This window comes from Scyliorhinus torazame, chromosome 18 (genome assembly GCF_047496885.1).
Source record: "Scyliorhinus torazame isolate Kashiwa2021f chromosome 18, sScyTor2.1, whole genome shotgun sequence".
Lineage (NCBI taxonomy): Eukaryota > Metazoa > Chordata > Chondrichthyes > Carcharhiniformes > Scyliorhinidae > Scyliorhinus > Scyliorhinus torazame.
Genome location: NC_092724.1, coordinates 139,748,938 through 139,821,026, shown reverse-complemented (window position 1 = coordinate 139,821,026; position 72,089 = coordinate 139,748,938). Strand labels below are relative to the sequence as shown.

The window sequence follows — 72,089 nt, the reverse complement described above, 5'->3', positions numbered from 1 at the left end:
TTGCAGCTAGCTAGGAGGACAGAGCTCACAGCCTGCAACACCGACATTCACCATGTGCTGAGTGCATCAACTGATTAGGACAAGGCAAAGGTCTTTAGTTAAAGCTAGTATCGTATTAACCCACAATCTGAGTATGTTTAAACAGTTAATGATTCAATAAAATAGTGTTGCACTATTTCAAGTGTTGGTGACCTGTATGTGATCCAGAACACCCAACACATCAACAGTATTTTCACTTTGAATACAATGAAGAAAGTATTTTTGATGATATTTTGTAAATCTGATAATGGGCTTTCAATTTCAAAAGTGTTCTCTGATTCTGTGTGAAATGACTAGGAAACTGGAATGAGTGACTCTGACCTTGGTGACCTTTTGAGAAATAATGAAACACTCTATGTTGTGCTTTTAATCTGTAGCCAGGAAAGTGAATATGCGAGGGTGTGCAAACCTCACCAATGTTTTGGACAACTGGAAATTTGCCATCATGACCCAGATTAAAGACTTGCTCTTGCATGATCATCAGACTGTGCTGCCAGACTATGGACGGTAAGTGTTCAATAAAGGAAGAAATAAGCTTCCACAACCTCAGCCCCGAAAGCTCAAAAAGCCAATGAAGTACTTTTGAAGGTGAACCGGACTCCCAATCCAGGCAAACAGGGCAGCCAGGTTTTTGCAAAGTAGGCGCTGGTGTTCCTGAGGCCACGAGGGGAACACTCCCAAGTGCAACACTGAGTCACCGTGTGAAAGGACGAGGAATGCACTCAATCCCATTTGGGCCGATTCAGCTGGTTCAAGTAGAGGGTCAGCATTCCCCACTGCAGACAGGGAAAGAAAGTGAGGAGAGGCCTCAATGCCTGTGAGCTGGGGGAACAAGCACAACAGGAGGGAAGAGGGGAATGGGAAGAGGGGAATGGGAAGAAAACATTGTAAAGTCAGGGCTGTTGGGGATTTAAGTGTGACCGTTTGACCTTTACTTCATCAATTTGATAGGCATAAAAATTAAAAGGCTCAGTTCCAATATTTATGATGTGTTGAATGGAAGTAATTAAGCTTCCTGGATTTATGTTAAAAATCTGTTTTACCCTGACAGCTGTTCGTAACTTGCTCTTCAGTACTGCTCATGTCAAAACATAGCTACATATCTCAGGTTGGCAAACATAGGAACGTACGTAGGACTTAGAAGCAGGAATGGGCCAATCAGCTCTTTAAGCCTACTCCACTATTTGAGAAGATCATGCCAGATCTGATTGTGGTCTCAACCCCACATTCTTGGCAGTGCCTCGCAGCCCTTGTTTACCTTATTCATCAAGAATCTATCCAACTCCACCTTGAATATATTCAATGACATAACCTCCACTGCTCTCTGGGAATGAGAATGCCGCAGACTAATAACCCATAGAGAAAAATTTCTCCTAATCTCCGTTTTAAAAGGGAGACATATTATTCATAAGTTGTGTCCCCTAGTTCCGGTCTTCCCCACAAGAGAATCAGCGAACTCTCGTGGTCTCCGTGAGGACTATCACATTCCTCCCCCCTCAAGTCCAAATCATCCCGCTCACTCCCGTGGCGATGAGGCCTCTTTCGTCACTTGGCACAAGACATTGGTGGTAGGTGGAGCCAGATTGAATGGGCGTGAAAGTGACTGGGGTTCGTCACTTCCTTGTTGTGCACCAAAGGACCTCATACGGAGGCTTGTCTTTGGTGCTGACCTCTGGAGGAGGATCAATCTCCTTAGTCTCCGTTTCAGACTCCGAATCTTCATCGTCGAGGGGAATGACTCTCAGGTCCCTCATAGGTTTGAGAACCCTTGCCGGCGGTAGACGCAAAGGGCTGCAAGGACGTTGTCTCTGCTGAAAGCATCTCTTCTGGAGTGGGTTCCCTTCTGAAGGTTGTGTCGGGACTTCTGGTGTGGTAATTCCTTTATTGGGTCGCCTGCTTTGACTACCCCCCCCCCTTCCAAATTCTTGCGAAACAGCAGGCTGAGCCTGGTGGGCAGTGGTCACCCCATTAACAATTCTGATCGTGCGACTCCAATCGCCATGTTTACATAGAATTACATAGAATTTACAGTGCAGAAGGAGGCCATTCAGCCCATCGAGCCTGCACCAGCCCTTGGAAAGCGCACCCCCATTTAAGCCCAGAACTCCACCCCATACCTGTAACCCAGCAACCCCACCCAACCCCTTTGGACATTAAGGGCAATTTATCATGGCCAATCCGCCTAACCTGCACGTCTTTGGACTGTGGGAGGAAACCGGAGCACCCGGAGAAAACCCATGCAGACACGGGGAGAACGTGCAGACTCTGCACAGACAGTGATCCAAGCCGGGAATCGAACCTGGGACCTTGGAGCTGTGAAGCGACAATGCTAACCATTGTGCTACCGTACCGCCCATGTGCGGCATGGTCCTATAATCAAAGAGGAACCGGGCCAATTTCGTATCCGGGGAATCAGCAGACTGATCTTTCGTTATGGTTTTGAATGTTTGAACTGACCATTAGACGGTGGATGGTACGGCGCCATTCAAAATTTGATGCCTTTCAACTTCATTGATGTCTGAAATTCTCCACTGGTAAAGGGGGTACCATTATCGGATACATAACTCTGGTATGCCATGGGTACAGAAAGGTTGCTGGAGGTTTTCTGTTGTTGCATAAGATGGCGTGAAGGACATGTGATGTACTTCTAACCATTTTGAGTCGACGTTGACAATAATAAGGAATATCAATCACAAGAACGGGCTAGCGAAGTCCACGTGAACCCACACCCATGGTCTTCCTGGCCATTGCCATGGGAGTAAAGAAGCTGAAGATAGGAGTTTCCGGCTCCCCTGCCACAAGGAGCACTGCTTCACCAGATTCTCGATGCTCCTTGTGAGTATGTCCACCTATGGGGTGCCCATTATGCAATTCAGTTAGACTTGGGTGCCAACCTGGATGGGGGCGACTAACCCGGGCTCCCCACGGGATTAAGCCATTCTCTACATTCAGCTTTTGTCATTTAGTGAGGAAGGGCTTCATGTCATCCATGGGGTGTCCTCTGATTCCGCCACTGAGGACCATGTGACAGAATTTTGCCAGTGTGCAGTTCTTCTCCGTCTGTGCTTGAATCTTCTTCGCAGATACTGGCAAGGTATCCAGGAAGTTAAAGGTCATGATGACTTCTTTCTTCCAATGCCGGTAGAGAGGCCAAGCTTCTTGGCAGTGGGTGACGCAGGGTATCCACCTAGGCAATGTGTGTTCCTGGGCTGTGCTTGAGAGAGAGTATTCGTAAGCCTCTAACAATAACGCCCAACTTTCGATGCAAGCCGAGGCGATGTGGTGAAATCGCTTTCTCCTCTTTGAAAAGGCCCAGCAGGGGTTTATGGTCTGTTACGATTGTGAAATGTCAGCTGTAGACATGTAAGTGCAGTTTCTTCACCCCAAAGATAACAGCCAGTGCTTCCTTTTCGATCTGAGAATAGCGTCTTCCTCCATCTACCAAGGTTCTGGATGTAGATGCTATAGGTCTCTCTGTGCCATCGTACCATCAATGGGAAAGAACTGCCCCTAATCCATGTGGTGAGGCATCACATGTTCATGCCAGTCCTTAGGGTCGTAATGAACCTGGATGTTTGATGATAGTAACTGCTGCTTCACCTTCACAAAGAGGAAAGGAAAATAGCACAAAATTATTAAATATATTGTATTATATTACAACAACAAAAAATTGTTTCCGGTTCATTTTGACAATGATTAACACATCAAATTAATCCAGAATTGTGTTTTCATCCTCCCTCATAATAGTAACAACACTCCTCCCCTGCTTTTGTTTTTGCTCCCACGCAGGATTCACACACTTTCTGAAGCACTTGATGATCTCTATAGAGAGTTTAATGCTTTGAAAGAGAGACTGATTGAGCTGACGAGCAAGTTTGAGGGAGTGGAGCTATTTGTGGATGAGCTAAAGGCTGCCCGACATGCCGTCCGAATCGGTGAGAGGCGGGTCCAGTCCACATACGAGAAGCTGGGCAGCGACGGGCCCCGCAGAAGAGTTGTGGTGCGTAAAGTGAAGAAGCAAGTCATCAAACCTCGTACCTAAACTCAGTCAATCAAAAACCAAACACTGCTGATTCTCTACAAATAACTATTAGGACTCTGAAGTTTCTTGCTAGTACAGTTGATGCATGTTCGCAGACACTTGATTAATGGGGACGTTCTTCTAAATGGGGCATTCTCTCTTATCATTTAATACATTCAGACCAGCATAAATACATTTTGTGTAAGGAACGCTTTGTTAGATGGATGTTATTTCTGCCAGAATATTCCAATGTAACTGGCTTCAACTGTATTTACTCAAAGCGAGAATGCCTTATACACTTCCAAGAAGTATTGCGTTTTTCTGCCAAAGTCTGTCCTACCAATACTTTCATTGTATCATACACAGTCAATAAATCTGCTGCCATTGCTGTTTAATAGACATCAGCTGTTGGTTTCTAGTAATTACTTCTACTCCTGATTTCCCATGCTCTTAGATCTGCAGTCTTGCATTAAGTGTTGACATGAGAATTTTGTTTCTAAAATGCAATGGGTGAATTTCTGTGCTCACACGCTGCAGCCACGCACTTTCCCCGAGAATCAGGGTTCTATTTTTATGGGAAGAATGTAAATTGTGCACCCCTGCTCCTTATTAAACAACCTTTCACAAAGTTATGGCCCCGATTTCAAAGGTGTTCGGTCTCAGAACAGGAAAGGTTTGATGTCAGTTCAGAATTTACCTGCTGGAGGAAAGAAGGCCTGGCGGATTTTAACCCTCTTCAATATGGCCCGCTGACTTCTCATCTGTTCAGAGCAAAGTGGCAAAATTCACTCTGTGAAAAGCTGGGCCATCCTGTGGGGATCTGCGTGATTACAGAGCAAGGTTGTAGAAGACTTATCTTTCCATGGGCGAGCCGGAGAAGTATTCCTTTTTCTCTCAGTATTCCTTTTTCTTTCAGTCTCCCAAATAAATTGGAAGTAAAACCATCAACTTACTTTTTTGGGGCTGTTCCGGCTTCAATCTGATTCCATCCCCAGCCAGTCCAGGCCAGGCCAGGCCAGGATACTTGCTTCCATTTCCCACTCAGCCCTATGGATGAGAATTGCAGTCTGGTCCTTAGTGATATCACTGAGACCTGTCGTGAAAATGCTGAAAAGGACTCTGCTTTGGGAAGGTATCCTTGCTGCTGGCTGTGAAAACCCACCAGGTTGGCTACTCGTGGCCTGATGGTTGGTAAATGTCCTCAACCATTACTGGTCCACTCACTGGGGTTACTATAAATCCCTTGGTTTAAGCTGCAATATGTCTGAATGCTGCTGGCAACTAGAATAGAATCCTTACAATGCAAAAGGAGGTCACTTGGCTCATCAAATCTGCACCGACCCTTCGAAAGACCATCCTACCCAGGCCCAATCCCTCGCCCTATTCCTCCAACCCCACCCTAAAGGGCAATTTTAGCCTGGCCAATCCACCTAACCTGCACATCTTTTGACTGTGAGGGGGAAACTGGAGCACCCAGAGGAACCCCACACAGACACAGGGAGGAAGTGCAAACTCCACACAGACAGTCACCCAAGGTTTGAATCGAACCCGGGTCCCTGGCGCTGTGAGGCAGCAGTGCCAACCACTTTGCCACCATGCCTCCTAATTTGATGTACAAGTGACTTCCACAATCTAATGAGAATTACTTGATAGAGAGTTGCAGGGTGCTTTCAGTTGGTGATGAAGCATTGTACCCACTCAGTAGGAAATTGGCCCTTAATTTCTTCATTAGAACTTGTATCTCACTGTCCGTGTGGAGTTTGGACATTCTCCCCGTGTCTCCATGGGTCTCACCCCCACAACCCAAAGATGTGCAGGTTAGGTGGATTGGCCATGCTAAATTGCCCCTTAATTGAAAAAAAAAATTGGGTACTCTATATTTATATTTAAAAAAAACAAAATAATTTGTATCTCTAATTGATCAAAACATGTAGTGTGATTAGCAGCTGGAAAAGATACCCAACCACAAAAATCATTAACTTTCCTGGAGAGAGAGATTTTGAGACTGCAGTTCTCTTGTTTTTCAAATCTCTGTAACATTTTCCAAACTCTCATCCCTCCATCAAAGAGCACATTTACAAGATTTCTGGATGCACGGTGCACTTAGATCAAGTCGGAGCAAAAGTCAAGCTCAGGTAGTTAAATAATTGCAGCATGATCTAAGGCCACCGAATGAATCACAAAGGACCACATGATCGCAGGCTGTTTTTGGCACAAATAAGCCCAGGACTGTGGAACTCCCAGTGAGGAGTCACATTTTAATTGAACAACCCATGATTTTGTTGTTATCTTGCAATTTGCTGTCTTATTTACCTTTTTCTGATAAAGTTGGTCTACCGTCATTTCACAGAAGACAGTACACAGGGAAACAGGGGCTACTTTAATGAACAAGCGGCCTAGAGGAAAACACAACACAAAAATTGGGGAAAAATACAAATTAACTTTGAGCACAGGATATAGTGTGACTCTGCATTTTATAATATTCTACCCTGTACTCCTTGAAGGATTCTAGTAACACCTCTCAATCTTAAATGAGAGTGTAACAAATGTGTACTTTTAAAACTTCCACAAAGAGAAAAGCCCCACTCTTATACAATAAAAATGTGAAGGTTTTGAGCATGAAGAACATTAAATTGGTTATGCAGTATAAATTGTTGTTCCCTTCACTGTCGGTAATCTTACAATATGTCTTGATGAGTGCAAGATAATCATAATCTTTATTATCACAAGTAAGATTACATTATAACAATGCAATGAAGTTATTGTGAAAAACCCCTAGCTAAGGCAGCATGTCTCTTTTTTTCACCAATGCACAACAGAAGCAATCCTTTGTTTTGGCTTATGGCAAACATCATATCCACCCATCAACGTTCCTGGTTGCCTTCTGATTTAAATCTGTCGAGATTGGACTTGGTTGCAGCGTGGAATGAAAACCAATTTCAGGGGTAAATGCCCTGTATTCGAAAGTTGCCTGAAAGACAGTCCAATCCAATATTTTTTTCAATTTAAAGTACCCAATTCAACTGTTTTTGACCAATTCAGGGACAATTTAGCGTGGCCAATTCACCTACCCTGCATATCTTTGGGGTGAGACCCACGCAAACATGGGGAGAATGTGCAAACTCCACATGGGCAGTGACGCGGGGCTGTGATTGAACCCGGGTCCTTGGTGCCTTGAGACAGTAGTGCTAACCACTGCGCCACCATGCCGCCCCTGATCCAATCCAATAATGATTGGACCATATTCTCTGGTTGTCTAAAACTGGTCCTTTCCTTGTGCTAATGAGGGCTCAACAGCTATTTTATGCCTGCCGGGGGGTAATGGGCTGCACCTTGGGCATGTTACTCTCAGGCGTTCCAGGTGTGGATGTGGCCTATCATGCATCCACCAACAAAATGGTGTGCTTTATAAAAATAAAGTGTATTGTGAAGCCAAGAGGAATGGGAGCGTGCTTACTGGCTGGGATTTTAAGGGGAGGCAGTGGTCTAATCCTATGGCCAGGAACTTGGGGGGGCAACCCTGCCTCCACCAGCCCTGGAAGCCCCCATTTGAATTCTGCGTTGATCAATTAGTTCCCTGCAATAGTGGCTTGGGTGCCTCCATGAGAGGATGTCCCACCCCTAAGACTTGCCAGACAACCAGAAGGTCAGTACCTTTCAGTGCCAGCAGCATCACCGGTGACCACTGTTGAGGCTGCAGCCAGTCCCCAACAGGTAAGGGTCTCAATTGGCCTATGTGCAGGTGAGCCGTTTGCTACTTACCTGCCACTGGTAACGTGCCAGTGGCTTTGGGAAGGCGATGAGCATGGCAAACCCACCCAGCCTCGTGCCCGATTTCATGCCACCTCCCTCTCAGTCTGCTCCCTCAGACCCTGTGGAATTCTATCCACTGTTTCACTGCTTCTTGGAAATAACTCCTCAAATTGTTTCAATTTGGTGCCTTATTCTCTGTCTTCAAAAGCCCCCAATGAAACCCTTCACATTGACCATGCCTAATGTCTCTTTGTTTCTTTGCTGTTTGGTTCTTTTCTTAATTTTTCTAAGGTGGTTTCTTTTACCTGAGAAACGCTTTCTAAATGCAAATTGTTGCAGCAAAAACGAAAAGTTCAGAAGTAGCATGAATACACTTTGGTCTTCTGTACAAATGTGAAAGAACCGGCATGGTGTACCAGGCAATGCAAAGCATCTTTCAAGATGCAGAGTCATAATGAAAGAAATATTACAGACACTCTTCCTTTGATTTGTGAGAAAGCAGAGTAGGGTGAATACAAGGAAATAGACCAGCACCGGGGGCTGGAGTTAATTAGGTAGGATCCACATATTTCCAAAGAAACATTGATCCATTCATCACAGTGGGAGTAGGGCTACTGCAAGATGCAGTGATTCTTGCTGCCCCATTATACTGTTTTTGTTCTGATTCCACCCCCCGCCCCCCCTCCCCCCTCCCCCCCAGCCTGCCCACCCACCGCACTCAGGAGACTTCATAACTTTCTTTGCTGTAACCTCCAGCCACCAACAGCCCCCTCCCCTACCACTGGTCCAATCTGAAAATTTGCTAAACATCCCACATTGGAATAATTATAGTACCGGTAAAAGCAGATCCCAATGATATTGGAAGGAAATGCAGGATCAATTCTCACTATTCTACCTGCTCAGATGCTCCTTTGTCCCGACTCCCTATTCCAAAGTACTTATTCTGTGAATAATAAGGTCCGGGAGCATTAAATTAATATTTTGGGGCGTTAGCTTTCAAAGCTTTAGCACTATTTGCCAAGAATGGCAACTATTGTGACATGCCATACACCTCAAGTAAGGCTGGGATAGCTGTGACTATTGTTCATGACTTTTCACCATTTATGAAGGTATATCTATTTTCATCTGTACGGAGCAGTGATTACTTTCACTGGAAGGTATGTGATGTGTATTATTTTTGCAGTATGAGTGCAGAAGGTCAATTTTTCTTTTTTTCCTGACAGCAATAAACTTGATAGCTTTGAATATCCAGACCAGCCGTTTTAGTGATATTTAAATGAAACCATATTTCGGGAAGTCAAAGCACTCAGATGCCCAGTAGCTTTACAGTGAAATATTGTACATTCAATTAGGAGCTTCAATATTTTATCCCAGCCTTGGCTCTCGTTCAGGAAATCAGGAAAAATGCGCTAGCCCTGAGATGCTGAAAATATGCACAGGCCAGGACTGTAGAGAGAGAGAATTTCATGTCTCAGATTGGGAGACAGAACTGCACATGATCTCAATGGGAAACATTCAACTCCTTCTTTACAGTTGCTAAAGGTGCTGCTGCATTTAAAAAAAAAATGTTTTTAGTCTCCATTTTCACATTTTCCTTCAAAATTTACACCCCACCCACAAACAGTAAACGGTAACAAATACAAAATCAATCCCCTTAACAATACCAACGATCCCATCCTCCCACCACCCCAAACAACGGCCCACCTGTCAATATATGCATCCAATAAAACAAACCCTCCCACGGTGGCAACAAAAAAACAATGGAGAAAAAGAAAAAGGAGTCCGGGACCGCTCATGGTCACCATTGACCTATAGAGTCCACTCCCCCTCCCATGTGCTGCTGCATTTTTAATCGCTTTTGGTATTCACAGTTAACTCTGGCAGTTTTCATTGCAGTAGGAAAATGTGATGCGGATTGCACAGAGGGAAAAGGCAGGGAACTGGTAGGATTCACTAAGAATTCATTCATTTTCATCTGCCATTGTTGGGCACGCACAGATAATTGTGAAAATCCTTCTGCTGTTTGAGTTACCTTGTTCAATTCCATTGTCCTTCCTAGTTTGATGTTTTCTACAAAAGCGATCAATTTGCAGATGCTTTCACTCACCTCCAATATTCTCTCTCCATCTGGATCCCTCCCTCTGGCCTCTTGCCAGCTCTAGATCTTCTCACTGAGAGGGACATAGTTATCAAAACTGCTGATGGGGGAGGGGGGTGGCTGCTGCTGTTGTTGTCTGGGGGACCGACCAACCTCTCCATTGCACAGGCTGAGCAACAACTCTCAAATACTTTGTCTTACTTCCCCCCCAGACCATGACCCACCATAGAACAGCAAGCCATGGTTCCCAGGACTGCCACTGACCTCAACTCCTTTGCAGTCCTTGCCTTCACAGCTTCCCACCTCATAGTCGCCTCAACCCCATGCAGCCCACTTCTACCTCCTCTAAATCATTAAACAGGACTGTCCTGGTAGACCTATCGTTTCAGCCTGTTCTTGTCTTACTGAACTTATTTCTTCCTATCTTGCCCACCTACATCAGTGATTCTCTGGTTCACTATGGATGTCCAATCCCTCTATACCTCCATCACCCACCTGAATGAAATGAAAAATGATAAAATGAAAATTGCTTAATGTCACAAGTGGGCTTCAAATGAAGTTACTGTGAAAAGACCCTAGTTGCCACATTCCGGCGCCTGTTTGTGGAGGCTGGTACGGGAATTGAACCCGCGCTGCTGGCCTGCTTTAAAACCCAGCGATTTAGCCCAGTGTGCTAAACCAGCTGCTGTGAATGGTCTGAGAGTCCTCTGCCTCTTCCTTGAACAGAAGCCCGACAGATCCACCACCACCCTCCTCTGCCTGGATGGAACCTATTCTCTTTTAACTTGTCTCAAGTGGGCAGCAGGGTAGCACAGTGGCTAGCACAGTTGCTTCACAGCTCCAGGGTCCCAGGTTTGATTCCCGGCTTGGGTCACTGTCTGTGTGGAGTCTGCACGTTCTCCCCGTGCCTGCGTGGGTTTCCTCCAGGTACTCTGGTTTTCTCCCACAGTCCAAAGATGTGCAGGTTAGGTGGATTGACCATGCTAAATTGCCCTTAGTGTCCAAAAATGTTAGGTGGGGTTACTGGATTACGGGGATAGGATGGCGGCGTGGGCTTAAATGGGATGCCCTTTCCAAGGGCTGGTGCAGACTCGATGGGCCAAATGGCCTCCTTCAGCACTGTAAATTTTATGAAAGTGGAACATTCCTTATTCCAAATAAACACAGGCCGCCTGTCCTGTGACTGTATTGGCTCTGTTTCCTGCTCTTGCCCAGAAATGGAAAACTGATTCAACTTTATTTCCAATTTCCACCCTTGCTCCCCTTCACATGGTCCATCTCTGTCTCCATTTCCGGGGTAGACCATGTACTAATATTCATTCCAATTCACTGACCCACACAGCTACTTTGACTGCATTTCCTCCCCTCCTGCAAGGACTCCATTCCATTCTCCCAATTTTTCCAACTTTGCTGCGTCTGTTCCTGTGATGCTACCTTCCACAACAAAGCTTCTGACATGCCATCCTTTTTCCTCAACTGAGGATACCAACTACTATGGTTGACAGTGCCCTTAACTGACTCCAAACCATTACTCGTACTTTCTGCCCTCACACCTTCTCCTAAGAACCTCCAAGTAGGGGCAGCACGGAAGCACAGTGGTTAGCACAGTTGCTTCACAGTTGCAGGGTCCCAGGTTCGATTCCCAGCTTGGGTCACTGTCTGTGCGGAGTCTGCACGTTCTCCCCGTGTGTGCGTGGGTTTCCTCCGGGTGCTCCAGTTTCCACCCACTATCCAAAGATGTACAGATTAGGTGGATTGGCTGTGCTAAATTGCCCTTAGTGTCCAAAAGGTTGGGTGGGGTTACTGGGAGAGGGTGGAGGCGTGGGCTTGGGTAGGGTGTTCTTTCCAAGGGCCGGTGCAGACTCGATGGGCTGAATGGCCTCCTTCTGCACTGTAAATTCTATGATTCTATGAGCCACAAAAGGGTCCCCGTGGCCCGCACTTTCCACACCACCAGCTTCCACATTCAAATAATTATCCTCTATCATTTCCACCACCAATAGCATGATGCCACCACCAAGCACATTTTTCCATCCCTTCCCCTGTTAACATTCTGAAGGGACCATTCCAACCGTGACACTCTGGTCCACTCCTCTATCACTCCCAAACCTAATCCCTTTTCCAGGGCAACATCCCATGTAATTGCAGTATTTGTAATACCTGTCCTCCTCTATCCTCATCATCCATGGTCCAAAACACTCCTTCCAAGTGAAGCAGCACTTGTGCTTTTTTCTTTTTACATTTTGTTTTGTCCAATTAAGGGGCCATTTAGTGTGGCCTATCCACCCACTCTGCACATCTTTGTGTTGTGGGGGGGTGAGACCCACATAGAAACGGGACGAATGTGCAGACTCCACATGGACAGTGACCCGGGGCCGGGATCGAACACGGGTCCCTGGCGACATGAGGCAGCCGTGCTAACCACTGTGCCACGGTGCCGCCCCTACTTGTACTTCTTTTGATGTTGTCTCTTTCTGTTCACAGTGCGGTCTGCTCTGCCCTGGGGAGACCAAATGCAGAGTGAGTGACAGTTTTGCAGAACACCTCTGCTCAGCCCCCAAGCTTGCCATTTTAATTCATCGCCTGGCTCTCACACTCACATTTCTGACCTCGGCCTGCTGCACTACTTCAATGAAGCTCTAGGAACAGCACCTCATATTCCAATTAGGCCTTCTGGACTCAACATTAAAGTTTTCAATTTCAGACCATGAACTCTGTCCCCCGTTTTGATAATGTCTCTTTTACACCATGTGCCAGTCAGAATCGTGTTTGTTTTTATTTTTGGACAGAGCTGCTATTCTCCCATTCGCACTCACTCTGGACAAATTATTTGTTTCTTTACTACAAACATTCCCACTCCCTTTGGCTTTTGTTGCATGACATCTTTGTCATTCATTCTCTCTTGCTCTTTTCCCAATCCCAGGCCTTCCCTTTGTTCTTCCTCTCCCTCCTCCCTTTCAACGACATAAAACCCATCATATTCATACCGAAAACACCGATTGAGGAGATAAAATGGAAGTGGCAGGAGGAGTTTGGTTTGGAGTTGGGAAGGGTCGGGTGGAGTGAAATTATGCGCCGGGTCAATGCTACATCGTCATGTGCTCAGATGTGCTTGATATAAGGTGCTGCATACGGCCCATATGATACAGGCGCGAATCTTCGCCGGGTCAGAGGATAGGTGTGAGAGGTGTAGAGGGGGACCAGCTAACCATGTCCACATGTTCTGATCATATCCGCAGTTGGTGGGGTTCCGCGGCTCAGCATTTGAGACACCAGCAAAAATTGTGGGGGTGGAGATGTTACCGGGTCCTCCTAAGGCAATCATTGGGGTGACAAGGTGCCGGGGCTGATGGAGGGGAAGCGGGCCGATGTGGTGGCCTTCACCACGTTTTATTGAACTTGAGGTCGGGGGGAGCCACCAAAGGTGTCGGCATAGTTGGGGATGTTGCGCAATTCCTTAAACCGGAAAAGATTAAGTTTGCCCTTCGGGACTCGAATGGGGGGTTCCTGTCTCTGTTTATGGATCTGTTTGTTGGCAGCAGGTAGGGTCGGGTGGATGGGGGGGGGGGGGGGGGGGGGATAGCCCAGTTTAGGGGAGAAAAAGGGAAAAGGTGTCAAATTAGGGGATTGTATTTTGTTCTTGAATGATTGTTTGTTCATTGTTATGTATGCCCTGTTCAGAAAAAACATATTTAAAAAAAAAATATTCAGAGTTATCATGTCACAGTGAGACAGTATAGATATTTTACATAAATGCAAACAATATAGTTAACAGATAACCGGAGTCTCAGTTTGCAGACCAACTCCATTGTGTTATGATTAGGCTCTTTGAAATGTTCTTTTCTCTTTCAGTGTTTTTTCTACCTTTACTGAAGAATCCGGGGTGGGATTCTCTCATCCCGCAGCAGAGTGTCCACGCCGTCGTAAACGCCGCTCCCAGGACTAATTCTGGCCCCTATAGCGGGCCAGCACGGCGCTGGAGTGGTTCACGCCGCTCCAGCTGCCGATCCCCGTGCGAACTGGGCGCCACGGAATCCGCGCATGCGCATGTGGCGCCAACGCGTACATGCGCAGTGGCGCGCATGCACATTGGCTTCCTTCAATGCGCCGGCCCCGACGCAACATGGCGCAGGACTACAGGGGCCGGCGTGTAGGAAATGAGTCCCCCAGCCAGAGAGGCCGGCCCGCTGATTGGTGGACCCCGCTCGCGGGCCAGGCCGCATCGGAGGCCCCCCCTGGGGTCGGAGCCCCCCCCCCCCCCCCACAGGCCGCCAACCGACCCTTCCACGCTGAGTTCCTGCCGGCTGAGAGCAGGTGTGGACGGCGCCGGCGGCACTCAGCGTTTTCACGACGGCTGCTCGGCCCACCCCGGCCCAAGAATCGGCGGGCCGGCAGCGCCAACCGCGCCGGCGCCAATGGTGAGTGGAGAATCACGAGCCGGTGTCGGATGGCGTGGCCCGTTCATGGGGATTCTCAGGTCTGGGAGAATCCCGCCCCTTGCTTCAGACACCGTGAAGTAGGTTTCATAGCTTTGAGTATGCTATCATAATTATATACACATATATTGTTGAGGGTATAGGTATGGAGCTGACTCCATCCTTGGTCCTTACACAACTCTGTCCATCTCTAGACTGTCCCTAGCTCTGGGTCATGTGCCTTCTTACATCACTGTGTGGGTGGTATTAAACTCAAGTATTAACAATGTTTGTGCCAAACCGTACTAGTACATTTAACAAGAGCAACCCTCTTTACTCACCTGTGGAAGACATACCTTTACGTAGCCTGTGTGCTGTGGGATTAACAACTACTGGGATCCACTAAAGCATATTCCATCCAGAAATCTCGAGGGGAGAAAAATCAGTTAGTTTTGCTTTTGGCACGAGGAAATTGGCATCTTTTTTAGTTTTGTCTCTGGCTTTCAAACTGGCTGGACCCTAGGCTCGAGTGAACTAACAATCAGCCGACTGTCAGAAATCAGACTTCTAAAGGATGAATTTTGAAACCTTTTTAGAAGAAAAAAAGGCAGAAAAAGCCCAAGAACCTTTTGGACGTTTTAAAACTGACTTGAGTATATAGACAATCACTTTGCTGAGGACTGAGAGAGGTGTAATATAAATTCAAAATACTGTATGGTGGGACTGATCAGGAGTCTTGTGGTTTGGGGGTTCCAGGCAACTGGATACTGGGGAATATCCTGATTTGTTTCTTCCAATTCCTTTTTGTAAATGTACTTTAATAATTATTAGGGGATAAAATATCCTGGCCAGTGCAGGGGAAAGAAATGAAAAACGCTCCAAACCCACCACAGGCAGTCAGCAATTGTGAAGTGAATGGGGGAGACTGGCTGCATTTGCAGCTGCTTTTCATTTAAGTTTGGCCCTTTATTTCAGCGGGTGGGGTGGAGCCCAGTCTGTTCAACACTTTGACGCTCCCTTCCCCGCCTCGTTGTTCCGTCCTCCGCGGAGACCCGCCCAGCGGAGCTCCTCCCTGTTGGCGCGGGTTTCCGCGCGCTGCTGGAGGATGGCGGGATCCCGGGTTAAGGCGGTGCGGTACCTGGACCAGGTTCAAGTGGGCCCGGCCCAGGGAGGGCTGCGGCCTCTGGCCGCTCCAGGCCGCCTATGCGTGTGGAGCGGCTCCCAGTTTGTCTCCCTTTACCAGAGGAACAGCGGCTCCTTGGAGGCGAGTGACAGCTGTCAATCCGCCCTCCCCGCCGGGCTGCTACATTGTATCTGCCTCCTGTATCCTTTTAAAGATACAGTCCAACTGTATCCACTTACTGGCATAGTTATACATCTTGTACTCGGTATAGCTTCTGTGAAGATGTTCATCTTTGTGCAATTATCCCCACAGGGGTCAGCTAGTTGACAGGGTAGATACCAAGAGTATCTCATGCCGTGCATGGTGAGTTTGGTGGCTGGGGTCATTCAATTAGGCAAAAGGGTGGGGACCCTGCCACCTCCCTGCTTCCATCCCGATCAAGTCTGCCTGTGCGGAGTCTGCACGTTCTCCCCGTGTCTGCGTGGGTTTCCTCCGGGAGTTCCAGTTTCCTCCCACAGTCCAAAGATGTGCAGGTCAGGTGGGTTGGCCATGCTAAATTGCCCTTACTGTCCAAAAAAGGTTGGGTGGGGTTACGGGGATACGGCTTGGGTAAGATGCTCTTTCCAAGAGCAGGTGCAGACTCAATGGGCTGAATGGCCTCCTTCTGCACTGTAAATTCTATGATTCTATTCTATTCTAAGTCCATGGCCCATTTGAAGGTGTTCTCATGCCAATGCCAATTGAGGCCCTTATGTGGGGCAGTTAATGTCCACATCCTGCCACAACTGGTATTAATTCAGCAGCGGGCAGGGGACCCACTATATGGGGAGCTTGACAAGCAGACCATGGTGTGTTTGCTTGCAAGCTCCTGAAAGGGAGAGGGGGTCCCTTGCTTAAATGCATTCATTGCGTGATTGAGGGACCTGGCATCAGGAAGAGGGCCTGCTGAATCCACCCCTCCTATGTTGCTGACTCACGTCCCCTGTGACTCCCACCCCAAGATCCCCTTCCCACCAATACTCACTGTGCCTGGGTCCCTCGTCAACCTGAGGCGTCGGGTTGGTGCAGTACCAGCAGCAGCCACAACCTCCTCCAGATGTGTTGCTGAGGACAGAAGAGCTGCCTGCCTCTGATTGTCTGGTGAGCAAGAGTGTCGCCCCTGGGGTCTATGATGCTGAGTAAAGATATCCTCTGGCACTTTACGTGCCCGAATGGCACAAGATGCAGTGGGCTTCGTCAAAAAGAGGTGACATGGGAGACTGACCAGCTATCCAGTAGGCGGCCTCCACAAAACACTGCTTCATTTTCCTTCATGGAGAAATTGAGAACCAGAGGACACCATTTCAGAATAAGGGGTCTCCCGTTTCAGACAGAGATGAGGTAGAATTTCTTCTCCGAGTGTTATTAATCTTTGAAATTCTCTTACGCTGGAGCACAGTAGAGGCTGGGTCACTGACTATATTCAAGGCTGAGTAAAACAATTTTTAATCGACAAAGGAGTTGAGGGTTATTGGGGGAAGGGGGGGGTGATGAAAGGCAGGAAAGTGGAGTTAAATCTTGTTGAATGGTGGCGTAGGTCTGAGGGCCCAAATGGCCTATTCCTGCTCCTATTTCTGATGTTCTCATGGCTTGAAAAGTTAAGCATGCAAAATGGGAACTCTCCCACTGAAACTTGCCCGTCTATACAGTAATTGTCTTTCACGTAACATTTTTAGGTAGAAAAGTATCTCCTGGCAAATTTTAGATTCAGATTTATTGTCACGTATACCGAGGTACAGTGAAAAGTACTGTTCTGCGTACAATCCAGGCAGATTGTTGCATATATGAAAAACATAGAACATACAATGTCCTAAAATTTACATCAATGCCAGGCAGATAAATCTGATTTTATGACCCATTGTGACTATTTGATTCCAATAAAAACTTGTATTTACATAGTGCCCATAATGTAGTAAACTATCCCCAGTTCTTTACAGGAATGTTGTCCAACAAAACTTGGCACTGAGCCACATAAGGAAATATTAGGGCAGGAGACCGAAAAGCTTGGACAAAGAGGCAGGTTTTAAGGAGCGTCTTAAAGGAGCAAAGAGAACTAAGGGTGGGTGGTTTCAGTCTCTGCAATAGTACCAATGGTTCTTATCAAAATCACAAATTACATCCTTTCTAACTAAAGCAAACTATCCTCTTTGTCCTTTTGTCCTGCCTTCTACTTTTGACACTGTTGACCACAACATCCCCCTCCAAAGCCTCCGTTGCTGTCCAGTTGACTGGGACTGCACTCGTCTGATTCTGTCGAAGTTTTGCAAGGCACACACGGGAGCACTCTTTGATCAATCTTTATTTACTTGTGCACACAGAGAGCAAACCAGTGGTGTACACTGCTTTACTCTACCTGAATCCAGCGAAGCCGAAACATTTATAGCTTGATTAACCAATAGAATTACAGTTGCAGTCTAATCCTTTATTTGCATGTCACACACACCAATAATATCACAGTTAAACTTTCATTTTAGGCCAATGAAAGGACAGTAATTCTAGCCAATAGTAGACAGAGCAACTGACCAATAGAAGAGCAAGGTCTTTTCATCTTTCTTTTATGTAATCATCTCCCCCCTGCCCTTGGAGGTTATGGTAGTTTACAGAAAAGTGCATTCCTGAGAAGGCGACCCCCATGTCCAATCTCCACAGACTTGCGTCATTCACTAAGAAACAGGATAATATGAATTCCATTCTAATTTATGTCCTTCGCTAAGGAGCAGGATATTATGGATTTCATACTAACTCATGTCCCTTGCTAAGGAACAGTATACCATGAATTCCACAATTCCATCCGTTATCTCTACTAGCATAGCCAGATAATTACCATCAATGGTTCCTCTTCCTGCCCCTGCACCATTACCTCTATTGTCCCCTATCCTTAGCTCCATCGTATTGTTCGGTTTCTACATGCAAACTGAGAACCAACCACCACGTTACCGCCTCTTGACCACTCCACTGCCTCTAGACTGCCAGGCTGCTCATCTGGCATCCGCCAATGGATGGACAGTAATTCCCTCCAACTAAATGTTGGGAAGGCTGAAGCTGTTGATGCCTGCCACAAACACTCTTTCATAGCCATCGACTCCATCTATCCCTGTAACTCTTGAGGCCGAACACGACTGTTTGCAGCCCTGGTGTCATAGTTGACCCTGAGATGAACTTCCGACCACACACTCTGTCATATGGTTGCCAAGATTTCTAATCTTTAAACAATTTCTTTCCATGATTATCTGCCCTTTCATTGCTGGGGATTAGGGTTTAGCAATAATTTGCAGTCAAAAGGCACCTTAATATAGTAAACCGTCCCAAGACGTTTGACAAATATATAATCCATTGTGCCAAGGAGATGGTAGATGGTGTGACCCAAGGGTTGGGCGTAGAGGTGGCTTTTATTTGGGGCTGTGAAAGGAGAATAGAGAGATTGAAATACTTGGAAAAGCAGCAGTCACCACTTTTGCAGTAATTCAGCCTGTACCCAATCTACCTTTGTGTAAGGCCACTGCTAAATACATTGGGATAATTTTATAGGTGTTCTCAGTTATAGTCTAAAACTGCTATTTATAAATCCTTTATATATGCCATTTATAACCCCCTATATATGTAAATGAGAGGCCTAAAATCTGTTTTCAGTGCCTTTGCTGATATTGTTTGCTGATGAGTGCAGGAGGACTCTGGCCTTCTCCAATCAGGATTCAGTCTTCCGACCCCCTCCCCCCCCCCCCCGCCCCTCACATCCCCCCCCACCCCCCTTCCCTGCCATTTCTGGCCCTGCTCCCCTTCTGGGATTTGTCCTTGGTACTCGCAGCAAAGCAAGCAGCCTGGTAGTCAATTTAGTGAAATTCGCGACCTGTCTGTGAAAGTGCGACAGGTGCCAGTAGCTCATGCAAAGGGTGAGGAGGGTAATTTACAGTTGTTACTCCTGATTATTTGCAGGAACCTTTGAAGACATACTTGGATAAATATCGAGTGGGATTTCATGTCCTGCTGGTGGAATCTTCCTGACTTGCCAAAGTCGACCCCAGTGGCGGGTTCATGGCAGCGGGGTGAGTGAGCTATTCAGAAGCGGGTAGGCTTTGGCAGGACTGGAAGATCTCGCCCACGGCCGTTGACTCGGCCACAGTCATAAGAACATAAGAACTAGGAGCAGGAGTAGGCCATCTGGCCCCTCGAGCCTTTTCCACCATTTAATGAGATCATGGCTGATTTTTTGTGGACTCAGCTCCACTTTCCGGCCCGAACACAATAACCCTTAATCCCTTTATTCTTCAAAAAACTATCTATCTTTATCTTAAAGACATTTAATGAAGGAGCCTCTACTGCTTCACTGGGCAAGGAATTGCATAGATTCACAACCCTTTGGGTGAAGAAGACCTCCTAAACTCAGTCCTAAATCTACTTCCCCTTATTTTGAGGCTATGCCCCCTAGTTCTGCTTTCACCCGCCAGTGGAAACAACCTGCCCGCATCTATCCTATCTATTCCCTTCATAATCTTATATGTTTCTATAAGATCCTTCCTCATCCTTCTAAATTCCAACGAGTACAATCCCAGTCTACTCAACCTCTGGTAATCCAACCCCTTCAGCTCTGGGATTAACCGAGTGAATCTCCTCTGCACACCCTCCAGTGCCAGTACGTCCTTTCTCAAGTAAGGAGACCAAAACTGAACACAATACTCCAGGTGTGGCCTAACTAACACCGTAGCAGCATAACCTCCCTAGTCTTAAACTCCATCCCTCTAGCAATGAAGGACAAAATTCCATTTGCCTTCTTAATCACCTGTTGCACCTGAAAACCAACTTTTTGCGACTCATGCACTAGCACACCCAGGTCTCTCTGCACAGCAGCATGTTTTAATATTTTATCATTTAAATAATAATCCCTTTTGCTGTTATTCCTACCAAAATGGATAATCTCACATTTGTCAACATTGTATTCCATCTGCCAGACCCTAGCCCATTCACTTAGCCTATGCAAATCCCTCTGCAGACTTCCAATATCCTCTGCACTTTTTGCTTTACCACTTATCTTAGTGTCGTCTGCAAACTTGGACACATTGCCCTTGGTCCCCAACTCCAAATCATCTATGTAAATTGTGAACAGTTGTGGGCCCAACACTGATCCTTGAGGGACACCACTAGCTACTGATTGCCAACCAGAGAAACACCCATTAATCCCCACTCTTTGCTTTCTATTAATTAACCAATCCTCTATCCATGCTACTACTTTCCCCTTAATGCCATGCATCTTTATCTTATGCAGTAACCTTTTGTGTGGCACCTTGTCAAAGGCTTTCTGGAAATCCAGATATACCACATCCATTGGCTCCCCGTTATCTACCGCACTGTTAATGTCCTCAAAAAATTCCACTAAATTAGTTAGGCACGACTTGCCCTTTATGAACCCATGCTGCGTCTGCCCAATGGGACAATTTCCATCCAGATGCCTCGCTATTTCTTCCTTGATGATAGATTCCAGCATCTTCCCTACTACCGAAGTTAAGCTCACTGGCCTATAATTATCCGCTTTCTGCCTACCTCCTTTTTTAAACAGTGGTGTCACGTTTGCTAATTTCCAATCCGCCGGGACCACCCCAGAGTCTAGTGAATTTTGGTAAATTATCACTAGTGCATTTGCAATTTCCCTAGCCATCTCTTTTAGCACTCTGGGATGCATTCCATCAGGTCAAGGAGACTTGTCCACCTTTAGCCCCATTAGCTTGCCCATCACTACCTCCTTGGTGATAACAATCCTCTCAAGGTCCTCACCTGTCATAGCCTCATTTCCATCAGTCACTGGCATGTTATTTGTGTCTTCCACTGTGAAGACCGACCCAAAAAACCTGTTCAGTTCCTCAGCCATTTCCTTATCTCCCATTATTAAATCTCCCTTCTCATCCTCTAAAGGACCAATATTTACCTTAGCCACTCTTTTTTGTTTTATATATTTGTCGAAACTTTTACTATCTGTTTTTATATTCTGAGCAAGTTTACTCTCATAATCTATTTTACTCTTCTTTATAGCTTTTTTAGTAGCTTTCTGTTGCCCCCTAAAGATTTCCCAGTCCTCTAGTCTCCCACTGATCTTTGCTACTTTGTATGTTTTTTCCTTCAATTTGATACTCTCCCTTATTTCCTTAGATATCCACGGTCGATTTTCCCTCTTCTCACCGTCCTTCCTTTTTGTTGGTATAAACCTTTGCTGGGCACTGTGAAAAATCACTTGGAAGGTTCTCCACTGGTCCTCAACTGTTTCACCATAAAGTCTTTGCTCCCAGTCTACCTTAGCTAGTTCTTCTCTCATCCCATTGTAATCTCCTTTGTTTAAGCACAAAACTCTAGTGCTTGATTTTACCTTCTCACCCTCCATCTGTATTTTAAAATTCCACCATATTGTGATCTCTCCTTCCGAGAGGATCCCTAACTATGAGATCCTGAATCAATCCTGTCTCATTACACAGGACCAGATCTAGGACCGCTTGTTCCCTCGTACTGGTTCCATTACATACAGTCGCTACGGAAAAACCCGCTGTGGGGAAGGGGAGGGTGTAAAATCACAGGCATCGAGTGAGAAAGCATTGGAATTGGCGGTTATACCTTCCATGGCCAAATGATCTGCTGACACTGTTTAGGCTTCATGAATGAAGAATGAAGTTGCTTGTGATTCAGGTGGTAACACTCTCACCTCTGAATCAGACCGTCGAGTGTTCAAGTCCCGCTCCAAGAATCTGGGCATATATATTTAGGTTGATACTTCAGTGCAGTACTGAGTGCTGCACTATCGGAGGTTCTGTCAGTCAGATGAGACGTTAAACTCAGCTCCAATCTGTCCTCGGGGGAAAAACTAAAAGATCCCATTCACTATGAAAAAGGACAGGGGGGGTCTCCCTGGAAAATGTTTATGCTTCAACTAACTGAAACACATTGGGCGCGATTCTCTGCTCCTGCGCCGGTTCGGAGAATCGCCTGGGTCGCCAAATTTTCTCACGATGCCGGTCCGACGCCCTCTCGCGCGCGATTCACGGAAGCAGCCAGATCGGCACAATCGCGTTTTGCGCAGCGCGGTACAGTGAATCGCCCGAGACAGCCAAAATGGCGATTCACCGGGACCCCAGCGATTCTCAGTGCCGGATGGGCCGAGCGGCCTGCCCAAAACGGCTGGTTCCCCCCGCCGCCGTCCACACCTGGTCGCTGCCGGCGGGAACAGCGCGGGAACGCTGGGGGGGCGGCGAGGGGGGGAATCCTGCACCGGGGGGGGGGGGGGGGGGGGCCCAAATGGGGTCTGGCCCGCGATCGGTGCCCACCGATCGTCGGGCCGGCCTCTCTGAAGGAGGACCTCCTTTCTTCCGCAGCCCCGCAAGATCCGTCAGACATCTTCTTGTGGGGCGGACTCGGAGAGGACGGCAACCACGCATGCGCGGGTGACGCCAGTTATGCAGCACCGGCCGCATCATGTATGCGGCGCCACCTTTATGCGGCGCCAAGGACTGGCGCGCGTAAATGACGCGGCACCGCTCCTAGCCCATTATCGGGCCCTGGATCGGTCGGGATAGGGGCCGTTTTGCGCCGTCGTGAACCTCGACGGCGCGAACACTCTGCCTCCATTTCGGAGAATCCCGCCCATTATCTGGTCATTCATCACTGCTGCCTCACGGTGCTGAGGACCCCGATCCGAGCCCGTGTCTGCGTGGGTCAAACCCCCCACGACACAATGATGTGCAGGGTGGGTGGATTGGCCACGCTAAATTGCCCGTTAATTGGAAAAAAAAAAGAATTGAGTACTCTAAATGTTTTTTTTAAAAATCTGGTCATTCATCACATTGCTGTTTGTGGGGCATTCCAGGGTCCCAAACTTCAAAAAGTACTGAGAATGTGATGCGTGTTATAAAAATTCAAATTCTTTCTTGGGCGAGCTGGCGGAGGGGTGTTGGCCCCTGAAGAACTGTTCCCACAGTAGGGTTCAACTGCTCGAAGAGGGGGAGAGTATTGAAGGGGTTGCTAAATTTTTGACTTGTCTTCTGCATTACTAGATTGTGTACAAGTTACCTAGTTCTGTACGACAAGTGGAAGTGGACAGGAGGAGTGAGCGGTTGTTTGTTCTGAGTGCTAACAGTGGAATATACAGCATACCATTAAACCAGAAAGGCAGGTAAGATGCATTTTGTGCAATATTGTCCTGTTTAAGCAGTAGTAAATGTGCATGTATAATATGTTGCCAAACGGCGGAGCTGAACGAGGCAGAACACAATTGCTATTTGGGCGTACCTCAAAGAGCAATATGTTCAATGTCTGTTGTATATTATGGTACGTTGGGATTTGTGTGATTCTGGAGTCATCTGTAAAATCAACATGCATGCAAACTCCAATATTGTTTATTATCAGCCAATCAAATAATTTCCCAAATGATATGATTTCGTAGGCTCGAGTTTTTTCATTAAATGTTCCTGGCTTTGGAAGCTGTTGGTCATCATGACCGCCCTGCTAATGAAACAAGGCTGAAAAGCAAAGGTATTTGTATATTATAACTCTGATTAATGGTCTGCAGTACATCCATGATCTGCATTGTTCAAGGCACTGTCAGCACATTACTGTATCTTAAGGTATGTCTAATTTACAGTGTATTGCCTCAGGTTGTCTTCTATCGATGGAATTCCTGTATTTTTGCTGTGATGGTATTTCAAACTTAGTGAATGGGTTAAAAAATATAACTGAATTCCATTAAATGTATTGTGCTGGTCTTTGTTTCTCGAGGAACAAAGAGGGTAGAAGTCATGCCTCAGCTCTACAAAAACCTGACAGACCACGCCAAGTTAGAGCAGTTCTGGGCATCACCCCTTAGAAAATGTATCTTGACCTCGGAGACAGTGCAGACTTAACGTTTTAAGTGCGCATAACTTCTGCAGAGTCATACGGACTCAAAACGTTAACTATGCTTCTCTTTCCCAGATGCTGTCAGACCTGCTGAGTTTTTTTTTTCAGCACTTCCTTTTTTTATTAAGACTGTTAAGGGGTATGTGGCGATGGTTATTCGCTGGAGTTAGGCTGAGATTAGTCATGATTTTATTGAACTGCGGAACAGGCTCGAGGGGCTAAGTGGCCTACTGCTGTTCCTTTATCCCTAAGAGCCAAGTGGGAGTGATTATTGAAGATGTTTTCTCTTCAGATTTTGAATGACAATAAATCACTCACGAGCATTGTCCTCTTAATATGAGATTCATGCCTCTTGAGACTTTCTTCTTGAACATGCCCTCAGTGAAAAATGGGTGTATTCATTTATTCATTCCATCGTTTAATTAAAAAAATATGATCACAAGAAAGATAATCACATCCATGTTGGGACTCCTATCATCTGAATGTGTACAGACTGAAACAATTGGTCTCCAACAACGAGCAGCTTGACACCGTTTCCATGGCAGCGTGGTGACTGGTGTGAATCCGTCAGATTCACTGTTGTGTCTGTCACCTCAACTGCTCTGCAATCAGGAAATAATTATTTATTCGAGCAGAGGAGGTTGTATTAAAATTAGCAGAGAAAAAAGTTCCTAACCGGAGGCAAAATTAAATGAGTGGTTAGAATTTGGAATAGGACATCGGATGAGGTGGTGGAAACAGATTCAGTAACAGCTTGCAAAGGTAAATTGGATAAAATACTTGAAGGAGAAGAGATAATAATACTACTAATAATATAATTATATTATTCATAGTAATAATAATAATCTTTATTAGTGTCACAAGTAGGCTTACATTAACACTGCAATGATGTTACTGTGAAAATCCCCGAGTCACCCCACTCCGGCGCCTGTTCAGGTACACTGAGGGAGAATTCAGAATGTCCAATTCACCTAACAAACACGTCTTTCGGGACTTGTGGGAGGAAACCGGAGCACCCGGAGGAAACCCACGAGACATAGGGAGAACGTGCCGACTCCGCACAGACAGTGATCCAAGTGGGAATTGAACCTGGGACCCTGGCGCTGTAAAGCAACAGTGCTAATCACTGTGCTACCATTCCGCCCGATTGCAGATTGTTCTCTGAAAGGGCTATGCAGACACGATGGACTGAATCGCCTTGTGTACTGCACCAGTCCCTGATTCTAAGTTAATTTTGAAATATCTGCAACTTGCTTATCAATGTAAATCGCAGCATTTACCCTCATGCCTGAGGTTGAATCCACTCTAATTCTGCAGCGACTTTACAATTTCTTGAACAAACCGGCATGTTCAACAAAAGTGCCTTCACTGAAGCAGTCAGGCTGTGCCAGTGAAGTACTCAGGTTATTGAGACATTCTCAGGAGACATATATTCTATCCAGGGCCACAGACCATCAAACCATTCAATCCTGAGATGAAAGTTATTAGTTTGCTGACGAGTTGGACTGTTACAGTGGTTGACATGTAGCACTAGATGCTGATCAGAGCACTACAACAAACAGTTGTAGCATAAACCTGTGTCTGCTGAGTCTAATGCAGTGCACAGCAGGATTTTCATCAGTGAAAATGGTTGTTTTGTTGACCAAGGTTCTTGGTTTTTTTTTTTGTCATTAATGAAATTTGGGGCACAATTCCCACAAGGATCGTGAATAAAACTAAAATTTGAAACAAGAAAAGACAGTAGCACAAGTGGCTAGCACTGTGGCTTCACAGCGCCAGGGTCCCAGGTTTGATTCCCCGCTGGGTCACTGTGAGGAGTTTCCACGTTCTCCCCGTGTCTGCATGGATTTACTCCGGGTGCTCTGGTTTCCTCCCACAGTCCAAAGACGTGCAGGTTAGGTGGATTGGCCATGATCAATTGCCCTTAAGTTTCCATAAAGGTTAGGAGGGGTTATTGGGTTACGGGGATAGGGTGGAAGTGAGGGCTTAAGTGGGTCGGTGCAGACTCGATGGGCTGAATAGCCTCTTTCTGCACTGTATGTTCTATGTTTATGTTCTCTGTATGTAAGCCAGGATGTAAAATTATTTAATCAACATTGGTCACGACAGTACAACTGGATGCTGGAAATGGACAGATGAATATAGTATAACTTGCCTGTCCAACCTAATTTATTGCGGCTCTCAATGTTTGTGACCTTGGGAAATGTGTGAGAAAGGAAACAAAACTTATAGGACGAGATTCTACAGTCGCCGACGGCAAAATCGAGTTTGGCGATCGGCCGGAGAATACCAGGTTTACGAACAAATCGGGGGCGTCGCTGCTTTTGCGATGTGCCGCCCCCTCCAAAGGGAGTACGGCACGCGCCGTATCGACGGCCTCAGGACGTTGTCTGAGGCCCACCCCCCGATGCTCTGCCCCGGACCGACCAAGTTCCCGACGGCGTCGGTCGTGTATGGTATCATCCGGCGGGAGCTCGGCGTGGCGGCTGCGGACTCAGTCCAGCGTCGCCACAGTCGGGGGAGGGCCGATCCACGGGCAGGGGCGACTTTGACAGGGGCTGGGGTCACTGTTGGGGGGTGGTCCGGGACTCGTGAGCCGGCCATAGAGGGGGGCACTATTTTGCGGGCCGGGTCCGCGAGAGGCCGGCGCCATGTTGCAGGGCGCGGCCGCTGTAGGCCGCCCCCGTGCGCATGCGCGGCCACGGACCCAGCAGTTCTCTGGCCCGTATCGGCAGCTAGAGCTGAGTGTTTGCTACCTGTATGCTAACCCCAGCCAAATGGAGGATCGGTAGCGTTTTACGCCGAATATTCGGTCGCAAAACGCCACTGTTCCCACGCCAGTATGGGGGCATAACCTCAAAATCGGAGAATCCAGCCCATAATTTTTTATTTGTTTTTAAAGTTTTTAAAAATTAATTTAGTGTACCCAATTATTATTTTTTTCCAATTAAGGGGCAATTTAGCGTGGCCAATCCACCTAATCTGCACATCTTTGGATTGTGGGGGTGAAACCCACGCAAACACGGGAAGAATGTGCAAACTCCACACGGACAGTGACCCAGGGCCGGGATTCGAACCCGGGTCCTCAGCGCCGTAGTCCCAGTGCTAACCACTGCACCACATGCCGCCCCTCAGCCTACAATTTCTGAGATGTAAATGTGTAAAAACAAATCTGTAAAGACAGGTGAAAACATGAAAGAGATAAAGTTTCTGATGTTTTTTCCAAACATTTTTGAACATGTCTGAGTAAAAGGAAGCCAACGAACAGAATAAGATTGTGATGTGAACAGCAGAGAGCCAGAAACTGAAATGGCTTTAAAAGCAATCTTGCAGATGTACCGTTCTGTTTCACGTTGGAGGAATATTTTCTGTGCTGAACAAAAGCTGTACCGTAAAATATTTACCAGCTGCAGCCTGCTAGCTGTTGCACGCCAGCTGCCTCCAAACAGGAATCTCGGTCTAGACTGCCATTTAATGCCCAGACGTTCCCTTGGGTGTAGGTTTCTCAGTATCAGCTCAATCACCTCGTGAGAGTAAAGAAACATGGCGGGGGAGGGATTTACTTCAGCCACTGAGCGAAATTCCCATCTGGTTGACAAGGGAGCTGGATCTGTCTGAAACCTGATTGGTAAAGGGAAGAAAATGAACAGCTTTAATCTGAATTTGCAGCTGCCACCCTGGGCTGATTCTCCATTGCCTTCCACTTGGGGCTGGTTCTGAAACTGGACAGGTTGCATGCTGGGACTCGACAGTGGGCCGAGTCACAACCTGAGGGCGGTCATTTCCTTTGCTGTTGATGGAAATTCATGGGAAATTCAAGCGCGTCATAATTAGAGAAGTCATTTGTTAACCATTCAGCCCCCCCCCCCCCCCATTACCTGCTGGCCTTTAATTTCTCCCCCTGGACCCGTTGAGGAATCCATCGTTGTCCCTCATAAGCAGCAATCCCAGATGTTACACCCATCTCTCTCGCCGACCTTCTTGCCCAATGTATTCTCAGAAGCTGATCTTGCCAATCTTCTTAACCTGCTTAGCCCTCCCACCATCACGTCTTTGAACTCTGACCATGGATCATTACTCACCCCTCTTCACATTTCCCTCTAGAATGTCGGTTGACTAATTAAAAGGCCCCTGCTGTCCGCAACCTTGTTGTGGACAATTGCATTTACATCTTTTCTTTGACTGTAGCTTGCCTCTTTCTCTAAAACCACTTTGGCTAACTATCTACCACCAACCCCACTCAAACCATGATGGTCACATGGTGGTCCTTTTCACCAAGTCACACCTCGAGTTCTTACTCCTTGGTATCCTCCCCTTCTTTGAGATCCTCACCTTGTTCTACCCTGCTCATCTGACCTTTTAAAATATTTGTTGTCCAGTTCAGTTGAGATCACCCATTCAGTTGCTTTTGTTGATCCTTTGAATCACCAGTTTCTCTGACCCTGGCAACTTGTGCAACCCCTCCTTCCTTTTCTTCACCATTGGCAGTCACCCATGCTTCGCGATTTACATGTAGGCCCATGTTCGTCTATCTCTCCTTTTACGATCCTTCTTAAATCTCCCCACTTTAACCCAGCTTTGGGGTGATGCTGCCAATATCTCTTTTGACTCAGCATCCACTTTGGTACCTTGAACCTCTGTGAAGCACCTTGAGGCACTTGTCTATGTTAAAGGCACTAGATAAAGGCAATTGGCTGTTTTTGTGTCATTTTATCAAAGTTAACAGACTGGAGGGTAAATCAAGCTACACAGGACAATTGTAAAAGGTTGATGTGCTCTGTCATGTCATGTCAGGGGAGACGATGGTGTTGTGGTATTGTCACTGGGCTGATGAGTCAGAGACCCAGGGTAATTCTCTGGGGACCTGGGTTCAAATCCCACCAAGGCAAATGGTGAAATTAGAATGCAGGAACCTAATGACAACAGTGAAACCATTGTTGATTGTTGTAAAAACCCATCTGGTTCACTAATGCCCTTGGGAAGGAAATCTGTCATGCTTACGTGGTCCTACATACATTTGACTCCAGATCCACAGCAATGTGGTTGACTTGTAAATGCAATGATGGTCAACAAATGTTTACAAATTATTATTAACAAATTATTATTATTAAATGCTGGCCAGTGATACATTAACCCGACTATAGGCAGTCAATGAATTGAAAACAAAATGCCACATTAAACATTGAGACATAGAAAATAGGAACATGAGGAAGCCATTCGGCCCATCGAGCCTGCTCCACCATTCATTATGATCATGGCTGATCATTCAACTCAGTAACCTGTTCCTGCTTTCTCCTCCCCCATATTGATTATTTTAGCCCCAAGAGCTATATCTAACTCCTTCTTGAAAACATACAAAACTTTTTGGCCTGAACTGCTTTCTGTGTAGCGACTGCTACAGGCTCACCACTCTCTAGGTGAAGAAATTACTCCTCATCTTACGGTCTAAATGGTTTACCCCATACTTTAGACTGTGACCCATGATTCTGGACTCCCCCGCTTTCAGAATTGCGATAATCACAAGAGGTAGAAAAAAATTAGACCTGTATGCAAAGCAAAAACAGCAGAAATATATCCTGGACCAACCATTATGCCCTCATGTTTCCAAGGCCTCATCAGTTCAGACAGGTTGCTGATACCATTCCCACAGCTGAGTACTTCCAACAATGCTGAGCCATATAATGGATTCCTTTTCACTCCCTAGCTTTCCTGTATTTACATAGTGTATTCTGCAAGATCACAGACTCTCCTGACTTTTTCTATGCGAATGCTCCATTGTCCATAGTCATTATCTAGCAATTTGAACTGGAAAGCCCCCTGTAATATGGATGCATTTTCCAAATTGTGACACTTGGCAAGATTTTGATATGTCCACAACATGTCCCAGGATTTGTAGCTGATTTTATCTGTATATGTCCTGTAGAGAGTAGTTATGCAGTTTCTTTTCTTTCCCCTCCCTCTTCTTGCAGCGTTATTGAAAAGACAGGAGTTCGGGAGTCGCTCCTCGATGCATCCCAAGCGGGAAGTAGCCATGGAAGTCGCATGCCTCGTGTCTGTGTTGTCAGTGATGAAAGATGTATCATCAGGGACTCTGCAATCTGCTCCTTTGTTGTGTCAGATGATGTTGTCGTGACAGTCGCTAGCGAGGGTCAGTCATGGAGGATGAGCTTCCTCACACTCCCACCTGTAGGCTGTGAGGCTCAGCTGTGCAGAAAGATCGAAGACGTAGATTTTGCTTTGCATCCCAATATAACATGTTGTGAAAAATCTCCCAGATCGAATCACCCGCCAGTGCTATGTTGCATTTACCCTCAGACATTGAAGGATTCTGAGGCATGCTCAAGGGGTGACGATCACCTCCGTGTGGAACCATCCCTTTTCAGTCTACTCTTCAGTGTTGATGCCAACATGCTGAACTCGCCCATCGTCCTTTGCGGGCTGCCAGATGGGCAGGTTTGCTTCGTGCCAATGAAATACGGCAGATCTGAGGCCGGAGGTCATGTACCACGAATGACGGTGTTGTACCACCTGGAACAGCCAGTGGTTTTTATTGGAGGGGTGATGATAAAACCGGAGAGGGATGGTGATCAGGGACACCAGTTGTCAACAGACAAACCACTGATTGCTGACGGTATTGTGGTGATCGGAAAAGGTGGCAAAGTGGTGATTATCAAGGCCAGTCTTCAGCTGGAGATGTGGCTTCCCGACTTCATCCAGTATCATCTTCGAGGGCCCATCGTCAGTGCCTGTTGCCTCACTAGCACCCTTTACTACAGCACTCGCTGGGATTTCTTCAGCGTTGAGCTTGTACAAAGGGATCCATCGTTTGGAGTCATGGGGAGGACAGCAGATGAAAGCAACGACCAAACGGATGGTGTTCTGCCCTCCGTCCTTACACCCATCAGTCTGAACACCTGTGGGGTTGTAGCTGTTTCCAAACCCTCACTGACAGCCAAAGGTAATAATCTATCTGCATCCTAAGCCAGGACTCTGCTTTCGGATGAAAGGGCATCGACCTGAAACATTCGCCCTGTTTCTCTCTCCCCAGACGCTGCCTGACCTGCTGAGTATTTCCAGCATTTTCTGTATGAAACTGGCCAGAGTGTGGGATCTGAGCAAAACTGAGTAAACTGTTTGTAGGCACCACTCTGTTGAGACACGCTGGCGATATAGATTCCTGACAGTAGTACAGGCAAACATTTAACAGCAATTGTGTTCGTGCAAAAGTACTTTTACTCCTAAATCCCTATTAAAGGAAACAATAATAATAATAATCGCTTATTGTCACAAGTAGGCTTCAATGAAGTTACAGTGAAAAACCCTTTAGAATTCCTCCGAACCCCTTGTACTAAAGTTTTCCCATCTTGGCTCCTGCTGCTTTAGCATCCAGGATCAGTAGAGATGGAAATCTGCATTAGTCCCCGAGGACCCCTTCCTGATGTCAGCCAAGCGATTCTGTGGTCATGCGCTAAGTATGCAGACTGAAAATGAAGGGAGGGAGGGGTCTGAAAGTTTACATTGCAAACAATTCACCCTGTTCTTTAACATTTAAATTTATTCATCCTGTTGTGGGGCTGGTGGGGGGGAGGAGAGGGATTGATCCTATTAACCACGATCGCAATCTTGTAAAGGCCCATTGTAATGATTTCTCAGTAAGTATTCCTTGCACTGCTGTGCAACTCCCTCACCACAAGAGCTGCCACTGAATCTGGGGAGGATGATATCTGGACTCTGTATTGTTCTAACTTAGCTGGTAAAAAATAATACATCTCTAGGGAGTGAAAATATTTTTTGGTATGTGTCATATTGTTGTATTAACACTCCGACCACAATTTCTTTGGTGTGTTTTCTAAAGAGAGGAAAGTGTGCTTGATAAAGGCACCTGCATTTTCTCTCCATTTGAATGTTCCGATTCTGAACCCTGACTCAGGTGGCAAGATCAGGCGAGCTTCAGAACCCTGACTGCTGCCGAGACAGCTATTGGGAATCAGAGACTGGGATGTAGGTGGGCTGAAATGGATGATGTCAGGTTTCCCCTTTGTTCACAACTTGTGTTCTTAACCAGGTGATGTCGACGTAGTCGCGCTGACTGAAAAAGGCAAGGTGATGGTGTGTACTTTGCCTCACAATTTGACAGCAGCCCAGAGCATGGACCTCAAGGCAACTAGTGCAGGACAACGCATTAAGGATCTTCTCTCTGGGATTGGCAGTGTCTCCGACAGGTAGGAGGACAGTGCTTAAGTTTTGTTGATGCGCTGCCTGGTTTAATACTGGGACAGGCAGACCACTTGTTCACAGCAGTGAGGATGCTGCTGTCGGTGACAGTGCTCCTGGTTTAAAATGAGGTTGCTGCTCCTGATTAGAAAGTGTGAACAGTGGTGATCGACCATATTGGGTTCTGCTGTTACCCCATTCATGGTTAGATAGCCTGCTGCCCACCACTGACTAAGCTTACGTATGAAGAATGGCTTCTTAGATCATACGCTGTCATGAAACACTCTTTCCCAGCATAAACCAGCACCTGTAGGGGAGGAGGAGAGACAATCGGCAGCAGCAAACAAAATTCACTGTCATTTTTGTTTTGGTCCCCAGAATCTCGTCCTTGAAGTGTGTCATGAAGCAGAAAGACAAGGCTTTGAAAGAACTGAACCAGGACTTCAACATATGCTGTGCGCTGCTGTCCAACTGGGAAAGCCAGGGGAAAGGAATGGTGCCCTCCAACCAACCAATCAGCTGCCGCGTCACTGCAAGGTGGAACCGTTTACTGCTGCAGGATTTGCTAGTTGTTTCCTGCATTTTGGAGAACCTCAGTGATTGGCCATTGGAACGCAGGTGGTCTCTTTGTGTGAGACTCGTTATCCAGACATCTGCCTTGACCGAAGCCTCGGACAGTACAACCTTTACTTATAGTTTCCCCATCAGCGAACTTGGGCCTGGGAAGAAGATGGAGGTGACTGCCCCATTGAACTCTGAGAGTGATAGCTTTCTCGCGCTTCCTGTGTCGGTTCACAGCTTTCTCTATTATAGTTTGAACAGCATTTTGCCTGGGAGTGCCAGTGAACTGCCTTTCTCTCGTAGTTCCGTGCTGTCACCTGGTCTTTCAGAAAGTGATGGAATTTGCCTGCCTCTAAACACACACGTCATTGATTTGTTAGATTGCTTGCACATTCATGGAGGAGGAGCAACTGAAATGGTGTCAGCCCTGAATAACAACTACAAAGCTAGCACATCAGACCCATTGGAGATATTTCTACAGTCCGCTATGTGCTCTGGCGTTAATGATATTAAAGGCAGTGAAAGGTTGAAAGGGTCTTTCAGTGTTCCAGGTGGTGAAAATGCAACTAAAGGACCATTTTCAGCCTCCATCAAGTTGTCCTCTGACCTGGTGAAGATTGCTGTGAAAGATTTGGGTACAGGTGCGGAAGCTTTATTTACGAATGATGAGCTGTGTGCTATAAACGTGTAAATCTGAGATGTTCTCCGCTTGGTTTGATTTCTGGATCTCCTGCTGGGTGGCACCACCGCCGCCTGTGCCAAGGCCTTTGCCGCCCCATGCCAAGACCGTTGCTGTCCTGCCCCTGCTAAGCTTGTTACCAGATGACGCAGAGGAATGACTGGTGCACAGAATTTCCCAGTGTGCAATCTGACCACTGTTTGGCGCTTCCTTTTAAGGACTCCGCTGTGAATGGTTTGTTTTGTAGGCATTACCAATGTGAAGCTTTTTGAGGTATATTTTGACTACGTGACAGTGGAAGAGGTGTGATGGTGAATTGACAGCACGTTGTACACCCCAGTGGAAATAGAAATCGGCGGAGAGGTAAAATGGCTGACAATTTCATCATCACACAAAGTCAAAATCTTCCCTCCCCTACCACCCCCATTGGTTTGATCTTCTCCATCATTTCTGCTGTTTGAGACAGTGAGGTTAGTTCCAGGTTTAGGTATTGTCCTCTTGTCCGTGCTATAGTAAAGGAAGCAAGCCAAAGTGAGTTCAGTTATGTTGAATGTCAAGAGAGTAAGACAAGGATGGATGGTCTTTACTTTAATGTTAGCAGTGTGATAGGTAAGACTGGTGAGTCAAGGACGTGGATTGACACATGGAATTGTGACATTGTTGCCATCGTCAAGACATGGTTAAGGGAAGGGCAGGACTGACAACTTAACATTCCAAGGTATAGGATCTTCAGGCGAGACAGAGGAGGGTGTAAAAAGGGAGGTGATGTTGCACTATTAATTAAGGAATCAATTACTGCAATGAGGAGAGATGATATCTTGGAAGGGTCTTCAAACAAGGCTTTATGGATAGAAATTGGGAATAAAAATGGGGCAGCCACATTACTGGGAGTGTATTATAGGACCCCAAAGAGTCAGTGGGAAATAGAGGAGTAGATATGTAGACAATTTACCGAGGTGTTTTAATAATAATAATCGGGTAATTAATACTGGGGGATTTCAACTTCCCCAACAAAAGTTGGGATAGTCACAGTGTAAAGGGTTTAAAGGGACCTAATTTCTTGAGATGTATTTGCGTATTTTTTTATATCATTATGTAGAAGGCCCAACAAAACCTGGAGCTGTGCTGGACCTGGTTCTGGGGAACAAAGCCAGACAAGTGTTCAATGTGTCAGTGGGGGAACATTGTAGCGAGAGCGACCACAACACAGTACGGTTCAAGTTTGTTATGGACCTGCAGAAGATGGTTTCGGATTGGGGCAATGCAGATTTTACAACAATAAGGCTGGATCTGGCCAAAGTTGACTGGGAACAGCTTCTTGTGGAAAATCTACAGTGGAGCAATGGAGGACAGTCAGAAAGGAAATAGGGAGAGTACAGATCCAACATGTTCGCTAGAGGGGGAAATGTAGGAGCAATAAGTTTAGGGAACCCTGGATGACTCGGACAATCCAGGACTGGATAAGGAGGGACTGAAAGGCTTTTAGCAAGTCCAAAGAGAGAAATTCAACCGCAGCTCTAGAGCAATATAGGAAGTGTAAGAGGGGACTCAAGAAAGCGATAAGAAGAGCAAAAAGGAGGCCTGAAAAAGGACTTGTGAATAAGATAGGGAGAGCCCTAAGATATCCTATAAATGCATTAAGAGGAAGAGGTTTACTAGGGAAAAAGTAGGGTCCATTAGAGACCAAGTGGCAATCTGTGTGTGAAGCCACAGGACATTGCTGGGATGTTAAATGAATACTTTTCATACAGAATTCAGGAAATGGGACTGTAAGAACCTTGAACAGCTTGGCATAGGAAGTGAGGAGGTATTGGAGACTTTGATGGGCTTGAAAATAGTCAAATACCCAGGCCCGGATGAATTTCATCCCAGGCTTCTATGGGAGGCGAGGCAGGAAATTGAAGAGGTTCTGACACAAGTTTTTAATTCCTCTCTGGCCACGGAGGACTGGAGACTGGAGAATGTTGTTCCACCTTTTCAAGAAGGGTGGTGAGATAAACCAGGGAATTACAGGCCAGAGAGTCTCACGCCAGTGGTAGGGAAACTATTGGAGGAAATTCTGAAGGAGAGAATTAATTTTCACTTGGAAAGGCATGGGTTGATTAGGGATTGTCAGCTTGGCTTTGTCAGAGGGAGGTCATGCCTAACAAATCTGATATAATTTTTTGATAAAGTGACCAAGTGTGTGGATGAAGGAAGTGCAATTTATGTAGTTTATATGGATTTTAACAAAGTTTTTGACAAGGCCTCACAAGGACCTTTCCTGCGCTGTACGATTCTATGACTCTCTTCAATTATTTGAATGTATGTGTACACTTACAGCAGGGATTGCGTAGGACAACACCCCCATCGCTGAGATCAGTTGGCATTTGCTACAGGTCAGAAATGGACTGTTGTCCCTGGGTCACTGTCCGTGTGGAGTTTGCACGTTCTCCCTATGTCTGCGTGGGTTTCACGCCCACAATGTGCAGGATAGGTGGATTGGCCACGCTAAATTGTTTCTTAGTTGGAAAAACTAATTGGGCACTCTAAATTTATTTTTAAAAAAGAAAAAAAAAAGGAATGGACTGTTGTCTCAGTAGAAGTATATCAGAGATACAGAGGAGATTGGTGGTCGGTACTGTGCCTTGTTGCGGTTGCGAATTGTGCACCAGGGCAGCTGACTGCCATCTGCCATGTTATCTTTGTACTTTGGGCATGAAACATTGAGGAATAAATGACTTTCCCTTGGCGCTGCTTTGTGGCCCTTCTGGCACTTCTTTGTGAGGAAGTTTCTGGAACTTTCTTGGGGATGAAGCATGAAAAAACACCCATGAGCATGTTGACTGACTGCAGTCGTTACCAGATGTTGCAGCTGATTTTTTTTTATTATTGTCGGAGGGTTTTAGTTTTGAGGGGCTGTTTTGTCATTCGGGTTTGAGCAAGATATAATGGTCTGATTGAAAAACAGGAAGCAGGCTGATCACACATTTTGGCGCTTCCAACTTCAGTTGCGCCTGGAGAGTACGTATGGTTGCCAACTCTAGTTGGATGCATTCCTGGAGCTTTTATCACTTGACCTCCCTCTGTCCGCCACCCCACCCAGTCAAAAGAGACTGTTTCCATCTCCCAGTGTTTAAAAAACTAATGTTTAAAGAATGTTGGGGTAAGAGGGAGGTCCCCAATCTTTCTCCAGGGTTACTCAAAGCAGCTTCCAAGAGGTTCACCTTTAATCCCCAGGACACTAAGGCAGGTTGGTGACCCAAACGAGCATTTTGAGTGGTACGGACTCAGAGTAAAGTGTTAGTTGTTCTAGAGGCCATGAGCTAAACGACTCGCATAAAAAATGTGGTGGCTTCAGTACTCTTCCTGCTTAGTATAATGGTGCCAATACAATAAATTAGCCTAGGATTAGTTACATTAACCTAGTAAATGTAAATGTTCAGTAAACCTTAAGGATGGGGGGGAGGGGTGATTAATAATAAAAGCAAAATACTGCAGAAAATCTGAAATAAACACTGAAAATACTGCAGAGAAATCATCAGAATTGGCAGCAGCTGTGCAGAGCGAAAGAAAAATTAATGCTGAGTCCAATGAGACTCTTTAGAAGAGTGAGAGGAAAGCTTAGTGGAGTTGAGACAGCTAGTCTCACTTTAATATGCAGCTTCCTGAGGTACCCGAGGCATTGGGATCTATCCCCTTCGCCACGGAGACCTTGGCTGAGCGCCGTTCAGAACTGGTCTCCACAAATGGGGGCCGGATGGAACGGCACTCGTGGGGGTCTGCCAGGGGCATCAGAGGCCACCAGGTGCGTGCCCTTTATAGCATTGTGTTTCTCGGCGCTGTGAGTTAAACACGCTTGCTATATGGGGCTTTGTTCCCATTTAGTTAAATCCCGCCCTAAAGCTTTGGCCCTAGAGGAGGTGTTAATAGCAGAATAAAGGACAGCACTGTCTGAAAGCAAAATAGCATTGCGTCTTAATAGCAGAGCAAGGGGTCAGAACTGTCTGAAAGGAAAAACATGCGAACAAGATACAGACTGGCACTTGTGAGGGGCTGCGGGGAAAAAAATGAAAATGGAGAAGAGAGGTCATGGCCTGAAGTTGTCAAACTCCAGGGGCGGGATTCTCCGACCCCCCGCCGGGTAGGGGTGAATCCCGGCCCATGTTTAATTGGAAGATGAGATGCTGCTCCTCCATCTTAAGTTGGGTTTCACTGGAAAATTGTAGCAGTTGAGGACTTGAGGCGGGCAGGTGGTGGTGGTCTTGGTCAGCACGGTAGCACAGTGGGTAGCACTGTTGCTTCGCAGCTCCAGCGCCCCAGGTTCGATTCCCGGCTTGGGTCACTGTCTGTGTGGAGTCTGCAAGGTCTCCCTGTGTCTGCGTGGGTTTTCTCCGGGTGCTCCGGTTTCCTCCCACAAGTCCCGAAAGACAAACTGTTAGGTAATTTGGACATTCTGAACTCTTCCTCTGTTACCCGAACAGGCGCCGGAATGTGGCGATGAGGGGCTTTTCACAGTAACTTCATTGCAGTGATAATGTAAGCCTACTTGTGACAATAAAGATTATTATTATTGAGTAACTGACAAAGGCGACCAGGACCCACAGTGCATAGAACAAACTTTAAAAAAAAAACATTTTTTTATTAAGGTTTTCACAGAATATCAGTAACAAAATGACAAAGGAACCCAACAGGGTTAAGTACAAAACAAGTCCAAAAAAAGCAACCCTCCATAAACAAAAACAAAAATAAAGTAAACCCCCCCCCCCCCCCCCGAGTTGCTGCTGCCATTGACCAATGTCTACCGTTCTGCCAGGAAGTCTAAGAACGGTTGCCACCGCCTAAAGAACCCTTGTACCGACCCTCTCAAGGCGAATTTCACCCTCTCCAACTTAATAAACCCCACCATATCGTTGATCCAGGATCCAACGCTTGGGGGCCTCGCATCCTTCCACTGAAGAAGAATCCTCCGCCGGGCTACCAGGGACGCAAAGGCCAGAATACCGGCCTCTTTCGCCTCCTGCACTCCCGACTCCTCTGCCACCCCAAATATTGCGAGCCCCCAGCACGGCTTGACCCTGGAAGCTACCACCCTCGACACCGTCCTCGCTACATCCCTCCAAAATTCCTCCAGTGCTGGGCATGCCCAGAACATATGGGTGTGATTCGCTGGGCTCCCCAAGCACCTAACACACCTGTCCTCGCCCCCAAAGAACCGGCTCATCCTTGTCCCGGTCATGTGTGCCCTGTGCAGCTCTTTAAACTGTATGAGGCTGAGTCTCACGCACGAAGAGGAAGAGTTCACCCTCCCTAGGGCATCTGCCCACGTCCCTTCCTCGATCTCCTCTCCCAACTCCTCCTCCCACTTACCTTTCACCTCCACCACCGAGGCCTCCTCCTCCTCCTGCATCACCTGGTAAGTATCCGAGATCTTCCCCACTCACACCCACCCCCCCGAGAGCACCCTGTCCTGTACTGTGCGTGGCAGCAGCCACGGGAATTCCACCACCTGCCGCCTGGCAAACGCCCTTACCTGTAAGTACCTGAAGGTATTCCCCGGGGGGAGCCCATACCTCTCCTCCAGCTCACCCTGGCTCGCAAACTTCCCGTCCACAAACAGGTCTCCCAACCTTCGTATCCATGCCCTGTGCCACCCTGAAAACCCTCCATCTGTTCTCCCTGGAACGAACCGGTGGTTCCCCCGTATTGGGGTCCACACCGAGGCCCCAACTTCCTCCCTGTGCCACCTCCACTGCCCCCAGATTTTGAGGGCAGCCGCCACTACCGGGCTCGTGGTATACCTCCTTGAAGGGAGCGGCAGCGGCGCCGTTGCCAGCGCCCCCAGACTCGTACCCACACAAGACGCCGTCTCCAGCCTCTTCCATGCAGCCCCCTCCATCACCCACTTGCGCACCATCATCGCATTGGCGGCCCAGTAGTACTCACAGAGGTTGGGCAGCGCCAGCCCCCCCCTATCTCTACTCCGCTCCAGGAACACCCTTCTCACCCTCGGAGTCACTCGCGCCCACACAAACTCCATTATGCTCCTGTTGACCCGCTTAAAAAATGCCTTCGGGATAAACACGGGGAGGCACTGGAACAGGAACAAAAACCTTGGGAGCACCGTCATTTTGACTGACTGCACCCTACCCGCCAAGGTCAGCGGCAACACATCCCACCTCTTGAACTCCTCCTCCATTTGCCACCAGCCTTGTGAAATTAAGCCTATGCAGGTATAGGCTTATCCAGCTCCTGGCCACCTGGACCCCCAGATACCTGAAGCTCCTCTCCGCCCTTTTTAGTGGGAGCTCACCAATCCCCCTCTCCTGGTCCCCTGGGTGAACCACGAACAGCTCGCTCTTCCCCATGTTGAGCTTGTACCCTGAGAAATCCCCGAATTCCCTGAGGATCCTCATTATCTCCGGCATTCCCCCCACTGGGTCCGCCACATATAGCAGCAAGTCGTCCGCATGGAGCGACACCCTATGCTCCTCCCCACCCCGCACCAACTCCCTCCAGTTCCTCGACTCCCTCAGTGCCACAGCCAGGGGTTCAATCGCCAGTGCGAAGAGCGGGGGGACAGGGGACACCCCTGTCTCGTCCCTCGGTGCAACCGAAAGTACTCAGACCTCCTCCTGTTCGTGGCCACACTCGCCATCGGGACCTCATACAACAACCTAATCCACCTGACAAACCCCTCCCCAAACCCCAACCTCTTCAGCACCTCCCACAGGTACCCCCACTCTACCCTATCGAAGGCTTTCTCAGCGTCCATCGCCACCACTATCTCCGCCTCCCCCTCCCTCGCCGGCATCATGATAACGTTCAGAAGTCTCCGCACATTCGCGTTCAACTGCCTCCCCTTCACGAACCCCGTCTGGCCTTCGTGGATGACCTGCGGCACACAATCCTCAATCCTCGTGGCTAAGACCTTCGCCAGCACCTTGGCATCTACGTTTAGCAACGAAATCGGCCTGTAAGACCCACACTGCAGGGGATCCTTGTCCCGCTTCAGGATCAAGGAGATCAGTGCCCGGGACATCATCGGGGCCAAAGCCCCCCCCCTCCCTTGCCTCATTGAAGGTCCTAACTAGCAACGGGCCCAACAGGTCCATATATTTTTTATAGAATTCGACCGGGAAACCGTCCGGCCCCGGTGCCTTCCCCGCCTGCATGCTCCCTATCCCTTTGGTCAGCTCCTCCAGCCCAATCGGGGCCCCCAATCCCGCCACCAGTCCCTCCTCCACCTTCGGAAACCTCAATTGGTCCAGAAAGTGGTCCATCCCTCCCTCCTCCAGTGGGGGCTCGGACCTCATAAAAGTCCCTGAAGACCCCATTGATGCCAACCCCACTCCGCGCGACACTCCCTCCCCTGTCTTTAACTCCCCCGATCTCCCTAGCTGCGTCCCGCTTCCGAAGCTGATGCGCCAGCATCCGGCTTGCCTTTTCCCCATACTCATAAATCACCCCCTGGGCCTTCCTCCACTGCACCTCCGCCTTCCTGGTGGTCACCAGGTCGAATTCGGCCTGGAGGCTGCGCCTCTTCCTCAACAGTCCTTCCTCAGGCACCTCCGGATACCTCCTGTCTACCCTCACCATCTCCCCCACCAGCCTCTCCCTCTCCCTCTGCTCCCTCCTCTCTTTGTGGGCCCTAATGGAGATCAGCTCTCCCTTAACCACCTCCTTCAGCGCCTCCCATACCATCCCCACTCGGACCTCCCTGTTATCGTTGGCCTCCAGGCATCTCTCTGTACTTCCTCGGACCCACTCGCTCACCTCCTCGTCTGCCAACAGCCCCACCTCCAAGCGCCACAACGGGCCTTGCAAATCTCCAAGGGTCCACCCTTCCCATCTGGTCCATAAACCCCCTCAACACCTTAGCCGCCGCCGGCTTCCTACCCGTCCTAGACCTGGAGCGATCCAGTGCCGGATCCAACACCGTGTTAAAGTCTCCCCCATTATCAGGCCCCCCACTTCCAAGTCTGGGATCTGACCCAACATGCGCCGCATAAAACCCGCATCGTCCCAGTTCGGGGCATACACATTGACCAGTACCACTCACCTGCTGCTACTCTCCTTGGCCCACCTGAGCACACACTCCCGATCAGCGAACCGATGAAACCGCACCAGCACCGCCCGCGGAGGCTCGTTAGCCCTGGGCCTCCTCGCCAGCACTCTATGGGTCCCTTCCAGCTCCAGGGGCCCCTGGAAGGACCCCGCTCCTATCAGCGAGTTCAACATGGTGACCACATAGTCCCCCATGTCCGGCCCCTCCAGCCCTTCCGGGAGGCCCAGAATCCGCAAGTTCTTCCGCCTTGACCGATTCTCCATCTCCTCGAACCGCTCCTGCCATTTCTTGTGGAGCGCCTCGTGCGCCTCCACCTTTACCGCCAGGACTAAGATCTCGTCCTCATTGTCAGAGATCTTTTGTCGGGCCTTGCGGATCGCCACCCCCTGGGCCGTCTGTGTCTCCAGCAGCTTATCGATATAAGACTTCATCGGCTCAAGCAGGTCCGCTTTAATCTCCCTAAAGCAGCGCTGGATAACCTCCTGTTGCTCCTGCACCCACTGCATCCACGCTGCCTGGTCTCCGCCCGCTGCCATTTTGTTCTTCTTCCCTCGCACCTTCTTCGGGTCCACCACCGCTTTTTTAGTCGCCCCGCTCCTGGTAAAAGCCATATACTGTCAGGGAACTATTGTACTCTCCTTCCCACAGCGGGAAACGTCGAAAAAAATTCCGTTGGGAGCCCTGAAAAGAGCCCAAAAGTCCGTTTTTTCAGGAGCTGCCGAATGTGCGACTTAGCTCCGCATAGCCGCAACCGGAAGTCCGCATTGAACAAACTCTGATGATCACTGTGACTGCACAGGTGGATGATGTGAGGTGTTTTGCTCAGCTTTAATACCTATGGTGGAGATAGTGTCCATTTAAAATGTTTTCGGCTCCACACAACACGCCTCAAGGGCTAGGTTCAATTGGGGGTGGGCTAATGTGTTTCAGAAGAGGCAGTTTATTAGAATAAGAGGGACAGATCTCTTTATATTAAAAACAGCTAAGTTGCTACCATTTTGTATGTGATGCTATCTCTCTCCTCCCACATCCCCAAATAAATGATTTTGATTGTAGGAGGTGAGCAGTGCATTGTGTTACTGTATTGGAGCCTGTCTCTCTCACTGTGTTCATACCTAAAGTCAAAATGTGCATGCTTGAACAAGCAAGACCAAGAAATGATCAGTCTCAATTTGGCATAAAAAGGGCTTCAAGCTGGTCCTAATTTTCATTGCCAGACAGGCAGAGACTGCAGTCTTTCCAAGTCCTACAGTCCTGTTTCTGCCAATGGATCTACCCGAGATTGAAGTCTGACACTTTATTGTTGCAGCGTTGAAGTTGCTGCTAACTTGGGGAATGTGCTACAGGAATCTATGAGTGGGATCTGTGTGCTGCCGTGCTGGAATATTACTTTCCACTTGTCTTTTGGATCTAGGACTGATATTACTGCAGGTACCTACTTAAAATGGAAGAGACAGATCCCAAACCACGATTTGGTCCATTACCCTGAAAATAGTTTCCTGCTTTGAATCTAATGTTTTTGTTTTGTAGTTCGTGGTTTGGCCTGGATTGGAAAATGCTAAGTTGCGTGGAAAGGTTGGATAGGCTAGGATTGTTTACTTTGCAACAGAGGAGGTTGAGGGGAGACCGAATTGAAGGGCATAAAATTCTGAAGTGTCCAGATAAGAGTGGATAGGGAGGTGTTATTCCCCTTGGTTGAAGGATCCATAACAAGGAACATAGGTTTTAAGGTAAGAGGTGGAAGGTTTTGCTGTTATTTGAGGGGAAGTTTCACCCATAAGGTTGTACGATCTAGAACGCGCTGCATGAAAGAGTGGCAGAAACAGAAACCCTCATAACGTTTGAAAAGTACTTGGATTTGCACTTGAAGTGCCGCAACCTACAAGGTTACGGACCAAGAGCTGGAAATTGGGATAAGGCTGGATGGTTTCTTGTGGGTCAGTGAGGGCCGAATGCCCTCCTTTTGCCCTGTAAGTTTTTGATGATTTGTATTCCTGATGATCAAGCGCGCTAACATTTTCTGAATCGGGTGACCCTTTCTGAGCTTTTCCAAGGTGTTGATTTGTTTAATCTTTCTCTTTCCCACCTCCCCCCCCCCCCCCCCCCCCCCGCCCCCATCCCCAAAGGAAGTGCTGCTGAGAACGGATCCGATGTCCTTCAGTGGCTGCTTTCTGCCAATCCTGAGGTGGCGACGGTAAGGATGCAGCCTCTGCCGATTGTGCACTGTACCACACCAGACGGTAGCAGTGTCCGGATACTCACAAAGCAGGTAAATGGTGAAGTCTCGGTCTTGTAAGGAAACATCAGTCCGTTACTGCTCAGTATTCTATATTGAGAGGCAGGAGAGACCACAGCAACATTTGTTAGCAGGGGGGAGCCCTCAATATTTGGATTCATTTCTATAGAGCTCAATTGAAATATTGTTCTTAATGCACAGAATGTGTCGCATTTGCTTATTTACCTTTAATTTCAGGGGCATTATTTAATTACTAATGGGTTTTATCCCCCTCATTAGCAACATTTAGATGATGTGACCTAACGAACCACAATGCTTTTTCTTTTACACTCCTTTCCCTCCAGGTTTCTGTTGATAATTTATCTGTTGATGGACCACTCAGTGTCGTGGAAATTGTGATGGAGTGTTCCTCGCTGACTACGTTTTGTTTCTTGCATCAGGCAATTGCGCGGCGTGTCCAGGTAGGATATCAACAGTCTGCCTCAGTGCAGAGTTATCCCCGCACTTGTTGCTGTACGCTATGCCGTCTGTATAGTCCGCGCAGCCACCCAGACTGAACCCTATGGTATCCAGTCCTGTGTCGTGTGTTGAAGTGAAACATTGGCTGAGCCCTGAACTGGTCGTCTGTTGTTATTTCATCGAATTCTGCAGTGCGAAAGGAGGCCATTTGGCCCATTGTATTTGTGCCGGCCCTTGGCCTGGTACTTTTTTCTATTGACTGGGAAGCTGTTGTAAGATTCACTTTGATGGTCGTGTATTTTCTCCATGTTTCCAGGGGACAGTGGTCTTGTTCAATGGAGCTGATGGAACCAGTTTAGTTTTGATCTCTGTTTTGTGCAAGAATTGCTTCACTTTGACCTGTCATCAGTCTGCACTGTTAGTCAATCATCGAAAAGACACTCAGAGTGAAAGGAGAATCCAGAGGGAGCCCCTTGCAATTCAAAGCACTCCACCCATTTTATGCAGTAATCTAATAGATTAGGTAGAATTTTGTTTGATGTTTTTGAATAAAGTCAGTTTTCCTCTTGGATGACGGTACTTGAGTTCCATTGGATTTGGATTTGGGTTTATTGTCACGTGTACCGAGGTACAGTGAAAAGTATTGTTCTGCGTACAGTCCAGACAGATCGTTCCATACATGAAAAAACATAGGACATACAATAAGTACACTATATAAATCCATAGACACCGACATTGGGTGAAGCATACGGAGTGTAGTACTACTCAGTAGAGATGTATGGAGAGATCAGTTCAGTCCATAAGAGGGTCATTCAGGAGTCTGGTAACAGCGGGGAAGAAGCTGTTTTTGAACCTGTTCGTGTGTGTTCTCAGACCTTTGTATCTCCGTTGCTGCTGTTTCCTCATCAGTGAGACCTGTAGGAAAGAGTAATGGGACAAAAACTCTCAGCCAGCCATGGAATCCTATGAAAATACTTTGCTACGGACAAAACCTGGAAAGAGTGAATCTTGTGTGAAGGAACCTTTATGCTAGTGAGAATAAACGGAGCATTTCCCTTTGACATGGGGAATGTGCTACTTGATTCTTTTCATAGGCAAGAGGATAGATGTTTGAATCATTGGTCTCACTTTGTATCTGAACCTTTCGACTTTCATTTCCACTGCTCCTAGTTTGGCCATGAAAATAATCGATTTGTTCAGTTGTGTAAAGACTCGGGGTGGTAAGAGGAGGGGGTCACGGATGAGGAAAGGTGTTCAGTCCATTGAAGCCCATTGCTCTAATACCCGAGCTCTCGAAGCCTGATATTACAGCTGGAGAACGCAAGGTAAAGTGATGCTGAAGCACAGTGTTGGTGGAAAAAAATACAAAGTTAGGTTATCTTCATTCGAGGTGCCAATACTGTGAATCAGCACTGCTCCCTGACTTGGCACATTAATTATCTCTGCTGTTGGTGGGCGGGGGGGGGGGCGGGGGGTGGGCTGCGAAGGGGAAATGAAGATAAATAGAACGCAACTACTGCGAGAGAGAGAGAGATTTTTGCTGGGGAAGGGTGGAAAGGTCTATGAGGCCTGTTCTCAGCACTGCCGCAGCCATTCACTGTGGCTGGTCTGGGCATCTCCTGCAGATGGAGGGAGTAACAGCACAATGTTTCTTTAACAGGGAACGATAGGGCTCAAAACACTGGCATGTCCAAATCATTAATCTTTACAAGTTAAATTGATTCTTTGTGCAGTAATTGTTGATATTTCTCACTCAAACAGTTGTACTGTCTATCAAAATAATGAAATGAGCGCGACATGGCTGGTTTAGCTCAGTGGGCTAGACAGCTGGTTTGTGATGCAGAACAAGGCCAGCAGCGCGGGTTCAATTCCCGTACCAGCTGAGAATTCTGAATTCCCCCTCTGTGTACCTGAACAGGCGCCGGAATGTGGCGACTAGGGGCTTTTCACAGTAACTTCATTGTTGTGTTAATGTAAGCCTACTTGTGACTAAAGGTTATTTAAAAAAATTTTTAAAAATTAATGCAATGTAGGCAGCACTCATTAAAATACACGTCTAAGAGCTTCATAGCAGACCTGTCGTTTTACTGGTCCTCTCAAATTGATTAATTGTACGTGTGTTACTTTTACACTGAGCAGATGCTTTTGGAGCAGTGTCCTCCCAGTGGTGACTCACTGCCTGCTGGCCTTCGAGTACAGTGCCTCAGACAGCTGGTACACAATGCAGAGGTAAGGGGAGAGTGAAGTAAACTCGGGAATCCTGCAGAGTCTACGATAAGGTGCTGGACAGATGTTGGGGAAGGCAACCTGTGCTTGTGATCATCTAATTGAAAAACCCAAAGCCCAAGGTTCCCCCCCGCCGAGGTAAAAAAAACCTGATGTGTTTCTGTCACCACAGGTAGAAATCATTTAGAAAGGGCAGCACGGTGGCGCAGTGGGTTAGCCCTGCTGCCTCACGGCGCCGAGGTCCCAGGTTCGATCCCGGCTCTGGGTCACTGTCTGTGCGGAGTTTGCACATTCTCCCCGTGTTTGCGTGGGTTTCGCCCCCACAACCCAAAGATGTGCAGGCTAGGTGGATTGGCCACGCTAAATTGCCCCTTAATTGGAAAAAAAAATGAATTGGGAACTCTAAATTTATTTTTAAAGAAGAAATCATTTAGAAAATGGTCCTGGACACAGCTACTTAAAAGGCACTCGTTCACCCTGAATACATTCTGCTACCTTCCATCTGCAATGCAGTTGTGCGCAATACACCACACAAGCAGATTACGTGGAGCTTACTTTAAAAAAAAAGATTCTTTGATAGGATGAGGGTATCGTTGGCAAGGCCTGCATTTGTTTGCCCATCCCTATTTGCCCATGAACTGAGTGGCTTGCTAGGCCATTTCACAGGGCATTTAAGGGTCAACCACATTGTTTTGGGTCTGGGATCACATGTTATTAGTTCTGTTCTAACCGGTCTACTGCAGTGCTTTGCAATGAGAGCCCTGTGTGCTTATCCTGGGTGTGGATGAGGACCCTAGTTATGTTTCCTGAGAAGGTGGCTATTTCTTCCAAGACCTGCTCAGCCTGGTTGCGAGCTGGTCTGTGCTCTATCATTAACATCCATTAGCCTGTCTGAGCCTGTCGAGGTTTACTATGATGAATGAGCTTATTCCCCGGTTGAGTTAGTCCCTCTCTTTCCCTTAGTCTCTCCCTTTCCTTGTATTTGTGATCAGTATTATCTCGAGCAGCGTGATGTTTGCTGATGGGCCATAGTCACGTTTGCTAAATGAACAGGCAGCAACAGTGTGAGCAGGGTCCCAGGTATGATTGCCAGCACCCACTTAACTGAAGGCTCTACTTCCATCAGACGCGACAATTCTCCCAGTATTAAGAAGGGGAAACACACAACAAGGTTCTGTTGACCGCCAAATTACCCCTTTTGGAAACTGTGTGTGGTGCATTTCAGATGTGAACAGAATTGAGTTTGGTTGTGATGCTCACGTTGTTAAGCAGCCAGTCAATACAAACTTTTGTGCATACATCTGTAGAATGACTAATATAAGTGAGGTATTGAAGAGCTACCATCACACATAGAAAAGTAATATACCTAGCAGTCTCAGGACTGAATTATCCATTTAGTGGTTGTTATTTATTGTACTGCACTGGGCACAATGTCATTATAGCTCTTGATCTCTTTGTGGCCAGTTAAGCACAGCAAATACACACGCAGAAAGCACATTGTCTTGAAATATTATTAGAATCAAATGTTTTAATTTGTAAAGATTCCAGCTTTATACATGTATGCCTCTGTATCGAATGGTGCCAATCCTACATATAATTTAATTTTAAAAACTACTTGAGTATTAGATGTCAATTTAAGATAATGCCTGTTGCAGCAATGACTCTCTTGATGGAGAATTTACCTGGCGTACTAGAGTCCTCTGCTGGCGGTAACAGGGAAAGCACGAAGTTGTCCATTTTTGCATTCATACAAAAACTCCCCAGTCCCAATACAGTAACCCAGCTAGTCTGTGACTCCAGCCCCACACAGGTGAAGACTGCCAATGCCCTTAGAGCAACTAAGGATGGGAATTATTTACTGTTCTTGCATTCCAAGAATAAATACTTAAAAAAATTTTTTTTAGAGTACCCAATTATTTTTTTTCCAACAAAGGGGCAATTTAGCATGGCCAATCCACCTACCACGCACATCTTTTTGGGTTGTGGGAGGTGAGACCCACGCAGACACAGGGAGAATGTGCAAACTTCACACAGATAGTGATCCGGGATCGAACCCGGGTCCTCAGCGCCATAGGCAGCAGTGCTAATCACTGCGGCACCGTACCGCCCTTCAAGAATAAATACAAACTAAGTTTTTTTTAAAAATTCCTCTGATTTTGTTTGCTGGGAGGCAGATTGGATTCCGTGGACAGAATCTTCGACCCAATAAAAATGACAGTGACTTTTGAAATTCCTCAAACAGTCAATTATAAGGTTGTTTTACTTAATCAAGTTCAATTTCACTTCTACCTTGAGTCAAGTTCGATTCCACCTTTACCCTCCAAAGGTCCCTGATCCAGTGTACAATTTGGCCTAAAACAGAAAATGCTGGAAATACGATGAAGGTCTGGCAGGATCTACAGAGAGTAAAAAAAACAAAGTTTTTTTTTGTAAAATATTTTACTAAGGCGTTTGTGATTTTATAACAGTAACAGTAAACCATATACAAACAACTATAAACATAGTGCAACGATCCTCTACCTCCCTCACAGGTCCCACCTTCCTAAAACAGTAATCTAGACTAACCCCCCCTTCTTCTAACAGTTAATTTTCTCTGAAGAAGTCGACTAACGGCTGCCACCTCCGGACGAACTCCAGCATTGACCCTCTTAGGGCGAACTTGATTTTCTCAAGACTGAGAAACCCAGCCATGTCATTGACCCAGGTCTCTGCTTTCGGGGGCTTCGAGTCCCTCCAAGCTAACAGTAACCGTCTCCGGGCTACCAGGGAGGCAAAGGCCAAGATGTTGGCCTCTCTCGCCCCCTGGACTCTCGGGTCCTCCAACACCCCGAAAATCGCCACTTCTGGACTCGGTGCCACCCTTGTTTTTAACACCGTGGACATGACGTCTGCAAACCCCTTGCCAGAATCCCCTAAGCTTCGAACATTCCCAAAACATGTGGACATGAAATTAAATGAAAATAGCTTATTGTCACAAGTAGGCTTCAAATGAAGTTACTGTGAAAAGCCCCTAGTTGCCACATTCCGCCCCCCCCCCCCCCCCCGCCCCGGCGCACTCCTTGCACACCAATCTTGCTCATCCTAGCCACCGTCATGTGTGCCCGGTGAACGACCTTAAATTGTATCAGGCTGAGCCTGGCGCATGATGTGGGCATGTTGACCCTGCTTAACGCATCTGCCCAGAGACCTGCCTCTGTCTCTCCCCCTAACCCCTCCTCCCATTTGTGCTTTAGCTCCCCTGTCTGTGTTTCCTCTGACTCCATGAGTTCCTTATAGATATCTGTGACCTTCCCCTCTCCCACCCATCCTCTAGAAATGACCCTATCTTGTATCCCCCGTGGTGGTAGGAGCGGGAAGGTTGGAACCTGCCTTCGCAAAAAGTCCCGAATCTGCAGATATCTAAACCCATTCCCTCCCGTCCACTCAAACTTCTCCTCTAACTCCCTCAAACCGGGGAAGCTCCTATCCATAAACAAATCTCCCATTCTCCCGATCCCTGCACTCTGCCATCCCCGAAACCCTCCGTCTAGTCTCCCTGGGGTAAACCGATGGTTGCTACAGATTAGAGCCCAAACCGATGCTGCCTTCGCTCTCCCATGTTTCCACCACTGCCCCCAGACTCTCAGGGTCGCCAGTACCACCGGACTTACCGGGCCAGCGAGAACGGCAGAGAACGGGTGGCATGATCAATGCCCCTAAACTCGTGTCCTTACAAGTTGCTGCCTCTACTCACTCCCACACCAACCCTACCCCCACTACCCACTTCCTAATCATGGCTATATTTGCCACCCAGTAATAGTTGCTAAAGTTCGGCAGCGCCAGCCCGCCCTCCCTCCGGCCAGGCTCCAGCATCACCTTCTTCACTCGCAGGATTTTACCCGCCCACACAAAACCGGTGATCACCTTATTTACCTGCTTGAAAAAGGCCTTTGTGATAAAGATGGGGTGGCACTGAAAAACAATCAGGAATCTCGGGAGGACCGTCATTTTCACTGTCTGTACCCTCCCCGCCAGTGATAACGGGAGCATGTCCCACCTTTGGAAGACCTCTTTCATTTGTTCCACTAACCGGGTCAAGTTTAGTTTATGTAACAGCCCTCAGTCTCGTGCCACCTGGATCCCTAAATAACGGAAACTACCTCCCACCACTCTGAACGGCAGCTCTCCCAGTCTCCTCTCTTGCCCAGTTGCCTGGATCACAAACATCTCTCTTTTCCCCATGTTCAATTTGTACCCCGTAAAACGGCCAAATTCTGCTAAAATCCTCATGATCTCTCCCACCCCCTCTAACGAGTCGGAAACATACAGGAGCAGGTCATCGGCGTATAACGAGACCCTGTGTTCCATCCCACCCCGTATCAGCCCCTGGAAGCTCTTAACACCATAGCCAGTGGCTCAGTGGCCAGAGCGAACAACAACGGAGAGAAGGGGCATCCCTGCCTAGTCCCCCGGTGCAGTCTAAAATAGCCCGGCGTCAGCCGGTTCGGTCGAACATTAAAAACAAACCAAAGTTAATGGGCAGAAGTATCCGGCCCCCCCACTCGCCAGCACCGCCGGGGCTGGAGACCCACTGAAATGTTCACATCGGCGGGACTGGAAGATTCCCACCAGCATAAAGGGCTGGGATATCCTGGCCCATGGTTTGAGTCAAACACGACTCTTCAGAGGACAGTCAACTTGAAACGTTAACTCTGTTTTTCTCTCCACAGGTGCTGCCAGAATTGCTGAGCGCTTCCAGCACTTAGGGCGCGATTCTCCCCTCCCACGCCGGTGGGGAGAATCGCCTGGGCCGCCAAAATTTCCCAGGACGCCGGTCCGACGCCCTCCCGCGATTCTCCCAAGCGGCGGGAACGGCCCGGTCGTGTTTCACGGGCCGCAGGCCGGAGACACCGAAAATGGCGATTCTCCGGCACCCCCGCTATTCTGAGGCCCGGATGGGCCGAGCGGCCAGGCCAAAACAGTGGGTTCCCCCCGGCGCCGTCCACACCTGGTCGCTGCAGTCGTGAGCGGTGCGTGAACGCTGGGGGGGGGCGGCCTGCGGGGGGGCGAGGGGGGATCCTGCACCAGGGGGTACCTCAGATGTGGGGTGGCCCGCGATCGGTGCCCACCGATCGTCGGGCCATCCTCTCTGAAGGAGGACCTCCTTCCTTCCGCGGCCCCGCAAGATCCGTCTGCCATCTTCTTGCGGGGCGGAATTAGAGAGGACGGCAACCACGCATGCGCGGGTTGGCCGGCGCCAACCCGCGCATGTGCGGATGACGCCCGTTATGCGGTGCCGGCCGCGTCATCTATGCGGCGCGGGCGACAAGGCCTGGCGCGTGTAGATGACGCGGCCCCGATCCTGGCCGCCTTGTCCCGCCGGTAAGAGAGGTGGTATGATTCTCGCCAGCGGGAAAGGCATTCCAGCAGCGGCCCATCGCGGTCCGGAGAATCGCCGGGGGGGGCCGCCAACCGGCGTTGCGCGATTCCCACCCCCGCCGAATATCCGGTGCCGGAGAATTTGGCAACCGTCGGGGGCGGGATTCACGCCACCCCCCGGCGATTCTCCGACCCGGCGGGGGGTCGGAGAATCCCGCCTCCCTTATTTTTAAAAGAGCAGGAAATCTCCCATGTAATCTCCAGATGGTAATTTCTTTATTTGGATTTTCTTCTCCTCCAGGCCCTTCTTAAAAAGGTGCAGTCATTGCGAGACCAGTTGTGCGTTGGGGCGGAAATGAATATGAATGACACTGCGGCCAAATTTCTGCAACTGTACGGGCAGCTGAGGAGAACCGATCTAGTCATTGTGTAACAAATGGAATTGCCCAAAGTGCCGCCGTCTCCAGATGATGCTGAACTTCTTTCCCACTTTCTTGTTCACAATCCATATCGAAGGAGAGGGGCTTTTTATGTTTTGTGCCAGCTTTCAATCACTATCCTGCTTTATGTTGGTCGTCTGGTATCTCGCCTTCATTTGCCAAGTGTTATGTGGAAAGAACTTGCATTAATTCTCAGGGCATACCAAAGAACTATGCAGCCAATGAATTACTTCTGAAGTGTAGTTGCTGTTAGTTTGTCGACAAGCGTAGCAGCAATTTGTGCCCAGCAAGGTGCAACAAATGACAGTGAAATAAATGATTCCTGTTGACCAGTTTAGCCGGTGTTGGTTGAGGGACACCTGTTTGGCTGGTATATCAGGAGAGATGCCTCCTCTTTGAACAATGCCACGCAATATTTTATGTCTACTTAAGACAGGAAAATTGGGCTTTGATTTAATGACTTGCGTGAAAAACGTTATCTCTGACTGTGCAGTGCTCCCTCAGTACTCCATTGAACTGGCAGCCTGGATGATGGTCTAAAATCCTGCATTGGGCCTTGAACCAATGATCTCCCGATTCCAAAACAAGAATGCGACCTTTATGCCACCCTGACACTCCGTTATTACGTAAGACATAAGAGCAAGCACCTTAGGACATGCAAATGTCTGTGCTGGACTGCAGAAGCAGAGTCACTGCACTCCAAAGATAATTCTTTACGGAAAGCACATTGAGACATTTCAACGCTGTGATAGAGTTCCAATAGAGTTTATGCATTGAGGTTATGAGGTTAGAGGTTATTCATCAAGGCCCTGCCTTCACAACCTTGCCCCTCGCCTGAGGTGCGGTGCCCCTCAGGTTAAATCACCACCAGTCAGCTCTTCCCCCCCCCCCTAAAAGGGCAAAGCAGCCAATGGTCACCTGGGACTATGGTGATTTTACCATTTATCTATAGAGTTCTATACAAACCCAAGGGAGTGGAGTGATGGTTACAGTAGAATTGTGGCCAAGAGCAAGTTGGACTGTGGATTGATATGTCTTTGTACCGTTCGTATGAGCCTCACTACAGAACCCAGTATTTCACAATGGTAAAACATCTGCTCCAACAATGCATCTGGTAGCTGCACAGGCAGGTGACAGTTCCAATGGGAAGCTGATTTTACCAAATGAGAGTGATACAGAAATGTAATTTGAAAAGTTTGTAGAGTTGAAAAACATGATGTAAAATTGTTTGCCAATAAATTGCGGTTTGGTATTCAAAACGATTTGTTTCTTTTTCATAGAAAACGCTAGTGCCAAGGTTTTTAAAATGTTGGAAAAAACTGGAGGGAAGTCCACCATCCGTGAGCCATTCAGATTATGAAGGCTCCATTTTTGATCCCCAGACCGCATTATAGTGGCTGAGCCACACAAGGGTTGAAGGGCAACAATTGAAGGTGCCCAAGAGTTGGGAATGAGGAAAATTTGATCATGTTCTTTTTCCAGATTGCTCTCTTGCAGAAAAGTGCAGACTTGGATTGTAATTGATGACGGCTCACCTGGGACTATGGCGACTTTACTAAACAAACCTAGTTGGACTGTGGATTGATAAGTCTTTGTACCGTTCACATGACAGCAGCTGACACCCACTGCTGAGGCTGACACAGGAACAGCGCCCATTAGGCCGAAGGCTTGTTGAACTACTTTCATTGAGGAAGCTGACATCTTCAGAAGAACAGGAGGGAAGGAAATGGGAGAGGAGAAAATTATGAAGGAATGGCACACAGTACAGCAGTCAGACGTGGAGCTGCTTGCCGACGGTTGGAGTGTTGTGCTTTAATCACATTTCCTCAGATAATGAAATGATCCGTGCCTGCAAGCAGCAAGACTTGGACAATTTCAGGCTAGTGCTGATGACTGGCAGGCCTTTAAGTTTTGACTTGGCAACTCAAGAGTGGGTGTGGATGGAGGAGGCCTCCTGCAAGGGGACGACACTCCGGGCCTCGGCTACAGTAGCACTCCCATCCCCCCCCCCCCCAGCAAAATACATATCAAGCCCAGTGGTAGCGGCCACACTGAAAACGTGGGCCCAATTAAGGCAGCACTTCGGGCTGACGAGATGGCTCCCATCTGCGGCAATCATAAATTTCCCCCCAGCCATGCTAGACACCACCTTCAGAAAATGGAGACGGGACGGGGACACACTGACAGTTAGGGACTTTTACGCAGGGCACAGACTAGCGACACTGGACAACATGGGAGGGAGTGGGCAACCCCCCCTCCCCCCCAATCACAGGGGAAACACAGCCGAAGTTGACGGGGGAAGAAAGGAAAGGGGGGGGAAGGGGAGAGAATTACCCCCTCCCCAAAACCGACCAGGGGACACACAAGGGGGAGGGGGGTAGGCTGGGGGGGGGACCACACGTCGCGGCAGAATGTAAATAGGGGAATTAAGGGACGGAAAAGACAAACCGGGACGGGGACACACTGACAGTTAGGGACTTTTACGTAGGGCACAGACTAGCGACACTGGACGAACTGACGGAGGAATGGGAACTGCCGACAGGACAGGAAATGAGACACCTGCAAATAAAGCACTTCCTCTGCAAAGAGACAGTAGGGTGCCCCGGAGACTACACTATTAGAGGACCTGATAAACACAGACAGTAAAGAAGGGGGCTAATTTGATTGTAGTTTTAGATAGGCGGTGGGAGAGAAGGAGTTCTCACAGCTCTACTAGAAGCAGTTGGTTTAGAAGGCTGGAGAGAGAACATCTCTGTTTTGCTAGAAGAAAAACCATGTCATAGAGTCATGGTTAAGAAAATAAATGCAAAGATCTGAAGAGCAGCTAGTTAAGGAAACTAGAGAAATGAAGAGAAGTTTTCAAGAGGTTAAAGGTACTAAAACAGGAAATTGTCCAAAGACAAAAGCTGAGAAGAAGGTTGAGATGGTAGAAAGATAATCAGGATTGTGAGATTTTACTACAGTCTGTGCAACGTGTCTTGAAATAACTATGGAAATCAGTGGCTGGACAGTTAAGAAAAAGGAAACCTAAAAGAGGGTGCTGTAAAATCCGGGACTGGATTCGCTGTTAAAACTGGACCAGAAGCTTGGGTTAAAAGTCATTTGTAAAACCTGGCCTGGATTTTGGAATGCAAACCACTGAGGAAAAGCATTATTGTGAAAGAAGACATTTTTGGGACTGGTGTTTGGAAACTCTCAAGTGATCACCATCCAAGGGCATAGAGAAATCCACGGACACTAATTTGGGTTCAGAGCGAAGTGCGTGTATTTGACCACAGTCATCTTGTGTGCTTAAAAGGGACTTTTTGGGTTAATGAGACCATTGTACTTTAAGATGTACTTTGTAACCCATGCTTATCTTTAAATCTGAATGTATTTGTACCACTAAGGGGGGAGTAAAGGAGTATAGTTATAAGCCAATTTTTAATAAATGGGTAATAATTTTTTTTCTTGTCGTTGAAACAATTCAGTGGTCCAGTGACTGTTTCTCCATGTTGTATAAAAAAATAAAATATAGGGGGCGTGATTTAACGGCCCCATCATGCCTGACTTGCTGTCGCGATGAGGCCATTGAATCTCATGAGAGACCTCTGGTGAGATACGCGACATTTAAACGCCTCGCCGGATTTAGTGGAGTCTCGTGAAACGTTACGATCTGGATCTTGCCCTCACTGTGTGATCCAGGTCAGGAAATTTAAATGAGCCTAATATGCATTCACGGGATTCTCCTGGTGGCCCGGGACCTAACAGCCGCTCCTGGGAGATCTCGCCAGTGTGCCGTTTAGTACTGGCTTCCACAAACGTGGACCAGCAGTAACAACAGCTGGGTGGAGGGTCTCCCAGGCTATTAGAGACTCCCAGGTGGTTGGAGATGACAGGGTGGCACCCTGGCACTTCCTCTGTCAGTCGGGCACCCTGGCAGTGCCATCTGGACACCCTGGAAGTACCAGCCTGGGGGGTGGCAGAGTAAAGGAGTAATATATCATAATTATATTTTCCATGTTTAATAAATATTTTTTGTTTACTTGATTCTCTCTTATTGGAGATGGTCATTGCCTGGTACTTGTGTGGCACCAATGTTACTTGCCAATTGTCAGCCCACGCCTGGATATTGTTCAAGTCTTGCTGCATTTGCACGTGGACTGACTCAGTGTCTGAGGAGTCGTAAATGGTGCTGAACATTGTGCAGTCATCAGCCAACATCTGACCTTATGTTGGAAGGAGCAGCTAAAGATGATTTGACCTACCCTGAGAAACTCCTGCGGTGATGTCCCGGGACTGAGATGACTGACCAACAACTACGCCATCTTCCTTTGTGTTAGGTATGACTCCAACTAGTGGAGAATTTCCCCGATTCTCATTGACTCCAGTTTTGCGAGGGCTCCTTGATGCCATACTCGATCAAATGCAGCCTTGATGTTAAGGGCAAACACTCTCACCTCACCTGTGAAGATCAGCTCTTTTGTCCGTGTTTGAACGAAGGCTGTAATGAGGTCAGGAGCTGAGTGACTCTGGTGGAACCCAAACTGAGCATCAGTGAGCAAGTTATTGCTAAGTAAGTGCCGCTTGATAGCACTGTTGATGACTCCTTCCATCACTGCACTGATGAATGAGAGTAGACTGATAGGGTGGTTATCGGTGGGTTGGATTTGGCCTGCTTGTGTACAGCAGTCATTTTCAAACCCAGAGGTGGATCATGGGTGGGTGTCGGGAGGGTTGCGGGGCCATGCGTCGCGGCTTTCCTGATCGCGGGAAGAAGTGTCCAATGGCGTGACCGGCTTTTAAAAATGCCAGCCGCGACCGGTTTTCAGAATGCTGTCTGTTCTGCTCCCTCAGCAGTGCGCACACCCAGAGCCCAGTGTGGCAGGACACCTCCACCTGACGTCAGCGCGCTGACCCAGAAGCAGGGGCGAAATTCTCCGGAAGCGGCGCGATGTCCGCCGACTGGCGCCCAAAACGGCGCAAATCAGACGGGCATCACGCCGCCCCAAAGGTGCGGAATGCTCCGCATCTTTGGGGGCCAAGCTCCAACTTTGAGGGGCTAGGTCGGCGCCGGACGAATTTCCGCCCCACCAGCTGGCGGAAAAGGCCTTTGGTGCCCCACAGCTGGCGCGGAAATGACATCTCCGGGCGGCGCATGCGCGGGAGCGTCAGCGGCCGCTGACGGCATTCCCGCGCATGCGCAGTGGAGGGAGTCTCTTCTGCCTCCGCCATGGTGGAGACCGCGGCGGAGGCGGAAGGGAAAGAGTGCCCCCACTGCACAGGCCTGCCCGCGGATCGGTGAGCCCCAACCGCGGGCCAGGCCACCGTGGGGGCACCCCCCGGGGCCAGATCGCCCTGCGCCCCCCCCCCCCCCCCCAGGACCCCGGAGCCCGCCCGCGCCACCTTGTCCCGCCGGTAAGGTAGGTGGTTTAATTTACGCCGGCGGGACAGGCATTTTATCGGCGGGACTTCGGCCCATCCGGGCCGGAGAATCGAGCGGGGGGGCCCGCCAACCGGCACGGCGCGATTCCCGCCCCCGCCCAATCTCTGGTGCCGGAGACTTCGGCAACCGGCAGGGGCGGGATTCACGCCAGCCCCCGGCGATTCTCCGACCCGGCGGGGGGTCGGAGAATCTCGCCCCAGATCTATTAAAAAATCACTGGAGTCTTCCTGCCTGGAGTGGTGGCAGAGGGCCGATCATTTGCCCTGTATGCTCATCACATGTTCTAGGCGCCGGAGAGCGATTCCTATACTTTGCAGCTGCCGGCAGCGCTGGTGTGAACTCCAGGATCTCTGTGCAACAACCCGTGATGAAGAAGCTGAAAACAGGAACAAAGCTGTATAAAGTGATTACTTGAGGTTTGGGTTATTAATTGTGTCACTGCAAATCCGGATTCAAAGTTCATGTATGTTATATGCAGGGAAGCACTGGCAAATGAAAGTTCAAAACCCTCAAAATTTCAAAGACATTTGAAGACTAAACATAGCGAGTTTGAGGAGAAACGTCTTCTATTTTTTCAACGAATGCAGTGAGATCTTATATCATCAGCTGAAGTCATTATCAGAAATTTAACATTAAATAACGAAGCAAGCGAGATCGTGAGGACCAAGCAGCCTTACATGTCACATAAAGGTAAGTAGAAATAGTGGGTCGTGATGTTTGGGCGATGTGGGTCGTGAAGGTCGGCCAGCATGGGTCGCGAAGGTCAGCCGACTTGGGTCCTGAAGGATGTCCGGTTGGCAAAAATGGGTCCCGGGCAAAATGGTTTGAAAAACACTGGTGTACAGGACATACCTGGGCAATTTTCCACATTGGCGGGTAGATGCCAATGTTGTAGCTGTACTGGAACAGCTTGGCCAGGGGCACGGAGGCCAATGGAGTTCAAATAAAGAGGTGAGCACACGGCTGGGTGGTGATAACATGCTCGAGAACCTTGGGCAAGAAAGGGAAGGTTAGCAATTGAGACAGGAGTTACACTCACTGTCAAAGCTTACAACTGAGGAATGGCCAGTTGTCTGAGGTAGAAGGGGGCATCTGGTGTCAATGCAAAACTGTCTCGGTCAGCAGCTCCAGGAGATTAAGAAACAAAGGAGAAAAGTTGCAAGCCCTGATATTTTAAATGCACAGCCTGCTTTGATACTAAGGAGTACAGACTCAGAGGATCCGCCGAGTGGTGATTCCTGGACTGTGCTTAATTCGAGGATCTCACTTGTCGGGGAATGTTATGTAAAAATCTCCAAGCGTTTAAAATTTTGTTTTTCAATGAATAAGAATTTGAATGATGTGCTTTTTCAAAAATGAACTTTTAAATAACTGTGCAGCAGAGAGTTGGTCAGCATCTAGCTTATTGGACCAGTATGGCAAATTGTGTGTCTCTATTCCAGAGGTCGGATTGTGGTTAAACAGTTTCTGGTAACACTAACCACTACATATCAATGCTTTAAATCTAGGAATCAAGTTGAACTGCAGCTACTATGCAAACAGATTAATGTAATGGATGGACTCCTTTAGAAACCTAGTCTATCGATTTTTCTACCTCTCTGCTACCTGGATAATTACACTGAGTGTCAGTAGGTGGTGCTGTGCCTTTGTTCAACATGCTCTCAGTTTCTTTGTAATAGCTGGCCTGCTCATTAATCAAAAAATGACCCCTCAGCCTGACCATCTGTTTGTAATTTTCATGGAAAATAGATGGAACTGCGGGACCAGTGCACAAATCCTAGATTCCCGACTACACAAACGGACTTTGGCTTATTCGATCACAGCGAAGTTAGGGTGCTGCCCATCAGGTTAAATCTGGACATTGATCGAGGGTCAGCTCTAACACCTGGGCCCTCATGTTCTTTCTGTCCTTCTTGGCTTCCTCTGAACCTGGGCAATTTTACATCGAGTCAGCTGGTTGCCTCTGAGAGAGCTCTACTTTAAAAAAAAATTTCTATAGCTGTTTCCTTTCAGTCCACAAGGAAAACCCCAAGCATCCAGTGACCTGGCATTTAAATGCTCCACCTTGCTCTCACACTAACACCTCTGTCCTCGGCCTGTTCCAGTGAAGCTCAACATAAGCTTGAGAAGCAGCATCTCATATAATAATAATAATCGCTTATTGTCACAAGTAGGCTTCAATGAAGTTACTGTGGAAAGCCCCTAGTCGCCCTATTCCGGTGCCTGTTTAGGGAGTGCGGTACGGGAATTTTGAACCTGTGCTGCTGACCTTGTTCTGCATTACAAGCCAGCTGTTTAGCCCACTGTGCTAAACCAGCGTAATCTTCCGATTAAGCACTCTCTAACCTTCCAGACTCAGCATTGAGTTCGACAACAGATCATAAACTCTGTCTCCCATCATGATTCCTTTTCTTTGCATTTTTCATTTCCCCCTTCGTTTTGCTCTCAGGCAGCAGAACATCTGGTCGAGGCTCGTCATTTTTTTTTTGTTCATTTCCTTGCACCTATTCTCTTTGGCCGCTAAGACTAACTCCTTTGTCATTCAATTTCTCTTGTCTTCCATTTTATCACAGACTTTATTTTTGTCCTTGTCCCACTGGCCGCTTGCTCCAAACTTCCTAACTTTCCCCAGTTCTGATGAAAGGTCATCGACCTGAAACTTTCATCCCAACTCTCTTTCCACAGATGATACCTGATGTCAAAGAGGAAATGCTGGAAAATCTCAGCTGGTCTGGCAGCATCTGTAGGGAGAGAAAAGAGCTAACGTTTCGAGTCCAGGTGCCCCTTTGTCAAATCTATAAGACGGAGAAAGTGGGAAATATTTATACTGTGTAGTAAGAATGAAAGATGAGTCATAACTACAGAAACTCAGGGAAACAGGGTGCTAATAGCTACAGAAACCAAGGGAAAAGAGTGCTAATGGCAGTCCCCAGGGAGAACAAAAGGTGTGAAAGGCCAGATAGCAGAGAAACTAACATCAGAGGATAAACTGTGACAGATGTAGATGTGGAGGGGAGGGGAAGAGGGAAGCAAAGGGAGAAAGGGTAAGGAAAGGTGGATAAGATGGGGGGGGGGGGGCTAAATATATATAAAGAAAGCCAAGAGAGAAAGAAATGGTAAAAGACTGTTGAAATGAAATGGGATGAAAGCAAGGTGTCGAGGTGGGGTAGAGCTAATCATCTGAAGTTGTTGAATTCGATGTTGAGACCGGAAAGGCTGTCGTGTTCGTAACCGAAAGATGACATGTTGTTCCTCCAGTTTGCGTTGAGCTTCACTGGAACACCCATCTTATCCACCTTTCCTTACCCTTTCCCCCCTTTGCTTCCTTCTTACCCTCCCCCTTTTTCTCTTTGGTTTCAGATTTCCAACATCCACACTATTCTGCTTTTTGATTAATGAGCTAATCTTCATGTATGTGTATTGGGAAGCCAGGTCATGATCACCCTTGTCACGGTCACCATAGAGGCCTAATTGCTGAAAGGATAACACAACAAGGTTTCATGTTTTATGATTTTTACTGTAACACCAGACTAAGTGCACTATTGTTTAAACACTAGTTTTGTACGCAACGGAAACTTTAAATTATAGCACAGGACATTTTACCTTCTACTTTTAGCACAACCAGGAAACATACTTTAGAGTCTTAAGTAAACATTCGGTTCTCCCAGAATCAGTCCAAAATGATACCTAGCTTCCGAGGGTTTACTTCCGATCTTTTCCTTTACCTGCCTGGAAACCTTTAACTCCAGAACTCTCTTTAAAGCTGCAAGTTTTCCTGGAGACCTCTTCTTCTATTTAAAGCTAGGCAAATCTTCCAGTCTTGTTCTAATTCCCTACAAATTTGGTCTTTCCAGTCTGAGAATGAGCTCCCACTTACCCACATTCCTCTTTAGTAAACCACAGAATCTTGCTGTCTTTAGTTGCTACTTCTCTCCCGGATCCTGTCTGTCTAACTTTCTCTGTGAGTTTCAGGGATATCTTAGAAACCCTACCCCTCTCAAAGCCCATCGCCATGGCAAAGATTATATCAACCATATAATCCAGGTATAAATTCTTGATTAGCTATAATTGAGACATCAATTTTCTTTTATGTTGGAAGTAAATGGACAGTTTAAAGGATAACTGTATACAGTCCGTCATCCTCAATTCCTTTTTGGGACTTTGGAGACTCTCAGTAAATAAAGTGTTGGCACACAGCCTCCAAGTGGAAACACCCTGCAACCTCTTCCCTGTAAAACAACCTAGGTCCCTTTAATCTCTTACAATCAAACTACCCCAGGCTTGCTGTCGAGCAGACTTGAGAACTGGTCACAAGTCCATTTTACCTCAAAAAATGACACAGTCCCAAAGCATAACAATCTTATAAACATCATAATTGTAACACCCATTCCATCCAACGATATAGAGTGGTAATCAAAAGTAGAAATCATGCTCGTTTTTCCCAATTGAATCTGAGGGTTCTCAGGTCAATGGTTTTGTCTCTTTTGCAGTGCTAATTGAGCCCAAACAGGCAATCCTGGTCTCCAAGCATTTTCTCTCAAGCCCCTTGGAGAACTGTACTCAGATTCTGCTGGATGATCAGTCAGTAATGGGTTTAGAATTCAATAGGACATTAATCCCACAAGCATTCCTTTGCAGTGGGTCGCTCTGCTGCCAGGGGCTGGTTTAGCACAGTGGGCTAATAGCTGGCTTGTAATGCAGAATAATGCCAGCAGCGCGGTTTTAATTCCCGTACCGGCCTCCCCAAACAGGTGCCGGAATGTGGTGACTAAGGGCTCTTCACAGTAACTTCATTGAAGCCTATTCGTGACAATAAGCAATTATTATTATTAGCCAGCATGTTGAGGGGTCTTGAGTTCCAGTCCATGCGGTTCAGGATTTGATCTTCCGATATGGATCCAATGAATGCAATTTCTTTTATTTATTTTAACGGATTCAGGTGAGGAGTGGCTTCAGCTCTGAATCCTGACGTGGCAGTAACTGGGCAGGATTGACACGGACCATCTGTAACATGGATCGAACAATCCGGGGTGTGGAACTCTTCGTGAGCACGGTTCGTCAGAGAGTATTGCTTGCCTGGCTGTCTGAAAGACCAATTAAAACAGAACAATTTAAATGGCCCTGCCACTGGAAGTGCTTTGCTTCTACTTGATGTCTCGTCTAACCGCCTTGTCAAGAGGTGACTGACTGACCTATTGCTTCATGAAGCTAGACTGAGGAGCAGACATGGGACTTTGTGTCTGCGAACCAAGCACACATGACATCGACCCACACAGCAGGCTTGTTTCTATTTATATAGCTGCCTCCTGGCTGCAGTGGGAATAAAATCGCATAGTTAACTGACTCTTGTTCAGTCACATTCCATGCCTCCACCCTTGTTTGTTTCTCCCACACGATCCTTCTTTGCAATCGCCCTCATCCCACTCGTTTCGAACGCGAACCATTGTGGCTCCTCCGAGCTTGGAAAATATAAACACCACTATTCACACAGTTCAAATAATCGAACCTTCTGATAAGATGCCGCTGATCGTGTCTGTTTAAAATGTTATAAATCTTGCTGTGCAGGCCGACAAACTACTTAACGGCCTGGATTGATCAGTGGGGTGGGCGAATATTGACAAACTGACAGCCTTTTTCGCACATTATTCCACGAGCTGACCTTTCCCTGTCAGTGTGATGATTCGATTAAAACGATCCGTAACACCCCCCCCCCCCCCCCCCCCCTCCTCCTTCACCCCCACCACCAACAACCCAGGCATGCCTCCACTGGTTTATGTATTGGAGAAAATGAGATATGAGCTGAAGGTCCAGGGTGACAGGGCCTGGAGTTACTACATCAAACAATGTCCTTTCACTCTAGAATTAGGGATTGAGTCCACTTGCACAGGCAAAATGAAGGCCTGTCTCCACTAATGGTGTTCAATTCTGTCTGTTTCTTCCACATTTCGAGATGTGAGACAAAGCAAGCATGGTGCAGGATCTGATTGCCCTTCATCCTTTAGTGGAAACACAGACTGCCTCCTCTTCATGTGTTGTGAAAGAGCAGCAACTCACCCCAAGACGACTTCACAACTGCAAATACAGCCCTGTCCCGTTCCTTGGTGCTACATCTGCACCTCAAGTGCTAACCGCAATACTTTCGCATATCCACCCACACCATTCAGATTGGACAGCATGGTGGCGCAGTGGTTAGCACTGCTGCCTCACCGCACCGAGGTCCCAAGTTCGATCCCGGCTCTGGGGTCACTGTCCGTGTGGAGTTTGCGTGGGTTTCGCCGCCACAACCCAAAGATATGCAGGCTAGGTGGGTTGGCCACGCTAAATTGGCCCTTAATTGGAAAAAATGAATTGGGTACTCTAAATTTTTTAAATTTTTTATAAAGTCTGGAAAGTTTACGTTGCAGAGAATGAAACACACTCTTAAAGCTAGAATTTGGATTCTGTTGCACAAAACATTAAATTTCCTATCCTCTTCCTTTGGGGCACTGAGCTGTTGCTGAGAGACTGCAGTTACTTAAGGGTTAATGGAAATAGTGCGAGGGATCATGACTGGCCTACAGGGCTGGTCCAATGCGTTGCCATGTCTCTGTATAAATATTGCATAACCTCCTAGTGTCAGCGTTCATTAGTCCTTGTCAAACACAACAGCGTGATGTGAATGATAAAAAAAATCCACAACGTGCCCCCCACCGAGTGGCCCAGTGGGAATTCCCAGACAGCGTTTTGACACTGCTCTGGGCTGCCCTCTCTATCTGCCGCTCGCAGATTGTCTCTCTTCATATTAGTTCAGCTCCCCGGGGAGGAAACGTACTCTGCTTCTCAGAACTGTCACAGGTTCCAACAGAGACAACTGTCTGCGTCTTCCCTACTATCAAATGAGGGAAGAGAAAATATTCAAATTGTGCTGACCAGCACAAATCAAAGTTTCTTCTTGCAGCTCACCCATTATGTTCTCAATCAAGGTTACTAGAGGAGACCTGACTGACACCATCGACAGCTTCGAACGATATGAAGCCCAGGTGGATGGTTGACTCACCGGTGAATGGTTAACTTGCAGCTGGATAGTGTTAAAGAATTGTTCATCTCTAAATCTCGCTGACACTTAGTAAACTCTACACATTGTGACTGTAACCAGCCTCGTCTCCCTAGATTAACCGCTATTGTTTTCTAATCCTTTGTTTTTCATGGCTGCTTCATCCCCCAATTTTAACCTATCTCCCGCCCCGTCTCCCCCCTCCCCCCAATCCTTTTCCTTTCTCATACATGCTAATATATGCCTGAGTGCAAGTCAATGGGTGACAGTTGTCCTCAGTAACTGATCCAAGTTGTCACTCTATTCGGGCAGTCATTTTCAAACTCTTGGTCACGACCTGTGGGTGGGTTGCGGGCAGGTGTCAGGGGGGGGTCGTGGGGCCATCGGTTGTGGCGTTCGCAATCGCGGGAAGAAGTGTCCGAACGCTGCGGACCGGCTCATACAAATGTCCGTGGCGACCGGCTTTCAGAATGCTGGCCATCCCACGCATGCGGTCTCCCTCAGCAGTGTGCAGGCCTGGATCCCAGCAAGGCTGACTGCCCCCTCCTGACATCGGTGCGCTGACCCAGGAGCAGATTCTTTTGAAAATCGATGGAGGGTCCTGCCTGGAACGACGGCAGGGAGCAGGTCACGCGCCCCGTACACTGATGTCACGTGTTCTGGGGATGAGAGATTCCTGCATTTTGTAGATGCCAGCAGTGCTGGTGTGAGCTCCAGGGCCTCGGTGAACAACCCATTAAGAAGAAGCTGAAATTAGGAACAAAGCAGCATAAATATGTTTTCTGGAGCTGTGTTTATTAATTGTGCCATTGCAACTCTGGGTGCAAAGCCCATGTGTTTTATATGCAGGGAAGTACTGGCAAATGAAAGATTAAAACCCACAAAACTTCAAAGGCATTTGAAGATTAAGCATGGCGAGTTCGAGGCCAAACCTCTTTATATTTTTCAACGGAGGCAGTGAGAACTTCCATCATCAGCTGGAGTCATTATCAGAAATGTAACATTGACTGACAAAGCGAGTGAGATTGTGAGGACCAAGCAGGCTCACCTGTCACATTAAAGGTAAGTCAAAATGGTGGGTCGCAAAGATCGGCCAACGTGGGTCCCGAAGGATGGCCAGTTGGTAAAAATGGGTCCCGGGTAAAAAAGTTTGAAAAATTCCACTGGTGCATGCTTACTATTCCACCTTAGGGTTTTCTGTCTGATGTCTAACTGGACAGTAATCAGGGTGGGGCTGCTAGTTCATTTACATAACTCTCAAGTCTAAGTGAACTGAAGCCAAACTTGCAGACTCCTGCACCTTGCAGACTTCATGCCAGCATGGTTGTCCACAAAGTTCTCAAGAATCTATCTCTGGGGTGCCACCTTGTTTTTATTTGTACATACTGCCCATCGGCGGCGGCCTCTATAACTATGAGGTCAGCTTCCATCTCCACTTCAATTATTCCCAACCGTAACTGTTCATTGATTAGATGACCATCATTGTGCTGTTTGGCTATCTGACTGACGTCAAGCCCTGAAAGAACGAACACTTCCTTTAGCTCAACGCCAGTAAACCGGCCTTTTTCACTCCCATCGGAAAGCATTTGTTTGAGTTGGGGTGGCACAGTGGTTAGCAATGCTGCCTCACAATGTCAGGGTCCGTGTGAAGGTTGCATATTCTCCCCATGTCTGCATGGGTTCCTCCGGGTGCTCCGGTTTCCTCCCACAGTCCAAAAACGTGCGGGCTGGGTGGATTGGCCACGCTAAATTGCCCCTCAGTGTTCAAAGGTTAGGCTAGGTGGGGTTACAGGGATCAGGTGGGGATTGGGTCTAGGTAGGAGGGTCGGTGCAGACTCAATGGGCCGAATGGCCTCCTTCCACACTGTAGAGATTTTATGAGTTCCATCTCCTTCCCTGGCTGCTTGCTCAGACTGAACCCACACGACATAACTTCTGCATCATATTTGAGCCTGAATTCAGTTACAAATCTCATATCCAATTTGTTGCTAAACATATCTTACCTGTACCTCTTAAAGATTGCCCTCTACATCCCTGCCTCATTGTCCTTCCGTGCAATGAAACCCTCATCCACATCTTCATCACCTAGAGGCTTAATTTCTCCAATATTCTCTCTTTCAGAACCCCAATTCTACCTAAAATGCCAACTAATTCAGAATTCTGCAGCCAGTGACCTCTCCTAAACCACGGGGCAATCATCCCTTAACGTGATGACTCTTTATTTGTTTCCACACCAGCATATCTACTTCAAAATCCTTGCTCTTCTCTTTAATTCTTCCTACCCTGCACTCTCTGCCACACTGTGTCCCATACTCTCCACTTCACCATCAGGAACAGAGCTTACACCTGACCCATGCACTCAGGAATCCTTTCCATTTCCGTCTCATTTAGTCACCACTTTTTGAGTCTGCCAGAACTTCCTCAAAACTCGCCTTAGGTTGCCCCCTTTAATCTTTACCTTCTACTTTCAGAGTTCCCATTCTTTTACACTCTTGTAATATAGAAATGGCAGCAGCCAGTTTGTTCACTATGAGCTCGTACAACCAGCAGTCTGATCATACGCAGATAATCTTCGTCGATGTTCATCTGAGGCTATATAACGCTCTGGTGAGGCTCCATTTGGAGTATTATGAGCAGTTTTGGGCCCGGTAACTAAGGAAGGATGTGCTGGCCTTGGAAAGGGTCCAGAGGAGTTTCACAAGAATGATCCCTGGAATGAAGAGCTTGTCATATGAGGAACGGTTGAGGACTCTGGGTCTGTACTCGTTGGATGAGGGGGGATCTTATTGAAACTTACAGGATACTGTGAGGCCTGGATAGAGTGGACGTGAAGAGGATGTTTTCGCTTGTAGGAAAAACTAGAAACTGAGGACACAATCTCAGACTAAAGGGACGATCCTTTAAAACAGCAATGAGGAGGAATTCCTTCAACCAGAGGGTGGTGAATCTGTGGAACTCTTTGCCAAATCACTGGATCACTCTTTAAGACAGAAATAGATAGGTTCTTGATCAATAAGAGGATCAGGGGTTATGGGGAGAAGGCAGGAGTATGGAGATGATAAAAATATCAACATTGATTGAATAGCGGAGCAGACTTGATGGGCCGAGTGGCCTAATTCTGCTCCTATGTCTTATGGTCTTATGTTGGTGGTTGATGGATGAAAATTGGCCCGCACAATGGGAAAATTAGGTCTTGTGGCGTAGTGGGTTGAATCAGGAACTTCGGGTTGGAGTCTTACACTAGGAAATAACGGCCACGGAGGGTGTGCTCATAATGTGGCCCATCAGGTTGCGTATCAATCTGTAAATCCTTCCAACACAGGCCAACGGCAGGCCGTAAGAGTGGGGGAGATTCCTGGTCTTTCTACCATGTGGTGGAAAGGATGATGGAGCCTCTACCATCATTATCCATAGCTCTGGACCACAACATGCATATTAAAAAGTGAATGTTGCCCCAGCAACTCAGGCACCCGAGTGAACTGTAACACACGGGAGAATGTCCCATGCATTTGTATTTGTGTCCAACTGTGAGGGCAGATGGGGCCTTGGTTTCATGCCTCATCCAAAAGGTGGCACCTGCAGCAGTGCAGCACTCCCTCGTGACTGGGCTGTAGCGTTAGCCTGGAATTTGTGGCGTGGGACTTGAACTCACAACCTCCTGACTCAAGGGCCAAAGCACTACCACCAAGCCAAGGTTGACAGTGATTGTTGAGGAATAATTTCCGAAATGTGTGACAATTTATCAGCTAGCTGATTTTCTTGGGCACATTTCTAAGACAGCAGAAATCCAGCAGCCTGTAACACACTTGTAGCTATGTGTAATTGTAATGTTAAACACGGTAAAATGTGTGATATGCACTAAAGGGTGGATTTTTACTTAACAAGTGGACATTCCAAACATGGGTCAACGTGATCATTGTGGGGGCAGCATGGTGGCGCAGCGGGTTAGCACTGCTGCCTCACGGCGCCGAGGTCCCAGGTTCGATCCTGGCTCTGGGTCACTGTCCGCGTGGAGTTTGCACATTCTCCCCGTGTTTGCATGGGTTTCGCCCCCACAACCCAAAGCTGTGCAGGGTAGGTGGATTGGCCATGCTAAATTGCCCCTTAATTGGAAAAAATTAAAATTTTAAAAAGGGGGAAAAAAACATGATCATTGTGGAAGGAAAACTATTTTGATTTTTTAAATCCATACTGACTAGATTTTAGGTGGTTACAGATTGGGGAAAAAAAAGAACAGGCAGGGATTCATAGAATCATAGAATTTACAGTGCAGAAGGAGGCCATTCAGCCTATCGAATCTGCACCGGCCCTCGGAAAGAGCACCCTACTTAAGCCCACGCCTCCATTCTATCCCTGCAAACCCAGTAACCCGACCTAACCTTTTGGACATGAAGGGGCAATTTAGCATGGCCAATCCGCCTAACCTGCACATCTTCCAGCCCGTGAAAAATACTGAACTCTGATTCCGTAATTACAGATATATACGTGGCATCTTGCTGCAATTCTCAAGTATTTGTTGAACTAACATTTTTACACCGGTTTAATCTATCAGAACATCTGCCTGGTTGTTTCAGTAAATGCTGAACTGTTCAATCATTAAATTAAGCACTAGTCAACACCCTGGTGCCGAATGCCTAATGTGTTTCACCCCGCCGCACCTTCCCTGCCGCAGCAGGAGCAGTTTGGATGAATGGAGAAGAATCGAGGGAAAACTCATTAATAAAGCTGATATCCAACACGTCACTCACTTTTTCCATTTGGGGAGTGTGCACAGTGCTCCTCACATAACGTTTCTAAATCTGCAAAGGTACTGTAAATTGCAAAGCATCCCTTGGTGAAAATACATCTCTGTTCCCATGTGTACAGATCCTGATCCTTTAGGACGACAGGAATTCTAAGCAGCCCGGTGATGAATGGTGCGCAAATTCCAGCTGATGCTTTGCAAATCCTCAGCCTGACCTTTGACACTTCAAACGGTTAGTGGCAAAAAGAAAATGGCAGACTATTCAGAAAAGGATGGGAAATGGAGTTCAGCTGGATTCCGGTGAAAGGTTGGCACAAGTCACAGTTTCATAACCTGGGATTCGCTTGAGCAATCCAACTGTTCCTTATCTAAGGCTTGCTCCCTCCACACTTCTCAGCAAAAAAACTGCAGAGATTAATTCAGCAGTGCAGCATTGTGGAAACTGCACCCTTCCTCCAAACCGACCCAAAATTTATATGTTTCTATTTAGCATTGAAGTATAAAAACAGACAAATTCCAGTTTGCTTGTGCTGTGAAAACCAAATGTTTATTGGCAGCTTGTTGAGTAAAGTTCAAGCCCTTTATTTTCAGAAATATTGGATTTGATAAAGACCAGAACAGCCCCTGGTCTTTACCTTGTAAGCTGATCCCAGCCTGTGAGTCGGTTGGTTGGAGAGTTACAATTAATCTTAGTGCCTGAATTAGTGGGGAAGTATCACCAATGGCTCCTTTTTCCAAATTCCTTTTGTGAATGTGGCTGTTTTAGCGAAGAAAGATATGAATTTAGCCTTGGTATTAAAAAATTTTTTTTTAGAGTACCCAATTCATTTTTTTCCAATTAAGGTGCAATTTAGCGTCGCCAATCCACCTACCCTGCACATCTTTTGGGTTGTGGGGGTGAAACCCACGCAAACATGGGGAGAATGTGCAAATAGACTTCCGTTTGCGGCTATGCGGAGCTAAGCCGCACATTCGACGGCTCCCGCTAAAACGGACTTTTGGGCTCTCCAGAGGAGCCCCAACGGCAATTTTTCGACGACTTCCAGTGTGGGAAGGTGATAGCAAGGTCCACCCCCCATGGTATATGGATTGGACCAGGAGTGGAGCGGTCAAAAAAGCGTTTTTGGAGCAGCGAAAAGTGCGAGGGAGAAAAAACAAGATGGCGGCGGGCGGAGATCAAGCGGCAGGGGTGCAGGAGCAGCAGGAGTTTCTCAAGCGCTGACCCTTGGAAAGAGCACCCCACTCAAGCCCACGCTTCCACCATATCCCCGTAACCCAGTAACCCCACCTAACCTTTTGGACACTAAGGGGCAATTTACCATGGCCAATCCACCTAACCTGCACATCTTTGGACTGTGGGAGGAAACCGGAACACCCGGAGGAAACCCCCACAGACACGGGGAGGAAGTGCAAACTCCACACAGTCACCCGAGGCCGTAATTGAACCCAGGTCCCTGGAGCTGTGAGGCAGCAGCGCTAACCACTGTGCCACCGTGCCGGCCATTAATCCAGGTCCCTATGCTCCAGTACCCCTTTTAGAATTTTATTCTTTATGTTATATTGTCTATCTATGTTCTTCGTACCAAAATGCATCACAACTCTCTTTTCCGCATTGAACTTCATCTGCCTCCTATCTGCCCACTCCACCAACTTGTTCATGTCCTTGTGAAGTTCTACACTGTCCTGTTCAGTTTACAATACTTCCAAGTTTTGTATCATCTACAAACTTTAAAACTGTCCCCTGCCCAGCAAGATCTAGATCATCATTATATATCAGGAAAAGCAAGGGGAGCACCACTACAAACCTTCCTCTAGCCCGAAAAAGATCCATTGACTATTACTCTCTGCTTCCTATTATTCAGCCAATTTTGTATTCTCATTGCTACTGTTCCTTTTGCTCCATGAGCTATAACTTTTCTCACAAGTCTGTTGAGTGGCACTGCACTGAATGACTTCTGAAAGTCCAAGTACACCACATCAACAGCATTATCCTCATCAAGCCTTTCTGTTACCTCCCCAAAAAACTCTAGCAAGTTAGTTAACATATCCTTTAAAAATCCCTGCCGGCTCTTCCTAAACAACCCACATTTTTCCATGTGACTACTAATTCTCTCCCGACTAATTGTTTCTAGAAGCTTGCCTACTACTGATATTAAACTGACTGGCCTGTAATTGCTGGGGCTATTGTTACAACCTTTTTGCAAACAACGGTGTAACATTTGAAATTCTCCAGTCCTTAGTCATCCCCTGAGTCTCGAGAAGACTGGATGATTCTGGCCAGCGCCCCTGCAATTTCCATTCTCACTTCCTT

At 47.4% G+C, this 72,089-nt stretch overlaps 1 protein-coding gene across 3 annotated transcripts; it reads left to right on the top strand.

Moving 5' to 3' along the window:
- The first annotated feature begins 15,397 nt into the window (after positions 1-15,397).
- faap100 (FA core complex associated protein 100) lies at positions 15,398-53,835 on the top strand. Of its 3 annotated transcripts, none has more exons than XM_072483472.1 (9): positions 15,398-15,590; positions 23,516-23,634; positions 30,326-31,314; positions 32,422-32,578; positions 32,949-33,772; positions 43,984-44,126; positions 44,438-44,554; positions 46,692-46,781; positions 52,438-53,835. In XM_072483472.1, the coding sequence occupies exons 1-9, from the start codon at positions 15,432-15,434 to the stop codon at positions 52,567-52,569; spliced, it is 2,730 nt and encodes a 909-aa protein (XP_072339573.1). In that variant the 5' UTR covers positions 15,398-15,431; the 3' UTR covers positions 52,570-53,835. The 3 variants fall into 3 exon arrangements, with proteins under 3 accessions (XP_072339573.1, XP_072339574.1, XP_072339575.1); XM_072483473.1 differs by lacking the exon at positions 15,398-15,590 and adding an exon at positions 15,619-15,812; XM_072483474.1 differs by lacking the exon at positions 15,398-15,590 and adding an exon at positions 19,416-19,531.
- Positions 53,836-72,089: the final 18,254 nt, after the last annotated feature.

Coding starts and splice junctions, on each gene's coding strand:
- faap100 (XM_072483472.1), top strand. CDS start 15,432: ATGGCGGGATCCCGGGTTAAGGCGGTGCGGTACCTGGACCAGGTTCAA. Junction 31,315..32,421: donor ACCCTCACTGACAGCCAAAG/GTAATAATCTAT, acceptor GTTCTTAACCAG/GTGATGTCGACGTAGTCGCG. Junction 44,555..46,691: donor CAATTGCGCGGCGTGTCCAG/GTAGGATATCAA, acceptor TACACTGAGCAG/ATGCTTTTGGAGCAGTGTCC.